General features: G+C 36.8%; 1 protein-coding gene across 3 annotated transcripts; it reads left to right on the top strand.

The window, feature by feature from the left end:
- The first annotated feature begins 22,893 nt into the window (after nucleotides 1-22,893).
- Nucleotides 22,894-67,924, top strand: AGTR1 (angiotensin II receptor type 1). 3 transcript variants are annotated; one of them, XM_008707451.2, is made up of 4 exons: nucleotides 22,894-23,101; nucleotides 32,311-32,395; nucleotides 47,651-47,808; nucleotides 65,917-67,924. In XM_008707451.2, the coding sequence occupies exon 4, from the start codon at nucleotides 65,967-65,969 to the stop codon at nucleotides 67,044-67,046; it is 1,080 nt and encodes a 359-aa protein (XP_008705673.1). In that variant the 5' UTR covers nucleotides 22,894-23,101; nucleotides 32,311-32,395; nucleotides 47,651-47,808; nucleotides 65,917-65,966; the 3' UTR covers nucleotides 67,047-67,924. The 3 variants fall into 3 exon arrangements, with proteins under 3 accessions (XP_008705673.1, XP_008705667.1, XP_008705679.1); XM_008707445.2 differs by lacking the exon at nucleotides 47,651-47,808; XM_008707457.2 differs by lacking the exons at nucleotides 22,894-23,101; nucleotides 32,311-32,395; nucleotides 47,651-47,808 and adding an exon at nucleotides 52,606-52,644.
- Nucleotides 67,925-72,089: the final 4,165 nt, after the last annotated feature.

Raw genomic sequence — 72,089 nt, 5'->3', positions numbered from 1 at the left:
CAATTAAGTTCAACTAGTAAATATTGATCAATGATAACTGCTCTTGGTTACTGCGGAAATCATTAGGACACAGTCCATCTATTTTAAAAGATTGTAATCAGTGTTAAGGACAATATTTTAAAAATATTGGGTCTTTCTTCAAATTTTTGAGGGAAAATGTTCACATTCCTAACTTCTAAACCCGTTCTTATTTCCATTCTTTTAAAATTCTCTCCATATTTTGCCTAGTAAAGAGTTAAAATTATTTTCTGATATAATCTTCCTTTTCAAATCTGCTTTGTAAAAGTTTTACCTTATCTATAATCTCTTCCTTGCCCTGAGATGGCAATGTTTTATTTATCCTTCCCTGTTGAATTGCTAAACTACCCAGAAAAAACCTTGACAGATTCTCAAATGTCCATAACAACACTGTTGTTTCTCTTGATAGCAGAAGCGGCTTGAGACTATAGGGATGTCCCCGGATTTCATCAGAATAGGCAATTTGTATAAGAAGCTCTCTGGGTTTTTTGAACATACAGGTGACTAAATCATTGCTTGAGAATATTGGGAAGGTGTTCTGTGCCTTGCTTGTTTCCAGAGCCCAGAGTCCTGCCAACTCCATTCATTTATAAGCAACTATGCTGTTATGTCACCTAGTATCTTCTTTACAAAGCATAGGCATGAAGTTCAGACCCCTAGACTAGCCTCACAATCTGGCTGTCAACTATTTTACTTGATTTATATTCCCAGTGCAACTTCTGTTTTCTTTCTCAATATTCCCAGGCATCCCATGAAATTTCACTCCTGAGTGGTACTATACATACCCTTCTGATGCAGTCCCTGTGCCCCTTACTCTACCTGGTGAACCAGGACTCACTTGGTGAATTCATGACTGAATGCCCACATCTCTCATCTCCTACGGTCTCAGAGCTACAAAAGTTATTTGTGGGTAAGATACTAGTGTTTCAGAACAGCTTTTATTCCCACTTGGTCTACATCGGATCAACCCGACTGGCTGCACAACCCCTCCCCCAAGTCATCCTCAATTCAGACAACTCAGGAAGAAACTCCAAGGCAAACACTTTTACTTATCCACTTACACTTATTCCTCTCACAGCTAGAAGTGCTCACTCTCTGCTCCTCTAAATATCATCCAGCTCTCCACTCTACCCCTCTCTCTCAGATCGTCTCTCACTTATTCATGTTCCTCCGTCCCTGGGGATAGAAGTGCCCACATAAGGGAATTACTGCCCTCTGAATGTCCATGTGCCATTTTCCATTCAGGGGGGTTTATCTCTAGTCCACGATTAACCTGAAAAGTGAACTCTCCTTTCGAAATACTACACATAGTTGAAATTCAGTCTTACAAGTCAAGGGGCCTGGAATTAGCTAGTTTGTTTGCATGCACTTTGCTTTATCTCCCAGGACACCTTCCAGTAAGAAGTACAAATCCTTAAGGCAAAACTCGAAACATTTTAATTCCTGGATATAAGAGCAGCAAAGGTCCCGGGACCAGCTTGATTATCTGTACCAAGAGTTCCCGGTACAAGTGGTTCACCTCAGGAGCAGCTGACCCCTCCAGAGAGACCCGATCCTTCTCTGCTCTCATCAGACATTACAGACAGCTGGGAACATTTGGTGGGAAATTAGGAGCGGTAAAAACCTTCACATCTCACATCTTTCCCTCATTAATCCCCACAGTGCTCTGGGATCCCACACCCACAGATTCTTCCCCTCAGATCTCCCCGCTGTGTTCTCTGGAACATCCATGGAATCATAAACAGAGTGTCTTACGTCTTCAGTTTCTTGACAACATTTCATCTCCTGCCTCCCCATACTGAAACTGGCTTTTCTCATCAGACACCACATTCCCTGTGGCTTCACAATAAGGGACAGTGTCACCTTACTTCCCAGTGCCACCCCCAGACCTCTATACCTCCTTCCAATGTGTGTAGCAAGTATCTGCCTCTTTGAGGCTTTCCCTCTCTGGCAATACCCTCCACATCGCCATCACTCTTGGAAGACATTAGCACCTATCTTGTTACATTTTTCCACCTAAAGATCTGATGTCATTCTGGGGAATATTAACATCCATATGAACTACCCAACACCTTGACCTCTCTCCTTGGTCTTCTCATTGCGAGGGGCCCGCATATCCAGCTCACTCACAGCCTCCTTGGACTCTAAATAGGCACTTCCAAGGACTAAATTAAAGCATCCTGCTTTGGCACCACAACCTTCACTCCTGCTAGCTACCTGCTGTAGGTACTCCTCCTAACTTTCTGAGCCCTCCAGTCCCACCACCCTTCCACTTCATTCCAAGGAACCAACCCCTCCTCATTTCATCATTTTCCTCTCAAGGTGAGCTTCAATATTTCAGTTCCTCAACAATCACTTGCCAATATTCTCAACTCCCTTGAACATTATCTCCCCATAAGCCCATGTGACAAAAAAAAAAAAAATCAACTTTATTTTTACTGTTTTATTCCAATGTTTAACTTGGGATACAACATGGTATATTTATCTTACATGTTATTTTTTAATCTGCTATGTCTTATTATATTTTAATTTTTAGATGATTTTCCCATTTACCATTTCTTAGAATTTTCTTAACTGTTTGGTGTAAAGTACCATGTACTTGAAAATGCCATGCATAGCAGAACACATGCTGAAAATATAGATAAGTAAGATGGTTTGCAGCCTGACTGCAAGCCTAGCCAAGAATTTTGAACAATGCAGGTCCCTTGCTTGCCTCATGGGGAAAATTAGCTAATTTTTAACTATACATTTATAATATTATACATTTAAGTATACATTTATAATATTATACTTTTTATCTCTGTCTATAAATGAAACAAAGGAGTTGGAGGTGAGAGTACAAGGACTGGGGAGGAGTCAGTTGCAAGGGAAGTCTTCTGCTGTGTCTCCCTATATGCACACCTCTCAACACTCCATGGTAAATGCTTCTAGTCAGGGCCACCACAAATGGTTGCACAGGTTACTCCCTGCAAAAGAACACCTAGTAAGGAAGTAAATAGGGGCTAGAATTAAATGTACATGCTCTACTCTCTGACCTGCATGCTCTGGCTTGGAGGAAGAAGTGCCTTTTTCTAATTAATATAAAGGCATAATGAAAATGACCTTTTCTCCATCCCCTCCAATGATGAACCTCCAATTCAAAAACATTTGAGACAAGTCGATCCAATCAAACTACTACTGGTCTCCTTCTTCATGTGTGGTGTCTGCAGTTAGACATACCTGAACCTGATTGCAGCTCAAGTGCTTACAGCCTAGGATCTGAGACAAATTACTAGACCACTCTAAGCTTCAGTTTCCTCATCTGTAAAATGGATGGGTACTAACTTTTTATAAAGATTAAATGAGATAAAGGTAGTGAAGCCTCTAGTACATGCCTGCATATAACATGTACCTAATAAATATTAGCAGTTAACTAATAACCAAGTAAGATGAATGGATGGATGGATGGATGGATGGATGGATGGATGGATGAAGCAAAATATAGTCTTTGGCTATCTCCAGTCACTCCGCCTTTAAAGAAGTGACATATGATCTACATGACTGGGATGATGATATTGGAAGACAGAATCCTAAGGAAGCAACAAGGGAAAAATTTTTGATAAGTGACTTTATTCCTGGAATTTCTGCCATTTATTTTGTCTGACCAAGACAGGACAAGAAATGATACATATCATGGGGAATTGTCCATCTCTCAAGTCTCTGATACTTTACACATAAACTTAAAGACCTTATGCATTTTATGAACAAACTAAGTGAATTACTAGCATTGTAGGCGCTGAGTTTTACTGATAACTTGTTTACGGTTACATGTTATTTTTAAGAAAATGCTACTTATCTAATTTAGATACATAGCACATGGGCTGAGTAAAATGATATGAATTAGTTTCAAGCAGAACATATAAAAAGTGAATGAATTAAGTAATTTAAAAATGAGAGATATTCTCCATGATTCATACTTGTTTCTGTGAAGAACTTTTACAATCATTTATTCATTGAACTTTAGGTGCTGACCAGGTTGGTATGATTGTTCCTGAATTTAAATATAGCAAAGGCAAAGTAACAGCATGACTTAGCAAAAATGTGTGTTAACTATGAAATAATTATTGCTACATCTGACGTCTCCTTTAACTAGTCTCTCCCTTCCTAACACATACACGCATACACACACGCACACAAATACACACAGAAAGGTATGTATATACACAGATGTACATCCATACATGAGGAACAAAAGAAAAAATGACTGAAAAACAAATTTCACTTTCTAAAGTAACATAATATGTCTGTTACGATTTAAAATACTTTATCAACTAAGAGAGTAAATCTACTTCAAACAATAGTCTACAAAATGACATGCTGGTGTGTGTCTCTATTTAATTAAAAACAGTCCTAAACAAGGCTTAAAAACCCTTCAAAAGTTATTAAATGTGGAAAAAGCAGACTATAAGAAGCCTAAAATATTACCCAAAAAATCAAATTTCTCTTAAAAAAAATTTAACAAGTCAATATCATTAATAAAGTCAAAACACTCTTATGAACAAAGTTATCACTCCACAAATACTTATTGAGTATACCCTCTATGCCAGGTGCAGTTGTATGCGCTGGGCATACATCAATGCAAAAGTAAAATCCCACAGGGCTTGTATTCTAGTTGGAGGAGAATGACCACTCTGCTTAGCTAACTCCCAAGCATTATGAAGAAATCACTGCATACCTGTTAGAAAAGAACATTTGTTCCAACATTTTAAAAAGTTTTAAAAGGGAAACGAATTTCTGCAAGAAACAGGAATAAGCTGAAGTCCCTTAGAGACAGAAAATTGGAGGGGGCAGGATTTATGCACTAATTTTATCTCACAGAAAAGAATAAAGAGACAATCTGGAAAGATATGTCCCAAGGAAGACTTTTTGATTCCTCAGCCAAGCCAGCCTATGCTCCATTTCCCAAGGAATCCCACCCATCTATTTATGCGCCTTCAAACAAAAATTATTTATAGAACTCATACTATATTCAAGAATAGCAGATGCCCAAAAGTCTAGTTTCTGGTATAGGAGACAAAGAAGTAATTAAAAACTAAAGTGCAATATAAAATATTCCACAAGAATAATATAAAGATTTTGGCCAATCGTAAATGATCAAAGAAAATCCACAGGGGATTCCTGAGCTGTGTCTTAAAACTGATAGCAGTTGAGAGTATGTGATAAATTGCTAATAATTTTAGGAACGGCTAGGCTTTAGAATGATTGCATGGGAGTGGAAAGTGTTGCAACTGGAGACGTTTGCATAAGACTTATTATGAAGGTCCTTATAGCATAGCAATGCCATGCTAAGGATATTATAGTTTACTCTGAAGTCTCCAACCAAATGTTGAAGTAGAAGAGTCCCATGAAGAAATTTGTATTTGGGGAAGTTCCATTTTAGGTAACGCAGATTCTCACCCACTCCAAGGGGTAAAACTGGAGGAAAGGAGAGTAGTAGGAGAGCTGTATTAATTTCCTAGGGCTGCCATTGCAAATTAAGACAAGTCAGGTAATTTAAAAGAATAGAAATATATTCTCTCACTCTTCTGAAGACTAGAAGTTTAAAATCAAGGTATCAGAGCAATACTCTCTCTCTCTCTCTCTCTGAAGGCTCTAGGAGAGGGATTTTTTCTGCAAAAATCTTACTGGTTTAAATCCTATTTACCTGTTGCTTATTGATTCTCATTTCCTTCTTTTTCAGATGCTAAGTACAAACTACTTTACTAACCTTCACATGTTTAATTGCTCTCTCTGAACACTGGACTCAGGCCAAAATCTGTCAAATGTTTTTCCTCTATAATTCTGGGACATAGTGAAGAGCTAAGAATAAAATGAGGAATTATCATTAAGACAAATAAGGTTATAACAGTCACTTAAGCCAAGAAATGAGAAGAATTCTATGTAAGGATAGTTATTAGTCTGATTTTTAAATATCCATGTTCATCCTCAAGTCGCTCTGTATGAATTTATTCAAGGAAATTCCTCTTTGCTTAATTTTTACCAATATATTCTAATAGATAAGCCATTTTAGAATATTTAATATTTTCCTTTATTAATAACTACCCTTATGATAGCACATTATTAGTCAATTAAAAATACTGATTTTTATAATGTAAAAACATTTTGAGGTCATTACCAATAGTGTTGAAAATATAGTGGCACTGGATGAGAGGAGGGAGAACTGGAGGAAGGTGCTCCCAGATATAAACTTTCAGTTATAAGATGAAGTACATGATGACTATAGTTAACACTGCTATATGGTAAATAGGAAAATTGTTAAAAGAGTAGATCCAAAGAGTTCTCATCACAAGGAAAATTAATTTTTTGTTTTTATTGTATCTATATGAGATGATAGAAGTTAAATCTATTGTAGTCATTACAATATGTATAAATCAAACTTCATGCTGTACAACTTAAGCTTATACAGTGACATATGTCAATTATTTCTCAATAAACTGGGGAAAGAGAGGTGGTCTTTGCTGTTGTTGTTTTTAGAGAAGGGGGGAGAGAGAGAGAGACGTGGAGGGGAGGAGGAGAGGGAGAGGGAGAGAGAGAATCTAAAGCAGACTCAATGCCCAGCGCCACCCAGGTGCCTCAAAAGATCTCAATATCAATATTGATCATTATCATTTTCAATCGTGTCAATCACCAATCAAATCATCATCAATAGTTTCTTTTCCTGTTTTGCAGAGCAGTATTCTACTGTATGGATATACCACAATTTATTTTATGTATCTATTGAAAAACATTTGGGTTATTTCAAGTTGTTTTGGCTCTTACACATAAAGCTGATATATAAAATTATGTTAAAAAATAAAATATTGTCGTACTATGTTAGCTTCATGTAAATTAACCAATTTGATCTCCACGAAATCTGAGGTAAGTGTTATTATTATATCCATTTTATAGATGAGGAAGCTGGGGCCTAGGGAAGCTACTGGCCAATAAGTGGCAAAACACCACCACAAAACAGATGGTGTAGCTCAAGAGTCATTCTCAACTACTAGGTTCTACCATGTAATAACACCTTGCATTATGTGATGCTTTGCAGGTTACAAAATGCTGTCACATAATCTTCTTGCCAAAACCAAGAGGTAAATATATCCACTTTCAAACTGAAGTTGCTGAGACTCAAAAAAGTTAAGTAATCTTTCCAAAGTCTAACAGCTAAAATGTGATAAATTCAGGACAAGAAATCCAGTTTTCTCCCAATCTGTATTCCTTTTCTTATACTCTGCTTCCTATAAAAGAGGTTAAAATTATCAACCCGTGAAATGCATGGCAAGAGTAAAAACTCTTGTTTTCTTGTCAAATCACACTGTTTCCTTTAAAATATCCAGAACTTATTCGTTACATTTTTTGCATGCGTGAAAGACATTCATACTCTAATAATACATAAAAGGGTCAGTTGGGGAATTAAAGCCTATATTATAAAAACAGTGTTTTTTCTGATCAATTACAATTCTTTATCAATTTAAGTCATCACTTGACATGTGTTAAATAAGAGAACACTGGATACGGAGTAAGAAGATTAGACTTCTGGTCCTGGTTTCATCAGTAACAAGTGAAACTGGATGGTCACTTTACTGCTCTAGTCCTCAACTGCCTCACCTATACAATGAAAGGACCCTCCAAGTTCTTTACAGCTCTCTACAGTTCTAAGAATTATGAAAACTCAGTATGTCTTTACAGGACACTTTCCATGTGCTTTACTAAGTTTGTGGCAAGTAAACAGAAAAATCTGTACAAATTTATTCAACAGGGAAATTCTAAAGAATGCATTGAGCTCTTTCTATTTTTCAGCTGCTGTACTAAATGTTTTCATGTGCACACTCTCTTGTTACACAGTTCAAAATCACTGCAAGAACTTAAATCAATTCACCTGGAAATGTAGATTGGGTACTGCTAAACCTGCTCCTTCTATTGCCGATGTTTATTAGACTCTACTTTTGATTTGGCATCTTACCTTAGTACTTATTTTTCCTATGACAATAACTGGCTTCATCCTGTATTTTTCAGAGTACTGAACACATTCAATTAAAATATAGTCAAGGATAAGAAGCCAGAGTCAGTAATTAATGTAGCATTAAAAAGTTATATACATACATATATATATTATGTGTGTGTGTGTGTGTGTACACACATATACAAACACATATATAAAACAATAGATTCATTCTAAATCCTCAGAAATTTCACTTATTTATGAACTTTAAGCAATTAAAAGTTAATAGAAAAGGAGAAATAATTAATTTTGAAAACTGGAAAGACAGTGCAATGTCAAAGTAATGCTGAGCATCTACTCATATTGCAGTATGCGTTAAAACCCATTACATTTTTTTTTCTTTCCCCTAGGTACAAATGTTACTATAATGTGTTGATGCAAATTATATTTAAACTTGTTCTCTTTATTTAAAAGCCTTATGTTTTATGTTAGGAGAGGACAGTTGTAAAATTATTAACTGTACATTAGTCTCATACTGATTTCAGAGGCTATTAACAATACAAACAACATCTTGGTGGTTGGGAATTAGCCTCAATCACAGCATATTCCATAGGAGTTCATTTTTATAATCTTTTTCATACTGCATGCAAAACACTAAAGCTATAAGCAACAGAACTGTTAGAATAGCAAATAAAGCTTATATGTTAATAAATATTTGGCAGGTATGAAGGATCAGAATGGATCTTTTCAATTAATGGATGACATTTGGCTTTCTCAAAAGCAACATATGGTCTTTATTGAGCATCTAATATGTACCAGTTACTACTCTGAGCAGCAGGAATATCAGGGGCAATATTATACCATCCTTTCCCCGTCAACAACATATCAGATTTCTTCCATTATTTCAGCTTAAGTATTCAAAGGGAGTCAACTAAAATACTTCAACAAATAAAACCTTCACTACCTATATCTACCGAAGAGTAAAACAGTATCTCTGGTCATTTGAATATGTTGACCCTTATTTTTGGTTTTTCTTCCTCTATAGGTCTAAAGCCTTTGGGTGTTTGTGTTTAAATATTTCATGTTTATAAGCTTATACATTCAAAGTAACACAAATAGCGCTAGGAAAAGACAGTTTTTCATATTTTGTTCAAATTAAACTGTAACAGGTTTTTAAAAATCAACTCCCTTAATCATTTGACCTAAAATTTGATAAAATCAAAATACCCAAAATAAAAAGAGATTAGCAAACATATGTGTTTTCTCAATGTAGACTTAGGAATTCATACCAAGCTTAGAGTTATCAAGACCAACAATGCCCATGAAAGCTAAGCTAGGATTATATGATATTCTGAGCTCAACACAGCAGGAATTCTGGAGAGACTGTGCATATTTTCCTCTTCCAAACTTAAATACTGGAAAACAGAGGTAGAATCTATGACCAGTGAAATGTTGAAAATTCTGGTTCTTTCAGCAATTCAGCTTTGTTACCACACTTATGAGTATGACTAATGTACACTCTGCAAACACCAGAACAAAAGGAAGTTAGACAAAATGCAGGGGAATAATTTAGTTGATCTTAAAGAAGAGTCTCTTAAGCACACTTATAAAAGTGAGGCAAAAAATAAGCCCTTGAGTATTAGAGATTTAGAAAACTATGAATAACTTGACTAGTCACCAACTTGCAGACAAGGCATATGGGCTCTGATTTAGGATTCTAGATTAATTCATATATGCTATATTTCAATTCACTTTTATGCATATCGACTAGTACTTAATTACACTAATCAGTCATTGATACCTCTTTTTATATTGGGATGCATGTTTTCATTTTTAGCAACACTTTCTACTTAAACCTAAAATAAAATGTGACAACTATTCAGGAAATTTGAATAGACACTGTGTTTGAAGAAACACAGTGTCTATTTAACAGAAATTTAAACTCCAGCTATCAGGCAGAGACCCAGTAAGAAACAGAATTTACCCTAGAAGGATTATTGATGACTTTCAAAATCCTTATAGAGGGTGGATAGGGATAAGGAAATAAATAAGGTACAATAACGTACTTAGAGACAAGCAATAGTGGGAAACCATTACGACCCCTAGGACTAAAGGGATAAAGAGAGGAAATGGTGGTCCTGGAACCAAATGAAATCTGGAGCCAGAAAGAACGAGCTTCCCAGAATGAACTAGACACTTGGAGGAGTGACACTACTACCAGAGACTCCATACCAAAGCAGGGAGGGAGCTGAGAAGAAATATCCCAACCTCCCAGCCCTCAGATCTCTCGCCTGTGCCTCCTCTTAACCAAATCCAACAAAATGCCAGAACCAGAAGACAAACTCAATCTCCCATTGACCAATTTTAAACACAGGCCAGCCAGCAAGAAGACCAGATGGTGTCTTCGTAGCAGTCAATCTCCCCAGGAATAGAGCAGGATAGAGCATACAGAATGGACTTGTGTGGTATAGGGGTACAAATGGAGATTAATCATCATACCCATATAGCTAAGTGCCCCCTTTTTTTTTTAAGATTTTATTTATTTGAGAGAGAGAGATGGTGCAAGTGGGGTGGGGAATGGGGGGCAAAGGAGAAGGGAAAGGGACAAGCAGTCTCCATGCTGAGTGCAGAGCCCAACTGGGGGCTCCATCTCACAACCCGGAGATTATAACCTGAGCCAAAACCAAGAGTCAGAAGTTCAACCTACTGAGCCACCCAGGAGCCCCAGCTAAGTGTCCTTTAGATTTAAAATAGGAATTGGAAACATTAACAGGATCCTTTCTGGAGTACACCAAGTGACAACAGCATGAAGAGAAAAAGCATTTAAATGTATTCCCTAAGAGAAGGGTTATTACAAAGCTATCTCAAAATGGCGAATCTAAAACCAATGCTCCTACCACCTGGCCTTTTTCTCTGCAAAAAGATATGATCCTGTCTCCTGGAGTGAAGAAAAGAAATATGAAGTCACATTTCTAAAGTAACTTATCCTTGAAAATATTATTTTAACAGACCCCGTGAGCCAGGTACTCCATTCCAGGTATGTACCCTTCAGAAATATATATATATGTATATATATATATATGGAACCATATACAGAAATGTTCATTCCAACAATACTCATATTAGCCAAGATGTCAACCCAAATAGCTATCCACAAAAGAATTCATGTGGTAGGTATATTCATACATTTAAATACTCTATTATAAAAAAAATGAACATACTAACAGTATACATAGGAACATGGAAAATTGGGACCAACCTGATGTAGAGCAAAAGTAGCAAGATGGAGACAAATACATTAACAGTATACTTTTATCTATATGAAGTTTGAAGTTTAAAATCTGTATTGTTTAAAGATACATTCATATGTGGAAAAAGTATAAAGAAAAACAAGGAAATGATTACCATTCAGGTCAGCTTGCTGGTAACCTCTAAGGGGAATGTGATAGAAAAAAGACGCACTGGGGGTTTCCGACATTCTGGCAATGTTCTACTTTTTTACTTGCACAGTGTATTAGTTAGCTAGAGATGCCTTAACAAAATATCACAGACTGGGAGTCTTAAATAACAGACATTTATTTTCTCATAATTCTGGAGGCTGGAAGTCCAAGATCAAGGTGCTGTCAGGATTGATTAAGGCCTCTCTCCCTGGCTTTTACAGGGCTGCCTTCTCACTGTGTCCTCACATGGCCTTTCCTCTGTGTTCTCATGGAGGGGAAGAGAGCTCTCTTATGTCTTTCCTCCTTCTTGTGAGGACAACAGTCCTATTAGATCAAGGCCCCACCCTTATGACCTCACTTAACTTTTATTATCGGCTCTATCCCCAAATATCATATTGGGGTAAGGGTTCAACATATGAATTTTGGGAGGATAAAATTCAATGTCATAACAGATGGTCCTTACATGGATGTTTGCTTTATAATTATTCACTACAGTATACGTTTATTTTATTTATTCTTCTATATGTGGGTAACATTCCACAACAAAAATGTTTTTTTTATTATTATTACCTGAGCTCCTTTTACTTGAATATCTTGAGTTTTATAATGAAGAGGTTTCTTAATAATTAGACAGATAATGCTTTCCAGGAAATTTTATGCTTTGAAATAATTTCCTTTGGTTCCTAATCCTTAATTATAGCACTCACCAGATACAATAAATTAGAAGGAAAAATCCAACACATTTTGTTTCTGTAATGTCTTTGGGAAAAACATCATAGGCGTATCTCTATTGATGAAGACTATTTGTCCCAGAACACATGTGTCAAGCATCTGTTTTTAGAAGGAGATACGGCATATAAATATAACTGCATTGTTTGATCTCAGAAGGGAAGAATTATAGTATGGGAACATCATAAATAATAATTAAAATAATACCAGTGTGCCAAAAAATATATAAAATTTGATTCTGGTGACTTTGAACTGGGATTTATCACAGTAAGGGTCAAGCTTACTGATGAGAGAGTGATGTCCTCAGGGACAGAGAAGTAGAAAGAAAGCAACTCAAGGGCAGGAGGAAAAAGGCCTTCTGAAATTAAATGTAACTTAAAATACAGTCTTAATTAGAGCTCTGAAATAATTTATTCAAAGAATAATCTAGCCTTAATATGACATATTTGATTTCTATTCCTTGAAATTTAGACAAGTTCCATTTCACCTTGTCATAATTTTCCTTCCATATGTAAGCATTTACCAGAGGTAATAAGAAATACTGAAGTAATAATTTAGAAGGCTTGAGTATCAACCTTTTTGGCCAATTTTCTTTAACTTTTTAATATTTTTTATTTTTTATTAAGTTTTTTATTTTAATTCCAGTATAATTAATAGACAGTGTTAGTTTCAGGCGTACAGTATAGTAATTCAACACTTCCATAAAATACTCAGCGCTCATCATAAATGCACTCCTTAATCCCCATCATCTATTTCCCCCATCCCCCCACCCCTTCTCTGGTAACCATCAGGTTGTTCTCTATAGTTAAGAATTTGTTTCTTGTTTTCTCTCTCTCTCCCTCTCTTTTTTCCTTTGCTCGTTTTGTTTCTTAAATTCCACATATGAACAAAACCAAATGACATTTGTTTTCCTCTGACTGATTTATTTTGTTTTGCATTATAGTCTCTAGCTCCATCCATGCTGTTGCAAATGGCAAGAATTCATTCCTTTTTATGGCTGAATAATATTCACTGTATTCAGCCCACGTCTTCTTTATCCATTCATCTATCAATGGACTTTTGGGCTGCTTCCATAATTTGGCTACTGTAAATAACATTGCAATAAACACAGGGGTGCGTGTATCCCTTTGAATTAGTGTTTTTGTATTTTGGGGGTAAATACCCAGTAGTATGATTACTGGATCGCAGGGTCATTCTATTTTTAACTTTTTGAAGAAATTCCAAACTATTTTCCACAGCGGCTGCACCAGTTTGCATTCCTACCAACAGTACAAGAGGATTCCTTTTTCTCCATATTCTCATCAACACTAGTTGTTTCTTGTGTTTTTTATTTTAGTCATTCTGCCAGGTGTGAAGTAATATGTCACTGTAGTTTTTATTTGGATTTCCCTGATGATCAGTGATGTTGAGTATCTTTTCATGTGCCTTTTGGCATTCTGGATGTCTTCTTTGGAGAAATGTCTGTTCGTATCTTCCGACCATTTTTAATTAGATTATTTGCTTTTTGGGTGTTGAGTTTTATCCCTATTTTTTATATTTTGGACACTAATCCTTTATCAGACATGTCATTTGCAAATACCTTCTCCCATTCAGTAGGCTGCCTTTTAGTTTTGTTGATTCTTGCTTTTGTTGTGCAAGAAGCTTTTTATTTTGATGTAGTCCCAACTTTTATTGTATTTTGACTAATACAAAACTCCTTTTCCCAACATATTTTTCTCATGACCTGAAACGTTTCTACATTGTTCTAACACTTGCTCACTTTTTCTTCTCTTTTTTTTTTCTTTTTTTTTTTTTTCTTTTAAATGACTTTCCCTGGAAACCAAATCCTAAAATGAAAAAACACGACAAAAATACTCTCATGTTAGACATCACCTTTCCTTTAAGGTATCACCTTAATTCTGTCTTTTCCTTCCCTGACAAACTTGTTAAGAAAGTCTATGCTTACTCTGTCAACCTAGTTATTCCCCAACCTGTTACAATGGGGTTTTGCCCCTCCAATCTACTGAAACCACTTTTGCTGGGTCATCAACAGATTCAGTGATTTTTTTGGGCCACATGTTTGCATCTGATGCTTAACACCTTCTTATACTTTAAACCAAGGTTTAGCAAACCACAGCCTGCTCCTTGCTTTTATAGAGCCCATGAGCCTAGAATAGTTTTCACATTTTAAAATGATTAAAAAAACCCCAAAAGAATAATATTTTGACATATGAAATTTGAATGTCAGTGTACATAAATAAAGTGTTATTGGAACACAGACACAACTACTTGCTTATCTATGGCAGAGTTGTAAGGTTGTCTCAAAAGCCTAAAATATTTACTATCTGGCCCTTTGCAGAGAAAGTTTGCCAATGCCTACTTAAAATTCACTCCAGCCAAGTTTTCAGGATGCCTGGAAAAGCTCCTACTTCTCATAAGATCTCCCAGAGCTGTTGTGAAGATTAAACTAGACAACATATGCAAAGTAACTAAGACAGCATCTGTCTCACAGTTTGTGTTTGAAACAATGTTAGCTCTCTTGTCTGCTGACTCTTCCCCCTCTATCACTTAGATGTGTGTTTCCCAAGATTTCATCTTCATTTTTTCCTCCCTTTTCTCTTCACTCTCTTTTGTAAATACCACTTTCTCCCATAACCTCAAGCATCATTTCTACACTCATGAGTCCCAAAACTACATAACCCAGTCCAGATCCTGCTTTACTTGAATGTCCTTCAAGAAACCAAGCTGAGCACATCCAAAATTAAATTCATCCTTTCTCTAAAAATATGTTCCCTTTTGGTATTCCTGAACTCAGTTAATAGTACTGCCATCCATCCAGTTTCCCAACTCAGAAATCTCATTTTTAACCTTGTGCCTCTCTCTCACCCTTAATATCCAACCAGTCAATCGATGAATCCTTTCCACTGCATTTCAGAAGATTGTCCCACCATCCATAGAGCCAGCACTTTAGTTTAAGTCCTACTCATTTTTATTCTCATATTTTTAATTCATCTCCCGGAATTTCTCACTCAATGGGCCCATAATCTGGTCCCATTTGGATATATCCTTTACATTTCCACCAGAATTACTTTTTACCTTCTTACATAACAAATGAGATCACAGGACTCCCTGCTCAATGATCCCCATGATTCTCATTACCCATAGGATAAGTCAAATACTTGAACCTAGCCTTTCAAAATCTTACCCTCACCTCATCCATTCATCCCTTCAACAAATATTTATTGAGCATGTACTATGTGCCAACCGCTATGCCAGGCCATGGGTACAGAGTGAATAAGGCCACCATGATCTCTGCTTGCTGGGGGATTCCAATCCAGCACAAGAGATCAAGATTAAAGAAAGAACCATTTCCTTATACCCATATTGGAAAAGACACACTGTCATAGTGTCACCTGCACATGTAGTGACCTCTGTCTAGAATACCCTATGGTAACTTTCTACAGCTTGGCTATCAGAGTTAATTCTGGCCTTCTTTGCATTCTCTGAACATATCTCTAATGTTTAAACATAGTGTTATACAACCCTGCTAATTTCACCTCCCTGAATTGTGAGCATCTTATATTCAAAGGCTGGGTCTTATTGATGCCCTCATGCCTAATCCAGTAGTCATTATAGGTGCTTTGATTAATTAATAGTATCTCTTCTGTGACTAAAGGTCTAAAACTGGTTTATGTCTATGCTCTAAGAATAAGCAATATTTGAAAAATATCAAATAGTAAGAAAATATTTAAAGAGACAACATATGTTGTTCATGGATAAATGATATTAATAAAATAGTACTTTATTTGCATTTTTAAGTAATTAAGTTAAAATTTTTTACTTTTACATTTTGTTCATTCAGGAAAGGCCAAATGATTTGCCAATAGAAGTATATGTTAGCTGTTAATGCTTAATTTTTATCCAGTAATTTTATTTCTTATTTTAGTATGTTCAAAGTATATTTTAGTAAAATATAAATCTCTTTGCTAAGAAATATTTGAGAATATTATTCTCACAGTAAGATATTTGTTTTATATGAATAATATATTTACATCCTGTAGATCTTCAAGTCATAAACAATGCAGAAAATAGAGAATGATGGATGGGCTGCAGAAAGATTCAAGGAAATAATTATAATAATAACTATTCTAATCTTTAAGATGTGCCAAAGGGGAGATCCAGGAAATTACCAAGCAGTTAACATCAATACTAGGAAAGAATAAGAACAAATAATAATAGAATTGATCAAGAAGTACTTAGGCAAGAACAATTTAATGAACAACTAGCAGCATGAGTTCATGTAGAAAGATTGTGGAATATTAACCAGACAGAAAGTGTGAGTACAAGCAGAGTCAGCCAAAGGAACCTGAATGTCTACTTAAAATTAAAATAATCCTATAAGGATAAATATAAAATTAACTTTTGGCTGATATACTAGAAAAGTCAGGACTTCTTTTTAAAAAACTTCCCAGTCAGAAGAAACCTTCAACCCAACCACACTTCCACCACTGGATTCAAAGTGGTACATATGAGTGCTGATGGTATTACTTCAATACTCTTACTCCATCTCCCAACAAACAATTGCTCAAACTTTGCTAATAAGTGGTTTTCAAGCCGTCCCAATGTGGACTGTTTATATAGGCTGTTTTTGTGAACGCCTCCAGCATGAAAACTAGTGTAGATGAAATCTGGACTAGATGACAGCTCTTACAACACAGGGGCAGCAGGTGAGTGCATCAAGTTTTTCTTTTTTAAAGATAATTTGCTTGTGTGTAGGGAGGTATTTTTGGACTGCATGGTCAAGTTAAATGGGCCAGAGGAAGCTTCATTCATTAGGAACTGTCTCTAACCCAGTGAAGCTCAGATTAGCTATACACATCTCCCCTGTCAAAGGCATGCCTTTCATTGATTAGGGAGGAGCCTTCTGCTTGGACCAGGGATCCTGCAGCTCAATCAGCAGGGCCGGAGTGTATCCTGGTCCAGCATGGGTGTTCTCAAGATGGCTGGATGCCAAAGAAGCATCAGCCAAGTAGGCAGCCTGATATCATGACCTCTGTAGTGAGTAAAGGACAGCCAGCATGATGGTGTGAATGAATAATCTGACAGTCAATAAGGGGCCACCCACCAAAATTGAACCAAAACAAGAAATGTGTTGGAAAATATATAGATTGTACTATTCTGAAGACAATGGGAATTTAATTAAAATTGGGATAGCCTAGTCTCCTCATCTTTCCTCAACCAGTTAAATTCAAACACAATTTTACAAACATCACTCATTTTGCTAGAATTTTTAATCCGAAAGTCGGCTGTATTCTTTATATGGGTCAAAATATATACTGCTTGCCACCCTAAATACCTACTACCCTGTTCTTCCTAAATACTTCATTTCTCAGTACCTCCATCTTTTAAGCAATTATATAAAACTTCCTTCTTTTAAATTAAATATTTAATAAATTTATACAACTCTTATGTATGTCAGTTCCTCTAGCCAGAGTATTACATATCTATTCAGTGATTATTAATAAAAATGTTCATAGGGACACCGAAGTGGCTCAATCAGTTAAGCATCCGACTCTTGGTTGCAGCCCAGATCATGCTCTCAGGAGTCTGAGATCCAGCCGTGTGTTGGGCTCTGCCCTCAGTGAGGAATCTGCTTGAGATTCTCTCTCTCCCTGTCCCTCTGCCCCTCCCCCAGCACTCGCGTGCTCTCTCGCACTCTCTCTCACTCGCTCTCTCTCCCTTTCTCAAATAAATAAATCTTTAAAAAAAAATGATGTTCATAGATTTAAAACACTCACATGTAACAACTCTCTTGTTGGGAATTTTATTTGTGTAGCATTTTTTCATTCTTTCTTACCGTCTACCAACATTTTTATTGGTGAGTATACTAACCTTGCTTTTTATTTTAGAAAGTGAAATTAATTCAATACTAAATTGATCCATCTCATATTATATCTGACTTCATCTCTAAAGTTAGGAATAGCTTTACTCCTATTAATTTTTCCCTCATTCCTCATGAACATTTAAATAATTTTTAAATGTTTAATCATAGTTAAAGCCAAATATAACTTAGAATAACATATTTTACTCTTTAAGATTTGTCCAAGCCTCTACAAATTATATTTCACATTTGCTGGCTTACTGGATAACATTTATTGGACTATCCTTACGCTCTGGTGAGTTACAGAACCTTGTAAATGTTCATTCTCTATCTTTATAAATGAAGGTAATAAATAGTAGAAAGGCTGTCTAGTTAATGATACACGAAATTTATAACTCTTTTTTTTAAGAGGTTACATCTATAAAAGGTAGAAAATAGAAGGGGTAAAACAGTTGTTTACTCACTCTACATATTAGTTTCTGAGAGTATACTATATGGACAATTTAAATAAATTTTCCTGAGACATTGATCCTCATTATAATACATAGCACTGTAAAACTCAGTTATACTTAATGAGTCTATCTATCTACATGCCCCAGTCAAGAATATTCAACAATTCTCTTTTGTTGTCATAGTCATCTCTTTCTCTATATTCCTGTAAAACTATTTAAAGCAGGGATATCAATTTTGGTAAAGTACACTGAGTAAGACAGACCCTTATCTTTTCGGAAGGATTTCTTAGAATAGTGACTATATTTGAATAATTAGACAAGATACATGCTTAGAATTAATGGGATTAACTTTTTTTTTTAAGTTAACATTTGTTTAAGTACTAACTATAGAACAGGCACTGTTCTATTTGCTTTACACGTATTACTTCATTTAATGCTCATTCACAATGAATTAGGTACTATTAGTACTCACATTTTACTAATGATTAAACTCAACCATAAAAAGGTTAAATAACTTGCTCGAGTTCACATAATTTGTAAACAGAATATCGGAAAACCTTATTTTAAGGGAAGATATAAATGTCCACTGGTTTGGCCAACCTTCACTGATGCCTCTTAAGAAAATGGAAAATGGATGCCAGGTCTCTAAACATCTCTTTCAATAAAATCATGCTACTTTATATATTCAAAAACAGTTGCATAAAGTTCAAATGAAAAAGTGGTAACTTCCGGCAGATGTGAGTGGGAAAATTAAAAATTGGCATGTGACCTGAGTCTTTGAGGATAACCAAATTTTCAAATGGCAAACGTTGGAAGGTTGTCTAGAAATGGATCAATATGGGCCAAAAAGATGGAAAAAAAAAAACCTGAGGAGATGTAAAAGGCACATCTGAGAATCTAGAAATAGAGGTGAAAATTTTAAAAGCTGGAGACAGAGAAACTGGAATCAAAATGGAGTTCTTTCTGTAAGTTTAAACTTAATGAGGCTTAATGATAGATTCTTTGAGAAAAAATTTAGAATAAGAGAAATAGAAAAAATGTTGTGTGTTTTTTTTCCATTTTGAGTAATGTAAGTGGCCACTTGCATGAGTTCCAATTTACCATTGCCAGTAGCTATACAATGAATTCATCTGGAAGTACTATACATAAGAGTATATGACATGATGTCTTACCCAATATTCTCTCTGAGACGATAAACCAAAGTCAGATTAGGTTAATGTCTGCCATAGTATCCATCTGAAAAGCCTGTTTCTATTCTCTTAGCACTTCTACAGTCACTAGGATGGACCTCCATTTGGAAACAAACCTGAACATTATGAATATTTATGTGTGTTTGTAACACTTTTTCCTCATATAAATGCCAAATACTGAATTGTGATAAATATGAGAACGACTTGCATATTCTAAATCGTAGGAATGCCCTAGAGTACAGGTATAGGCACACTCATGTGGTTGCAACCATTAGGCCTTCAAGTTTAGTGGCAGCAAAATGTGTCCACACAGATGTTTCTTGTCCTCCAAACAGTCCCTGCACTAAGCTCCCTACCTTCTAGTTCACCCTGTTATACTGATGTAATTGTTATAATAAAATTTGGGCAACATACACAAGCATAAAAAGCAAATATCATCTAAAAGTACCCATAAGTACGACCTTCAAACAACCACTGTATGCATTTTAGTGAAAGTACATCCATTTTTTTTCTATGCATATGCATGTGTATATATATTTGAAACTCGGTTTCAAATCCATGTCTCTAGTCATAACTCTAAGGCTCACTTTCATGCATAGGATCAATGTGTTATTATATCCAGAAAAGTCAAGTGTTTAAACTATGGTTTAAACTATGGTTAGGGGCGCCTGGGTGGCACAGCGGTTAAGCGTCTGCCTTCAGCTCAGGGCGTGATCCCGGCATTCTGGATCGAGCCCCACATCAGGCTCCTCCGCTATGAGCCTGCTTCTTCCTCTCCCACTCCCCCTGCTTGTGTTCCCTCTCTCACTGGCTGTCTCTATCCCTGTCAAATAAATAAATAAAATCTTTAAAAAAAATTAAAAAAATAAAAAAATAAACTATGGTTAAACTATTACTCAGCTGATTAATCACAATAATACTGATGCCATTAATTTCTTAGGAACTTATCCTTCTTGTCTGCTTGTTTCTGGTGATATAATATCCCTAAGAGCAAAGCCCACCCTTTCAAGAAGTTTCACCCCAAACAACTGACTCTCTAAGAAACTTCTGGTCCTCAACACTATCACCATTTCTAAAACCAAGATGGAATTTAGTACAGGCAGGAGTATGGTTAATGATTTATAGCACTAAATCGATTTAAAAATATAAGGCTTTCCTGAACCTCATATAATAATTACAGGAACACTTCCAAATTTCACTCAGACTCTGGAAATCTTCCAAATTTCACAAATTATTTCGTTGCCACATTAGTGGAAAAGACAGTTCATTTCCCATTGAATTGTCTTGGTACCTTCGTCAAAAATCATTTGACCATAATATGCTAGAATTTCTGGACTCATTTCTATTCCATTGATCTGCATCTCAATCTTTATGCTAGTAAAACCCTGTTTAAGTTATTACCGCTTCATAGTAAATTTTGAAATCAGGAATGTGAGTCCTCCAACTTTGCTCTTCTTCAAGATCATTCTGGATATTCTGGGTCTCTTGCACTGCCATATGAAGTCCAGGATCATCTTGTTAATTTCTTCAAAAACAGCTTGTTGGGATTTTAATTGAGATTGTGTTTAATCTGTATGTTATGTGGAGATTATTGCCATTTTAACAATATTAAGTCTTCCGATCCATGAATATAGAATGTCATTCCATTTGTTTATTTTTTTTAAGATTTTATTTATTTATTTGACAAAGAGAGAGACACAGCAAGAGAGGGAACACAAGCAGGGGGAGTGGAAGAGGGAGAAGCAGGCTCCCCGCTGAGCAGGGAGCCCCATGCGGGGCTCAATGCGAGGCTTGATCCCAGGACATTGGGATCATGACCTGAGCTGAAGCCAGAAGCTTAACGACTGAGCCACCCAGGCGCCCCATTTGTTTAGGTCTAATTTAATTTCTTTCAATGTTTTATGGTTTTCAGAATACAAGTTTTACACCTTTTTAGTCGAATTTGTTCCTAAGTATTTTAATTTTTTGATCTATGGTAAATGCAACTTTTTTCTCATTTCATTTTTGGACTGGTCCTTGCTGAATTTGCTTATTAGATCTAATAGTTTTTTAATTGATTCCTTAGGATTTTCTAAATACAAGATCATGTCATTTGCGCATAAAAATACTTTTACTTCCTTTCTAACCTAGATGACTTTTATCTCTTTTTCTTGCCCAATTGTGCTGGCTAGAACCTATAGCACAATGTTGAATAGAAGTGAGGAGAGCCAACATTTTTGTTTTAGTCTTGATTTTAGATGCAAAAACATTCAGTCTTTCACCAGTAAGTATGATGTTAGTTTTTCACAGATGGACTTTACAGACTAAGTTCCTTTCTAGTCCTGGTTTGTTGAGTATTTTTATCATGAAAAGGTGTTGTGTTTTGTGAAAGCTTTTTCTGACTTAAGATGATCCTGTAGTTTTTGTCCTTTATTCTACTGATATAATGTATTACATCAATTGATTTTCAGTAAACTAATCTTGCATTCCTGGGATAAATCTCCCTTGATATGGTGTATAATCATTTTTATATGTTACTGGATCCAAGTTGTTAATATTTTGTCAAGGATTTTTATCTACATTCATAAGAGATATTTATCTGAGTTGTCTTTTGTTGTGATGTCTTATCTGGTTTTAGTATCAGGGCAATACTGGCCTCACTGCATGAGTTGGGAAGTGAACCTCTTGTTTTTTTGGAATAGCTTGTGAAGAAATTATATTAATTCTTCCTTAAATATTTGGTCATATTTTGTTCTTTAATTTTTATACTTTTAAACATGCACTCTGATAGCATGTCCAATAGGAGGACATAAATGCCCACCCTTTCACTCTGTAAACCTGATATTAATATATGGTATCTATGATCCACAACAGTATTGTCAAAGTTTGAGTTACAGGAAAGAGAAGTTCGCTAATTCCTCCTTTAAAAGTTTTCCAAGTTTAAAAAAAAAAGGGAGGGGGGGTTGGGAAACATTTATCTAGGGCGTGAACTGTTTCTCCTGTACCCCCAGCTCTCTCCCATTTCGCGACCCTCCCCAACGCAGGTTTCCAAGCCATGTGAGCACAGATCTGATAGGTGACACTGGGGTGTGATTGTGGCATCCTCCCGCTTCCGTCAGCATCTGGAGGGGGAGGAGATTGGGCTAAGAGGGTCTCCAGAGGCGGGGCGGAGGAGGAGAGAATGCAAAACAGTGCCTCGTCCCTTGGAACCTACCGAGCAGCAACGCCCCTCGCTATAAATCAAAGCTGCCTCGTCGCGGATGATTCCAGCGCTTGTCAGCCAAGGCCCCAGGCAGTGGCGACAGGCGCGGCTAGCAGCTCTGCCGTGCTAGGGCGGTGATTGATGGGGAGCAGCCCAAACGAACCCCAGGAGTGAGGGCGCACAGCCGGGACGAGGAAGCGGCGGTCGGAAACCCCGCACCAGCGCTGCCAGCTTGCGGTCCGACGTGGGCTCAGCGCCCTGGGCGCGGGTGAGTCGACACGGACTCCCAGGCCGGGTTTGGGGGCTGCAGGGCAAGGCTGGTCAGTTTCATGTCAAGGTGTCCTAACTGAGGGTGCTGTGCTGGTAGGCTCCCGGGGCGAAGGAGAGAGCGAGCTTAGTTCAGGCCGGCGCCCACCAGGAACGGGCCGCCCTTCCCCAAATCAGGTGAGGGGCGCCTGGGAACAATTTGAGACTGTTCGCTTCGTGCCCCCAAAATTTCATTCCGATTTGACCAGACTCTTTTGAGTACAAGCAAGAAATCTGCAGAATTGGGATGCAACCAAGTAAACTTTCTTCCCGAGGCTTTTAGCCAACTCTTGTCCTTTCACCATATCTTGAGTGAGAAGCCGGTATGACTCCGCGGGGCATCCATTTAAAAGCTGTGCTATTTCTAAGGTGAAGTTTAGAGTGCCCCCAACCACCCCCTCTGCTTCCCAGGCAACACCGCAGCACAGCTCATTTCCCCTTCACCCCTCCCTGCAAACCATACCAGTGGGTCCTTGGTACTGGACACCGCCCCCACCTGGAGCAAACTCTCCCACCTTCAGGTCTTCCCAGGTGCCCTTAGATTCATCAGATTGGCAAGGCGGAGAAGCCCGGCGTCTCCACACCCCAATCCCCACAGCCCTGGCCAGTACAACTTTGTAACTGAGGCGGGATTTTAAGAGAAGCTCTTGTTGGCTCCTTTCCTCCACACCACCTACCTAGCACCCCATTCTTCAGTTCCCTTAACTGTCCAGCCCAGTCTTTCTACACTGCCAGCCTGCTGCTTTCTCCCCAAGACCTCAGCAAGTCTTTCCCAAAACATCTGCCCCACGTCTTTGGGCAGCCAGTAGCGACCCCGCTATTGAACCCAACTGGGGCTTCTTTACCTTTTCTTTGTTTTCTGGTGGTGTATCAGAATTCCACTACTGGCCCTCAAAGCCCTCTCTTCTCAGTAAAAGTTTGCGTGCTCTTTTTTTCCTGGGATCAAATTTGGGACTTAGCTACATTTGTTTCTAGTGTCATTCAGAGAAGAGAAAGTAACAGTGAGGGATGCAAGAAATCTGGGACGATACTGTTCTGTTTTATAACTTTGTTGAGCAACTTGTTTCTCCTGAAGGTACCTCGTTCCCAACATGATTTTCTTGGTAGATACCATCTGAGTGTCCTGGGTCCCCAGGCATTTATTTCCTTTAGCATAAGCTGTAACCTTTTTGTAAGTTTTCTCTAACAAACTGTCTGCTTCCCTGTCTCCTGTAGTGCTTCCCTAGCTCTAAAGGCCCCACAAAGGTAATCTCTAGGCTGTGGTGGATTCTGCCACACTCACAGGCACACAGTGCAGGGGTACGGAAACGCCAGGAGCAGGGCAATGGGGAGACCCACTTAAATGGGTGTGTACTATCAGGAGAGTTATTTTACAACTCTGAACCTCAGGTCCCTGCCCTTAAGGTTCTCTCCAGTAATAACATTCCTTGATTCCTTTTCTTTCCTAGTTATTTGCTTAAAAAATAATAGTCTAGAATAATTACCCATTTAGCCCATGTTTGGGACCCTCAAAACTCGCTAAATAACTGTCCCGGTAAATTATCTATTCTGGAAAATCATTAAGTTTCCAGTGCTGGCTCCAAAGTCCGTACCCCCTCCCCCCAGATTATGGCTGGCAGTTCCCATAACCCAGTTTATGACTCAGGAAGTGTACCCCCAGTTGCCAGGTCTCAGTATTTGTTAAAGTTTTACAGTTTTTAGTGTCAAGTCTGTCATCTCCTCTGTCTCTCACTTTATTTTTTTTTTCCCTGACTTCATTGTTCTTTGTGCCCATCATGAAGCCTCCATTTCTGGTAAGGTTCTTCTTTGACCTTAAACTGAATCAAATGCTCCATCATCCAACTCAGAAGAAAGCTGGTTTTCTTCCACTGGTTCCACCGATGCCAAATAAAGGCTTATCTTCCTTGAAACCTAGAAAATGTCTTTCAGTCCCTTTTGCTTCACCAGTGCTCCCCATCCCAAGAGTTCTAAGCCTAAATCTTTCCTGTCACTCTCTAACCCTGGTTCAGTGTTCAAAAAAGAAACAATCTGTAGATTGTTCAGGTTTCTTACATTGTGTTTCTTTTTTTTTTTTTCTAGTTTGAGATAAGAATTCTGTGTGTGTGTGCATGTGTATACACATTTTTTTTGGTTTGTTGCTGCTGCTTATTACTGTTGTTACTATCACTAATTATTTGCCCTATGCGGGAGAGAAAAGAGTGAAAGAAAATTTAATCTGTTACTTAACCAAAGCCCCAGTAAAATACTTAGCTGAGAGAAGTCTAAAACTAGTACTTTAAATGTATAATGCATATTTTCTATAATTTTATCTGTGCCACCACATCCTTTTCAAGCAAGTAACAGATTTGCTGTATTTTGTTTTCAAATTTGTTACAGGGACCTAGACCAAGTCCCATAACACTTGCATGTTTTGGCTGCCTGATGCAGGCTCCCGGCCTTTAGCCCCACACTCATTAGTTTACCTAGTGCTTTGCCTGCTCAGTCATGACTGGGCTATGCCAGAGAGCCTCCCAAGTAAGTTAGCAAATTAAGAATTTTATTTAGATGTTTGAAGTAAATCCAACTGTTGCAAAGATTAGAAAGCTGTCTTAAAGACACAATGTGGCAAATAACAAATATAGAGCCAGACCAGCAAACTATTACAAAGCAGTAAAGGCCAGGTTAGGAATGCTCTTCTGCCCTGTTATCTAGTAAACTGGACAGATCACCTTTTAAACTCATCGCCACTGAAAAGTGCTATTATTTTTTCTTCTAAATGGTTCTAAGCCTTCCCTTTCAAAACTTCCTAAAGTCACTAGATTACAGGGTTTGTGTTCTTTGTCATGTAGTTACTTATTAAAATAGTATATCGAAGTTTCTATAAGCAAAAGTAAGTTTTGTTCCATTTCCAGCCTAAATTTAGCTGTCGTTTTACATTTTTAAATTTTATTCATTATATGAATTTTAGCTACCAAAATTCAACTTTTCGATGACTTAATATATAAAGCTATCTTAAATCAAGGAGTGTCAATAGGGATTTAAGGTAATATTCAACTGATTTGACAAATTACTACCATTACCCTATTAAAGCTCTATAATACATCCAAAATAAATCACAGCCAAAAAAAAAAAACAAAACAACTAAAGAGCTATACATGAACTATACATTTGCCAAATGTTTTATTAGTCAGTGGTTATTTTAATGACAAACATGACAACTGGAATAGAAAACAAAGTATATACCTAGAACAGTCATAGAAATGACAAGTGAATCTTAATATTAGTCATTGTATTAACATTGGAAGTTTTGCTATCTGATTTTTGATTCTCTGTAGCAGATGGTCACAAGGGAAAACAATTCCCTTGAGTGTAAAATCATCTTTCAAATATTTTACTAACATAGAATTCACTATATGCTGTAAATATTGTATGACTGCTATATTTTACATTATTCTTATAGCTCAATCTAGAAGTTTTTGTTTTATTTGTCTGGTTCCTAAATAGGTGCATTATCCAATGTCTTAAGTAGAAATAAATGTCTAGAATTTGTCAGTGATTACCAGAGTCTCCTTCCTATATCTAAGAATATTTTAAATGGTGTTGCTAGTCTCACATTTAATTACTTTTCTAATATTTAATAGTTTAGAAAATGGGTAAAGAAATGGGTATGCTTTATTTTTCCTAATCGCACTGTGCCTTCATTTCCAAGTCCTAAGTCTAAATGTCCTTAAAATTTAAAAATCAATCATAGAATTAATAATCATTCAGTTTGGGTCAAGTTTTATATGATTTCTTATTCACTGTATACACATATAAGCTGCTTTATTCTTCACCAAATGATGTTAAAATTTATTTATATCAATGGATTTAAAGTACTTTGAATGGTTAACTTCAGAGTGAGAATACTGGAGAACACATATATGATTGTATACTATTAAAAAGAGTTTATGATTGCTAATTTGCTCTCTACTATGTCTTTAGATATTTACCAATCAATATTAATCAAAGCTCCTCTATCCACCTTGGAAAATAAAGAATTATATGTATGAAATGTATCAACAATAGTAGAAGATACTTACAGAGGGAATACTATGGATCTGAGTGATATTAGCTCCTTAAGAACCCTCAAGTATAAAAATGGTCTTTGCCCTAGAGAGATGTTGGTCAAGCTAAGTACATATTTGGATATGAGTCTCTCCAGGCATCTCAGTGACACTGGGGTGGGAAGCCATTTTAAAACAAGCCTCCTTCTGTCCTACTTTTCAGACCAGGTGGAATGTCTAATGTGGTCACACTGTTTGAGCCCAGCCACTTCCACAACTTTCCCTTCTTTATGGGAGTATACCTCCTTTGATAATATATGCACCACGTCCAATGCATCCTTGTATTCTATTACTAAGTCACTTGCTTGCTTGCTTGTTATTTGTTTTCAGCTAATGCCATGGAAAATGTTAAACACATTTTTCAGATCCCTATATTTTAGAAAAGATACGCTAGAGAGAAACCATTTTTCTAACCTCATTTGAGTATAATATCCTATTACACACAAAAAATGACTTGAAATTGATGTTTCACTCTTACTAATTGGGGAACTAACTATTAATACTATTTTTTAGTCTAAAGCTGTAAAGGCAAGGGGAAAGTAGAGGAAAGCATAAGAAAAGGAGAAACAAAATAAAAGTTGAAATGGCAAATCAGTGGTTCTTCAGGCATTAGGGACAAAGTAAGGCAAGCATATTACAATCACCTGGGAGGCATTTTAAATCTGTAAATATTGTCTAAACATTCCTTATTCCCACTGCCCCTACTGAGAACCACTGTACTATAAATTAGGAGCAACCATCCACAATTACCTCAAGTGTCAAGGCAAAGATCAGCATCATGGGCATCACGTGGGATCTTGTTAGAAATGCAGACTTTCCGACTCCACCCAGACCCACTGAATAAGAATCTGCATTTTAACAAAATCCCTAGGTGATTCAAATGCACAATAAAGTTAAAGGAGTCCAAGTGTACAGAAACTAGGCCTTGTTTAGAATGATTACCTAGGGCACCTGGGTGGTTCAGTTGGTTAAGCATCTGCCTTAGGCTCAGGTCATTTCCCAGGGTCCTAGGATTGAGCCCATCAGGCTCCCTGCTCAAGGGGGAGTCTGCCTCTCCCTCTGCTCCTCCCCTGCTCATGCTTGTGCGTGCTCTTACTCTCTCTCTCTCTCTCTCTCTCTCTCATAAATAAAATCTTTTTTAAAAATAGAATGATTACCTAGAATTTATTTTATTGGCTTTTTAATAAACTAATATTTTTTGCGTAAAGCTAACATTTATTGAGCACAGATAATATGCCAAACACATTCAGCCTTTAAGACTGTTTTTATTTAATCCTCACAACATCCCTATGATATAGGCACTGCTTTATCCTCATTTTATAGATTGGGATACTGAGTAATAATGAGATAAGTAACTCACCCAAATGTGGTAACTGGTAAAGATTTAAACACAGGAATTTTGATTCCTGTGCTTTTAGCTGCCACCCCACACTATCTACATTTGGCTGCCTGCTTTTTAAAGCTAACTAATTATTTGAGAATTTATTTATCATTATAATTTGAAATCAAAGAAAAAACAAGATCTATTTCATTTTAGTTGTAACATTTGCCTGTCATCTTACCTTTAAGTGCAATAATGAAGAATTCTAGAAATTCCTTCTTTAGTTGGAAAATACATACTAAAACTATGACAGCTCATTATTTAAAACTTAAGGTTTGATATCTCTATGTTTTCTCATAACTTACCTAAAATTTACTTTTTACCTTTTGGTGTTCTGATGCTGTTTAAAAAAAAAAAAAAAGTTTTCTCTTGAACAAGTGATTCCCTACCTACACAAACTATTCAGGCTACCAACTCAAATTATATATCACTCTTTCAGCTTTACTATAAACAATTATCTATAAGCATGGTTCACAAAACTAGTTGAATATAGTTACTAACCAGTCAGTCTGCAAGCAAATGGTGACTTCTTTTAAGCCAGTGACTTCCCAAATGATTGAGTCTCTGAACAATTTCTCCTAGTGCATGTAGATTCTCCGAGAGCTGTCAGTTGGATCTGGCCAAAAGCCTGTTGTTCTGACAGGGGCTCATTGATGTTGGTCAAAAGACAGAGGTGAGTCTGGGTTCCCTGTGATCATGTTTGAGAGGAGAGGTGTGTCAACAGGACTGAGCAGCTACAATTTTCCCAGTGATAAAGGGACATCCTTGGGAGAGGGAACTTCACCAGCTGCTTAGATCTGGAAGTTTAGGCAGCACTAACAGTACAGTGTCTAATTTGTAACTTACGGCTGAGGACACAATCAACCCAGGGCTGCCATAATGCCAAGTTGTAGGGCGGGAGCGCCCAGGAGACATACTGCACATAGCAGCAGAATTTCTTAGAGCTAATAAATGATAAAGTAACAGTGATTCTCTTCCTTTACAGTCCTGCTGGTCTCACTGAGTATTTATGACTGTGGCTGCACAGAATCTGCACCTGATTTTTTCTAAATAAATTGAAAAACACACCATTTCTTCTAGTAAACTTCATACATTTATACTTTTATCATCACATACACTTTTCTTCACTTTTGACCCAAACTCTACTCGTTCTCCAATTCAAATGCACTTTACATGCTTCTAAATCTGTGTAGTATGCCACGAGAACAAGAATGTTCCATTAACCCAGCTTTAGTAATCTTTCTGTTCAAATGATGTCACTTCATATAAAACACATTGTACCATGATGGATCCCAGCCCTTACCCTTCCCACAGTTAATTGCTGCCACTTTATCAGGAATGGAAAAGAATCTGATGTGATTCCTATGTAATGATTTCTTGAATGTGTTCTGGCATTTGATCTACTAGGTTAATAGAATAAATTTTTAAGAGAAACACAAATCTATTCTTTAAAGTTCCTATTAGGTTAAGCTATATGATGGGACATTACATAGTCATTTTTACATATTTAATAATATTTAATGACAAGGAAAGATAATCGTAAGTGAATAGAGCAATATATAAAACATAAATCATGAGTGTGATCCAGCGTGTGTGTGTGTTTGGTAGATTCTTGTCAAGGTGCCATTATGGCCTTGCTTGGGTCATTGGTGTTCTAATGAAAATAGTTATATTAGCACTCGTGGTTAAAATCACTGATGTATTTTTAAAATGTCTGCATCTTTGTAGACCAGATAAGACTAGAAAAAATATATAACAAATCTTAAAAGCTTTGGAAAGTTATTAAGATCAAGGCTAAGATCAAAAGTGACTTTTTTTTTCTTTCTTTTTTTTTTTTTTTGGTATGTGCTTTCAAAATCTCTATTACTTTTATTTATACTTCTTACTTTCTATTTGTCTCAGAATTTCTATTACTTTCCTTCCAACTAACTGTAGATTTCAGATCTTTAGACAACTGCTACTAACTCTGCAGAGAATGATACTGGCAAATCCAACCCTTTCTCTGATTTTTTTTTTCCCCTAAGATACACTAGTGCCTTACAGGAGATCACAAGGTTCATACCATGGTGGTATTTTTTATAAAAGAAATAATTTTATGGGAAATGTCTTATTGCTATAACAATAAAACCACTGAAATGCAGGGATAAAAAGAGATTCTTCTAATGCCAAAATCATTCCAAATAAGAATGTTATAGTAAAGTTGGTATACATTGTGGTTTAAAAAGTAACTATACTACACCTATTGTCTTCTTGAATAACTCTCCAGCTTTAAAAAGTTTCTTACTTAAAAATGTCCCCCAAATCCATAAAGAAAAATACTGGCTAATTTGGCTACATAAAAAAATTAAAATGATCATGTAGTAAAAAGGACCATAAACAAAGTAAAAAGATAAACAGGAACTTGGGAAAGCTATTTGCCACACATTACATGTAAAATGCTAGTTTCCTTAACATAGCATAAGCTCTTTAAAATGAGAAACAGCGAACGACACAAATGAAAAATGAGCAAAGGCCATTGCTGGGCAAAGTAGAAGAAGAATAACTACAAAAAATAAGAAAACAAAACAAAACAAAGCTCAACCTCCTTCATAACTAAAGAAATGCAAATCAAGACAAATATATACTTTTCATTTATCAGACTGAGAAAAAATTTGAGATTTGATAAAAGTCAGATTTTTAGCATCGTATATTGGTATAATCTTTATAGAGGACATTTTTTAAGTATCTCTCAAAAACATAGACTATACCGTTTGCTTCAACAATCATTTTTAAACTTTTCTACTGATATATAGCTTAAAAAATACATATGTATAAATAGGATCATTGTTCTTATGCAGCCAAAAAGGGACGCTGAGAAAGAGAAAACCATAAGGCCCATTAACAGGGGGCCGGTTGAATAAATCATCATGTATCAGTGCAATGAATGAAATACTGTATAGTCATCAAAATAAATGAGGCAGATGTATGTATACAGTATAGATAGTTCTAGCCATATTAACAAAATAGCAAAGAGTAGAATAGTATGATGTGTAAAATGAAAAATGTGGATATACACATTTGTATACATGTGTATGCTTTTTTAAAAATCCTAAAAGGATACATATGAAACTGCTGGTAGTAGTGATTCCTAGAGACCATTACGGAAAGCTAGGAGACATGAACTTTTATTTTCATTCTGTTTTATAACTTGACATTTATACCACAACCATGTATCACTACAATGAAAAATAAAAACAGACATACAGAAAAAAAGATCTCTTAAAAATATTTTTTTTTCAATTCTGGTACAATAACACTTATATAGGTTTATATTAAAAATAATCACTTATCAACATTTAATTGTAGATTCACAAGTAAGTATCTAATCTATTATATTTCTTATATTAGTAGTTACATCTACAGAAGTGTTTTAGAATAAGATTGCACTATTATACCCAAAAACATTGTTTTTCTCCTCTAGTGTGTATCTACAAGGGTATGGGGGAAGATGTTGACTATATAACCAGGAAGAGGATGAAATCACATGACAGGCTGCCACTTGGTACATCCTAACTCTACATAAGGACAAACATACCTTTGATATGCACCAGACGGTTTCATTCCCTTCAAAAACACATTTAAGATGTAGTGTTAATACTTACACTGTTGATTAAAAAATGAAAATCTGACCATATTCAGTGAATCCCATTAGTCTTTTTTTCTTTTCAGATTAAATACATGATAAATTGGTCTAAAATGGCCGAGTTTTCATCTCAGTAAGACGCGGAAGCCATCCCAGAAGTTCTGCATCCAGGTAAAATGTCTTACACCTATAGCACTGTATCTGTCAGTGGTTTTTCTCTAATATGTCAACAGTGGAGGTAGCACAAGAAGTCACATACACCATTGTCTAGTGACAGAAACAGAGGAAGCAGAAAAGAATGAAATTCCAGTCTTATCTCATCCCTTATATGCAGCTTAAGAACATAAATATTTACATAATTTTAAATGTAAACAAGGTGGAATTACCATGATATTCATGTATTAATGTAAACCATGTAAGAGATATGCAACCCCTTGGCAAGGATCTCCTTGTGGCCATTGGTGGATTGTTCTTCATACTATGTAGGACTTTCAGAGAACCAGGAAGAAAATGATTGTTTTCTCTCCTCAGCCACCCAATGGGGGATTTGGGCTCTATGAAGCACTCACTTCCAGAAGCACATGTCCAAAGACCGTATGTCCAAGAACCATAAACCGTAAAGCTTGACTTGCTCACCTTCAGAAAATCCAGATGTCTCTGAGTGTCATTCTTACAAAAGCTTCCCTTACTCCAGTAGGATATAGGCAGAGGGCAATGTGAAATTGGAGACAAGGTACCCTTTAATACCCATAGTCTAGCCCTCTAATAGGCATGAATCCCATGGAGTCATGCAGCTTGGCATTACACTCAGAACCTGAGAGGGCAGCGTGGGTAATCAGAGACTGCTCTGTCCATCTATTTCCTGTCACGTGGCCCTGCCTAATAATTTTCATAAAAAGACTCCTGGATTTTCCAAATCAAAAGATTTTTTTCTCCTCACAAAAACTCAGCTCAAGGAACAAGCCCTCAACCTCCTAAATTAACAGGGGAGAGACTCCCTAGTCCCTCCAGGGAGAATAAAGAGAGTAGCTTGTCCCCTTCACAATATATTGTGATTACATTTTATCAAAGCAGAAGATAAATAGGATAGGTGGTGGGTGGGTAGACAAATGTTAGAGGTGATTTCATTCTTCTTTGCTTCATTGGCAAATGGGAAACAGTTGCTGGAAGGCACTCCACGGTGGTATTAGGAAACTATTTAGGACAGCTTTAATCTTGGAGGCAAAAATAGTAACATTCTACAGAGTTCTGTCACTGGAAATCTTTAGGTTTGGGGGGGGGGTTGTTTGCTTTTTTGAGGTGTAGTTAAGCTTACAAAGCTGGGCTGTACATGTTTTCAGCAAAAATCCAGCTCTAGAAAAAGTACATTGAAATATATATCCTAAATAGGAAGCTTTATTTTATATCCAAACAATCCTGAACAGAAAGAACACTTTGTCCATAATACTCCATCAGCCTTGTAACAAAGAAGCAAGACAGTGATCCAGGGGAGTTCCTGATGGAAATGATTCTATGAAGAGCCTCCCTTCTCCTATTCTGGAAGCTCTCAGTTTCTAACAGTCACACATTTGTAGCAAAACTTTCAAAATAATATGATGTTTTGCTTACAAATAACAAAACAGTGGGAAAAAAACCACTCTATGAAATCTTAAACTTTTTCAAATCATTAAGTTACAGATGAACAGACAAAACGTGCTTAATTCAAAGAAGTTATTTTTTGTTTGTTAAAGAACTGATGCTATACCAATTCTGCTACTAACTAGCAACTTTGCTTTTGGTTTCTTGTAAAATAATTTCCAAGGCCCCATCCCAATCCATGGGCACTCTATTGAAATACAAAAGGTGTGTTCAGAGTTCTGAACAGTGCAGCGTCGGTTTTACAAACTTAAAGCTAAAGAACTCTGACCTCTTATCGATTTAAACCAGTAATGTGTAAACAGCATTTCAGAGCTTGTTTTATAGGACCCAAAGAATTTAAGTTGAAATCTACTTAGGACAAATGAGGAAAACCAGGACATTTAAAAGAATAAATAAAGACCATATTCAGTGGCTTAAAATCTGTAGACCTGCACTGTCCAGTATGGTAGTCATGTGCCATGTATGGCTATTCAAATGTAAATATACATTAATTATCATTAAATGAAATTAAAAATTCAGTTCCTCAGTTGTGCTAGCCATATTTCAAGTATTCCAATAGACACGTGTAATTAGTGGCTACACTGTTAGCCAGCACAGATTTACAACATTTCATAGAAAGTTCTATGATACTATTGCTATAAACAACTTACTAATAATTGCAGTGGACTTCCATTGTTACTTGATAAGAAATTTTAATGCTCTTTTAAACTTATTTGGAAATTTTAAAGTATTTTTTAAGTTCTGATTCTCTCAGCTGTAGGTTATCTAGTACATAGTCCTCACAGTACTTTTCCCTTTTTCCTATTTATTTGCATATTAAAATACATGAAATTAGTATATTATGTACTCTTCTAAGGTTAGAGGTTCTTGTTTTCTTAAAAATCATGAGAACAGGTACATACAATTATATTGAACTAATATATAGCTGCTGGTTTTTTTACCTGCATCATTGACATCTCCAAGAAACAAACTGGAAAAGATACAGGATCATTTCTAAAGACCCATCTATTTTTTTCTTCTTTTTATTCTGTGAGACTTTTTTTCCTGCAATGATAGATATGTCTCAACTGTACTCACATAACTACAGATGACATAACGTTTTCTCAGAAATTGGAGAGCCAAGCAAAATAAGTATTAGATGACTTATTTCTTTTTTTCTCTTTTTATAGAAATGCACAAGATATTAGAAGTCTCTATTTTTGTTTCCAAATTATATGTATCACAGAGAGCAATAGTCTGTTTTCAATTTTTAATTAATGTAATCACCACCTGTTATAGTATATTCTTAAAGTTCTTAGTCACCATTTTTCCACTAATATGATCCCGTTATTAAAATGTCAGTCTCAATTATTTTCTAGTCACTTATACCTTGTAGTTCAATTACATTTGGTTCCTGGACTAATGGTTGTGTGTTACACAAGGCAAAAAATTAAAAACAAATTTGTCTTTGAGTCATCGAAGCATCAAGGATTTGAAATAGCTATATAGCTAACTATAAAGAAAGCATATAAATATCCAGCCTATATTCCCTTTATGCATTTAATAGTGTTATTTTTCAATAAAAGCATATATAATAGAAGTTTGCACCCAGTTTGGAATTATCAAGTATGAATCCTTGAGTCTTACCAATGAAAAAAAGGCAAAGTAAAGGGTAGTCATTTGAGGGTGGTTCTTACAATAAACAGAAATATGGCTTTCTTTATAGAGTAACAGGTTTACTCTAAAGAACCTATTACCCACAGTATATCTATAGAAACACTGTTCTGAGGCTTGAAAAATAGAGCTAGATATGCTTAGCACATAACTGACCATATAGGAGACTCAAATTTAGGTTACTGTTAATATTTTAAATAATTAAAAGAGTTCAGAGAACTGGCATCAAAATGTGGAGGCTCTGTTTTGCTGGCAGAGAGAACTTTTTGACTAGTACCAAAAATATTGTCATCCTTTCCCTTCAACTAGTCATTCCTTTTAAGACTTTTAAAAAGATTTAGACATATAGGAAGCATTTTTTAAATTCCAGAAAGGTGTAAGATATCTTAGAAATATAATAACACAACACAGATCTGGTGAAAGGTAGTTATCTGGAACTAGGTCTTATGCACCTTTCCAGAACTTAAACAAATGCTAGGGGGCCCTAGGACAACAGGCACAATGTCATACTGCAAGTCCAAAATCCAGTCAGAAACAGCCTTCCTCCTCCTCTCATCCAGGCAAGGCCAAAATACTTCTACACACAGCATGGGTCACCATAGAAAGCAAACAGAGCTACTGTAGATAAAACTAGGCAGTGGATAAAGGCTAGACCCTGAACCTTGGCTCCTCAGTGATACTCCCAAGTCAAAGAGGAAGAACAAAATGGGCATTTCACTGCTTCTGGTCCCTCTAGTATGGTCAGCGTACACAGCAGGAGGATAAAATAATTGTCTTAACAGTGTAAAGCAGGAAGTCCAAACTGCTTTGGCAATGTGAAAGCAATGCAAATTCGAGTCACTGATGACAACAGCTTCTCATGTGATATATAAGATACTAATAGGTCAGCCATATTTTATTCAACTTCAAACCCTTAATGAATGCTTATCTTCATTTTACATAGAACATATTTATCTGTACACAGTTGAACAAATAGGGAGCTTTGGAAATGGCCCTATTTGTGAGAACTATTGCCCACAAAACATAAGCTTGGTGGGACAACTGAAGTAGTAGTAGTAAGCTCCTCTTGAATTTCTGCTAGAATTTAGACTTAATTAGATGGATGAGTTAGACAGAACTTACCACCTGAATTAAAGAGTGAGGAATAGAATATGCACCAATTAAGTGAAAGAAAATTCATACTATGAATTAAACAATAAATGTCAATTAATTAAAATTCTTATTTTAGCTTCCTTAAGATATATGACAAATTAAACAGACTTAATTTAACATCTTAAAATGAAGAGATATAAGTAATCTATTTTATGATTTTTATCTTCTTAGGAAGATGTTGGCATCTTTAATTTTCATATTTAATCAAATTTTTTCTGTTTTTAGTTTCTATGGTGTCACTATCCACCAACTCATATTGGTTAAGTGTGTGTATATGTATATGTGTGTGTGTGTGTGTGTGTGTGTGTGTGTATATATATATATATATATATATATATATATATATCCCAAGAGAAACTAATTCTGCAATCCTCCTCAGCAATTCATTCTAACAATTAAGAACCCTTAAGCTAAATAGAATAATTCATTTCACAGGAAACCTTTATTCAATATGTATAATTAGTTTTAGTTAACTTTATTAATGAAATGTCGCAAATCAATTAGGTTTGCAATAATCAGATGCTGAGGACCCAAGAGGGGCCATATCTCTCACAAGAGGGGAAGGTGATATACAATTTAGTTGGGAAGCAAATGTAATTAGATTTGATCAGTTGAGTATTCCTGTCCTGATGTGGAGTCAGGCACATACCCAGACCTGAGTATCTAGTTAAAAAAAAGTAGAAAAAACAATGTGACTTAGAAAAATGTCTTCATGGTCCTGTCAGCCACATACTGACAGCTGAAGTGGGCCTTTGAAACCACAGGTAGATACATTTTCTTCAGACAGTGCTCTTTTGAATTTATTTTTCAAATCCAAATGCCCATAAGTAGGGCAGTATATAAACTCTCCTGTTTATCACAGACCCCATCATTACCTAACGCCTTACACAGGGTGCTTCACACATTTATTTAACTGCTCAAATCCTGATGACATTTCAGTTTAAAACTAGTGTGATCTAGAAGTTGGTTATTTAATGAGTATTGGTTAATCCTAAAGTTTCTTCCTCAGACTCTAAAATAAAAATATCAAATAAAATGCCATGACAGTAAGAATCCTTCTGAATGAGAATATTAAATACAAGCTATTCCTATTTAGGGTTGTAGTTTGCAACAGATTCTGCTGTAATTCACTGAGTATTTCTGTCAGATACCTACATGCCAGGCACTATTCTCAGTCCTGAGGACAAAGTGTGAGCAGCAGACAAAAACCCCTGGCCTCAGAGAACTTTTATTCTAGTACATGTAGACAGAAAAACAATCAAGTAAAATATGCAATATGTTGCATGACATGGAGAATGGAAATGAGAGGGGAATGTACAGTTTAAAAGGGTATTTAGAGAAAGTCTCCTTAGTAAGAAAGAAGGGACTGTGGACATCTGGGGAAGGATTCCTCTCGGCAAAAGCAAAGCATAAAGCAAAAGCAAGGGCCCTAGGCCATACTATGCCAGCAAATTCAAGACACAGCAAATAGGCCAATATCCTTAGAAACCACAAAAGAAGAAGGTATAACAAAAGAGAGATCAAGTTATTGAAGGGTAGCAGGATTAATAGGTAGAAACTAGAGACATTAAGAATGGATGCTAGAAGAAACAAATGGAATTTTAAACCTAAATGATTTAAAGACTTAAAATGCTTTGAAATGTAGTGAAATGTTTCCAAAATGGAAGATTTTAAAAAGAAGTCAGGTCTGTGATTCAATCCCCAACAGTTGGTTCTGTGGCTATAACTTGAACTCTAAATTATCAAAAACGTGCATTTGATGTCAGTTCCTCCTGGACACCCAACTGATGTGTTTGGGGCCTTTGGTATACTCCAAAAACACTTTGCCTATCACTGACCTGTAATCCCTTGTCTCTGGGCCTGAAAGTAAAACTCCTCAAGTAATAAGAGTTGGGGGTACACAATATTGCCATTATTTTTAGTGAAAGCTTTGCCTTCTTAGACAAATATACCAGTGAACTTAACACCAGTGAACTTAACAAATCCCAGGGATACCACCAAATACAAAATGATTTCATTTATTAGTTATCCCATTTCAATTATTTTATATCCAAGTCCAACAAAAAGAAAATTCTAAATAAGAAGATACATGTGGGATTATAAATATGGCATTCATCCACATATAACAAGGAATAAAATTACTTAATGAAAAATTTCAAATTCAACCAACTCTACAAATGTAAGATAGTCTGAATGAGAAGGAACAATCCTGATTTTACATTATATTTTAGTGGTGTTGTTTTCTCATAATCCCCATGCTTTTTTCCTGTCCTGCTATTCTTCAAGATTTCCTAATGAGGATTAGGGAACAAGTGTATTTAACAATCTGTATTTGCAGGTTGGAAACAAGAAAATGAAGACTAATAGTTTCTCTCCTGCTAATTCGATTTTCTACAGCTCCTCTCCTACCAGCATAGGCAAAGAACTTAGTTACTATTTCTAGCAGATGGGGCCAAGGAAAAGACAAGCATCTGTGATGTCATGCTTCCCCCAAATGGGCCAGCTGCCCTATGGGCCTCCATTAGAGACTTCCCCAAGAGTAATAAATGAGAAGGGATCACAAACAGAATGAGGAAAAAAAATGCAACTTCCTTTATTCTAGAAAAGCAAAACTCAATGGCTAGTTAACAATGCTACAGTAAATGTTTTTGTACATTTCTTCTGCACATGTGGAGAGTTTTAGGGTTTGTACTCAGAAGTGGAAATGATGATTTGCGTTCCAAAGTGGTGGTGATATAAGGAGATTCCTGGAAATGGGGTTGTGCTGAGTTGACAGAAAGACATAGGGGTTCCAGTCCTTAACTGCCAATGTGTGACTGGCTCTCTAAACTGAAATATGACCCCAAAAGAACTTCTTCTGGTATACTTCCAGGCCCTAGTTAATAGTACAAATGGTTACTTATTGATAACTATACAGGAATTTATTTCCCAGTATCCCGCATATCAATGACATCCCATAAAATCAGCCAGGCAAGGAACTAGAACATTTTAAAAGTATACAACACATAACTTTAAATGAGAGGTTTTCCTTTTCTCACACAAAAACATGAAAGTTGGTTTGAACTGATGTGGACTTCTGTCCAGGTGAGTGCCTCTGATTTCAAAAAGCATGTACCTCTTTTGTAACTCCAGCGTGTCCTTGGAAATTGCTGCATAAAGGCCAAACTGCCAAGTCTAGTCCTTCTCTGAGAAAAACCTTTTTAGTTGTATGTCAGTAGCTGGTCTTTGTTCTCTTCAGTGCTCATTGCAAAATACAGCAATTCTAATTCTAAATCCCAATAGTATTGGAAAGACAAGTTGAGTTAAAATAATGCCTGTAATTTAATCAGTATTCGGTCCCTAATAAAAAGCTAGTCACAGCTTTCTTCCAATCCCTCTCCCACAGATTTCTCTCCTGAAAGGAGATACTTACTATACAGCATTTTAGGGAAAACAAACTTTCCTCAATTGCTAGGGCTGGAGTAATGAAAGGTTTGAAAATAGTATTTTAAGCACGATCACATTTTTTCTTTCCATTCCCTGAGGTTGAACAGATGCTTAATTTCACTTTTTTAACTTCCCTGAAAATAATTTCTCTCTCTACTTACCTATTATTTCAATGCAATATTTTATCTTCATAATCTGGTAGACTCACATTAGTCATCATCCAGATCAGGAAAAAAATAAGTGAGATGTAAAGCATCTAAATGGCAAATCTTCTCACTCAAAAAGCTAAAAATATAAAATCACAAATCTAGGAGTGAATCATCCTTGAAATTCTCCCAACTTGGAGTTTAGTTTTATGGGTGAAAACTTTGGGAGACAGTTTGGGAAGCAACAATGCCAAGTACTATTTCATACACAATCTTAACTTCCCACAACAACACTTAAGAGGTAGCTATGATTGTTGCGATTTTATTATATTGCTATTTTATAAATGTAGACACAAAGCAGCAGAGAAAATAACATCCATTAACTGGACACTTACTGGATCAAGCACGGAGTCAGTCACCTCATCTGCATTTTCTTACTTAATCCACCAAAAGGCAAGCAAACAAACAAACCCTATAGGCAAGGTTCTCGTACTGGCTTCATTTTTTCACAGACACCAAGCCTAAGGGGTCCACTTTGCTAACCGATGTCAGGACCAGAACTGGAATTTGGGACTGACTCCAACACCCTGGTTCTGACCATTTCTTTTCCAGATGTAACCCATCACATTCTCCAGAGCCTGATATCTTCCTGCTGTTGCTTTTAATTAACTGCTACACCATCAGCACTTTTTTTTACATATACATATATACATGAACACCTTGTTAATACTTGCTTATACTGATACAGGGTGCAAGTTTAAGCTATTTTGAATAGTAGGAGAGTCCAGAGCTCTGAAAGGAATGTTGAAGATAGGGTAAAGTATATATTTTTCTGTCACAGTTCAGTGAGAAAATTGTTAATTCATATGCCACCAGCCAGACACAAAAATGCAACAGGAAATGAAGAAAACACGTAACAACGTTAAATAATGCAGTCTGTAGTACAAATTAGTGCACTGTGAATTAGTTTCCTCTGCTGTAGAATTGATCATTTGGATTATGTAGGCAAGCAGGGTAAGACATTACTAAAATTATCCTTGAATCCTAGCTTTGAGATCTATGGAAGACACTAGGCAATTTGCCTGAGAATACATAGAAAATACTTTTTAAAAGGATAGGGATGGGTTATTTCCCTCTCCGTTAAATATTAGCCTTTGAAATGAACCCAGCTGATCTGCTAAATAACACTTGCAAATTGTTATGTTTTAATAAAGTGACAGGCTGAGAGAGAAGCCACACTAGACCTGCTTATGCTTCTGGAAGCACTACAGGCCAGGAACATTATGCAATAATGCTTTTTAAAAGAAGGGAGCCTCTTAGCATTACACCTTGCCTGGCAACGAATGTAGCCACTTACTCCAAATGCAGGCATAATTAGAATCTATGAAAATCTAGCATCAGAATCCCAAACCCCTGGTGCAATACACAGTAAATTACAGCTTTTATGTCTGTAATATTTTCAACCATTCCATTTAAATATGTGAATATATGAGTGTGCTGTGTTTCAGGGAGCCTTGCTCTTTAAGGCTATGGAAAGGTTTTACCATTATTAATCAGATATCCTGTAACAAGGACACCTCATTTTTAAACTTCTGGAAGGCTCAGAGCCTGCAATGCTACTGGCAGAGGGCAGGCCCAAATGCACTACTCTAATAAAAAATCCCTGAGCAAACATGGAACACAGTGAAAACTTGAAGGACCCAATCCACAGTAGGCACTACTAACAATCATCACCTCAATTACAGCTTCAACTATGCAAACCTAGGCTTATTTGTTAGTTTATAAAATTACAGCAGAGCCTTACAAAGTTAACCTGAAAGAACATTAATTTTTAAGCTAATCTTGGATGATCAATAAAAGAAAATCTTATTTTAAAACCCTCATAAAAGTTGTAAAATCAGGGTCTTAAAACTGAGAATAACTTTTGTTGAAAAAGAAAAAGAAATGCTTTAAAATCTAAAGTTAAAAAACACAGACATCTTAAAATAAATCAGGAAAAACGACTATTTCGCAGAAAATAAATTTTGCTCCTCTGATTCGTGACTGGCCATTGAGTTTTGAGTTTGAGTATGAAGCTGTGTTCAGCTGTCTAGTGGAAATAGCAGGGGAAACAGGTTTTTCTCCTTCATTTCCTAAAGTGTGGTGATTTTTTATTCCCAAGTGTTATGTCTTAAAAAGATTTTAAATCTTAAAAAATAGATATTGAAATTGAGAACTGAAAGTCTCAGCTACTTGGGCATAATTTTTTTAAATAGGTAATACAGACCTCTAGTGGTTGAACAGTTTGAAAACCTCTGCAAGGAAAGGAAATTGTGAGGCAACTGCAGGCATTTTGAGGAGGAGGGGAAAAAATTTTACTACTTAAAATTACTCGCAAAATTCACATATTTCACACACAAAAAAAGGTAAGCATGTGCTTCAAGGGAATGTGAAGCACTTGCCATCCCTTACGGAGCTCCTTGGTTCTCCTAAAATAAGCAAGGACCTTCCCACCAAAGTTCAGGGAAGAAGTCTGGATCTGTATTGATTTTCATCCAAAAGATGAACATCCAGTTCATCTATTATATGAACGGACCTGACAGATATTTGTGTTCCATGAAATAGATTTCTTTTCCTTAGTACACGGTTTTGCCTCACTGGGGCTCTTCTTCTAAATTCCCCATGAAAGGGCTCCCCAGGAAAATGCAAGAACCCTCACACAGCCAATGCTTACCTGTCCTGTTCCCCCATCTCCAATGGCAGCCCCATGCCACCGCCACCAGAGTAGGCTTAGTGACTGGGCCCCTCTCCAGTCTACAGGAAGGGCAAACTGTTGGATCCATGCACAAGCTTAAATGATTACCAAAGTGTCCCTCTGGACTAGGCTTCTAAACTTGAATGTATGCACAAAATAACCTGAAGAATCTTGTTGAAATGCAGATTCTGGCTCAGTAGGTGTGAATGGGGCCTGAGATTGCTTTACCAGTAAGCTCCCAGGTGGTGCTTATGTGGCTCATCCAGGACAGGCTGGGAGTAGCAAGGAAACTTTATAACATCTCTATTTTTTTAAATTACACTTTTTATTTTTAGTGATTTCTTCATCTTTTTTTAATGGCATCTCTTAAAATTTAATTTTTGAATTTATAAAACTTCTTAAGTCCTCTTTCACTTGACTACATACAAGTATCACTGGGAACCTGTTACTCAAGTTTTGTAAAGATGCTCTTACATTTTAAAAATGGACCCGGTGTCATCTGTTTAGCTTGGTGAGTTCACGGTGGTTGTGAGCACCTCTCTAAGCACTTGCGACCATTGGGCACTTGTAGCCACAGTTAAATATCTGACCAGCCATACTGGGACAGTGGGTGAGATCAGGTTTTGTGCATGTTGAAAAACTACCTAAGGTCCCAAAGTAACATCCACATCATAAAATCAGGCAGAGTGAAAAGCACAAGTAAGAAGCAACAGATCAGAGTAAAAATGGGAAAATATATTTTTCAGACAAAATGTATTATAAGTCCATCATCTAAATAATTTCCTATTATAGCATGTTGTCAACCTTAATTTTGAAATCCATAATTTTAGAACTTATGTCACGGAGTAGTCTTTAAAAGCCTCTTGCAAACTTTTAACATCTAGTTTCAAATCAAAAATAATATATTAACAAGCTGTAGCATGGAGGGAGTACATAAATTATCATCATTGCCCTGCATGAACAGTAATTCACAGGTTTGGCTCAGACACAACTTAGATGAAATAATTAACTATGTACAGTACTTAACAGTAAAAAAGTAATTAATCTAGCTGCCTCATACTGGTTTGGCCTAAATAAACATGCAATAAAAAAGCCATACAATTTTATTATTTTCTCACATTACTAAGTTGGAATTTTAATATGTCAGAAAAAAAGATATCTTTTCTTTAAAAAACATCACTTTTCAAATGTCAATGTACTGATTATAAGCCGAATGAGTTCCAATATTTATAATTGTGGGCAGATGTTCTTAATTTATAATTGTGCATTTTACTTCACAGGAGTTTGGTAAAAGTGATTAAATTAAGGTGAAAAAAGGAAAAAATCAAATTTTTTAACCACAAATTACACAGGCTCTCTTAATGGTACTATAATCGTTGGTGGTATAGCTTTGGCAGAATGTTTCAGATAAACCTGTTTTTTGCCCCATGGGTTCTTGGAGGAGACAAGTTGTCTTCTGGCCTATAGACCCTTTACCAGTAGGTCCACAGGTAAAGGGCAGGGTATTATTTGGAGTGAGGGCAACAAATACGGCAAGTGTCCCTGTTTGGGTAAGAGAAAAAGGTTCAGGTGATTTCTGCTAGGGAGAAAGTTCATCCCACTCAGGTGTTATGTTGTGTTTTGTTTTTTTAAAGTTCACTTTCAGTGTATGGATACTCCTTTGCTTAATCTCATAGACTATGACATGTTCTCCCTATGTGATTCCATCGATTAATCACTGTATTATTATCACATATAAATAAATAAAATATATATGCATATATGAAACAATGATTTTTATATATGTGAAACAATATATGAGGAACAATGGCTTTCAAGACAGTATACATCAGGCAGCAAAGGGCAGTAATCTCTAAAGGATGGGAAACAAATGAATTGAACCTACAGTTGTCCCAGCTCACTGCCTGGAGATTGTTTCCAGACATGGCACAAAGAAGAAGAATCCAGAAGGAGCTCCCAGGTCTCCCTGAGCTGAGGAGATGGAGCTAGGAGTCCAGAGAGGCAAGGAGCTAGAGTTCACAGGGCAGAGTACCAGAGAGTTTTACACAGGAAGGGTCCAGTAATCTGCAAAGTATCCCCCTTGTGTTTCAGTGCATGTGTATGAGTAATCATCCAAAAGCATTAGAGGGGACAACCCCAGAGAACATCCAAAACCAAAAAACAGTTCCTGTTCCCACCAGAGTAAAGAACCTGTAATTCATGGGGCACCAGGTGGTATACTCAGAAGGATTTTTTCGCCTCCATAATAAGAAAAAAAAAAAAATCAACCCTAGACTAAATGCTGCTCTGGTCCCACCTAACAAAGCTTAAAAGCCAGATCTGAAGGGATCAAATCGTTTGCAAGTAACTTAGCTGCTTCTCAGAACAAAGCTGGAGAATATTCGTAAGAATACAAAAACATCCAATAATCAACAAGGCAAAATTCGCAGCTTTTAGCATCCATTCAAAAATTATCAGGCATGCAGAGATACGAAAGTACAATCTATAGGGGCGCCTGGGTGGCTCAGTCGTTAAGCATCTGCCTTCAGCTCAGGGCACTTCAGCCCGCATCAGGCTCCCTGCTCAGCGGGAAGCCTGCTTCTCCCTCTCCCACTCCCCCTGCTTGTGTTCCCTCTCTCACTGGCTGTCTCTTTCTCTGTCAAATAAATAAATAAAATCTTTAAGAAAAAAAAGTACAATCTATAAAGAAAAAAATCAGTCAATGGAAACAGACTCAGTAATGATACAGATGATAGAATTAATGCATAAGGATATTAAGTGGTTATTGTGTGTTCATATGTTCAAGAAGCTAGAGGAAAGTGTGAACATTAGGCAGAGACATGTTACATATAAAAAAGATTGAAACTGAATTTCTGGAGATGAAAACTACAGTATCTCAGATGAAAACATACATTGAGTCTTCAGATACTAAGATGTTCCTTCTACTGTACCCATAATATTCTTTCCTGGATCCTGAGTTTGATTCCAGCAGCCTAATACTTAATAACCTGCTTATTACTACAACTCCAACAACAGGCAAATGTTGCCTTTAGTAAGTTGTTACCAGCTAAAGACAACAGCATTTCTGAAGCCATGGAGCCGTCATGGGCCATGTGGCCCTTTACCATCTCACTTTGATCCCTTCCCCCCTGACTCCCACCTGTCTCTGCCCAATGAGCAGATTCCACTACCTTCCATAGACTGCTACTTCTTCATTCTAGCATAAAGACTTCTCAGTAAAGTAGCTGCTATAGGTCCTCAACATGGCACCTCCTGAGTTACAAGGAAATTTACATTATCAGACCAACATTTTCTTTGTTTTCTATCTTACCTTGAAAACTCTAGAGCTTGAAAAAGCATGAAATTTTATCTTTTCACACAAAATAAAATTGAAATAGAAGTTAGAACTTTCACAGCTCCCCACTCTTCCCATCTAAGGTACTATGTGTAAAACCATGAACTGTGTTCTTCCAGCTAACCAGGCAATTAACCAAAACGTACATGTTGTCCTTTTGCAGAATGCAAAATATGCTCACGAGAACTAAACTATTTTTCCAACAAAACAGAAAAATCAACTTGTCCAGGAAGTTTCGTTAGGGCTAGAGGCCAAAGAAATGTATCTGCTAGCCAAGTGTTATCATTCATCAGAAATACTCCATATTCATTATTAATCCCGTATAATTCCCTCAATGTATCCACCTAATCAATACCAGATATATTCTCCTCATGTACTTCCGTGTTTGTTCTTAAGCCTGCAGTGAATTAATTTAGAAAATATGTTGTTATCAAAAACATAAATGAGTAAATAATTTCTTTCCTGGAGCACCACAGTTCACTTTAGAAACACTTTACTTGACAATGAATAAATAATATAATAATAAATATTTATTTCAAAAATAAATATTTTTCAGCACTAATTATTAAAAGTATTTTAAAATTTAGCCTCATTACCAGTTATATAACCAGGGCCATTAGGGCAGTGTGGCTCTATGGAATAGCATCAGTCCGTTTCATTATTGATCTTCCTTTTGGCACAGGTGATATTTGTTGAATAAATGTTAAAACAATATGAAAGAATACCCAAATGTCAGAGATTCTATACTGTATTCACCCATTCGGAGATTTGGTGAAATGCAGCAAGAGCTCTAAAAGACTAATAGTATCTTTAACAATATGGAACAATGAAAAGAGAAAAATAAGTTGCTATTGACAACAGTGAAGGAGGGAGTGACATCTAGGCTGCCATTCTAGGACAGTTCTCATACTCTGAGCTAGGCTCTCTTCCTGCACAGCCAGATGCGGCTGGATGAGAGCATGGATGAACAATAACCTCGGCCCATCGCATCTCTGTTTTCCCACTACCTCCAACTCCTCCATCATAGACTGTTGCTGAATGTGGAAATGGAAGGGGAATTTCTGAAAGAGGTGTACTTCAAGTATGTAGCGTAATATAAAAACACTGAAATATGGGGGTCGGCAGCATCTTGCTGGGGCTTAGGGTCTGTTTTCAGTTGTAAAATTAGGCAGTTGGCCTGGATCCTAGATTATAAATTGGCTGCCCTTGGACCAAACTTGATCTACAGAAGAGTTCTGTTCCATACATTGTTGCTATTATTATTATTATTACTATTATTATTATTTGCATTAACTGAATACATTTCAAAATAGGGTATTTCAAATAAAATTTTAAATTTCCAGCTTAACTTAACAAAAAAATCAGCCTGTGCCTCCCTACATCAAAACTGGAACAATTACTATAGCTGAGAAGTGAGACTCCCCACCACCCCACCTCCTCTGAGAAAGAGGAAGGAAGGGTCCACCATGACTGCTTCCATCAACTGTTATTCCCAGCCCCTGTAAGTATTTGAATATGTGAACCTTGGAGCATGTAATTTCTAGAGACTATTCCAGCAATAAAATGTTATGAATCTCTGACTTAAGTTGTTTCAATAAAAGCAAAAGACTGTAGATAATAATTGTTCAAGTACATTATAGGTGAAAATAGACTTTGCTTGGATAACCGGACAACAAAAACACCATTTAGTGGCTGTCTCTATCTCTGTTGAATAAATAAATAAAATCTTAAAAAAAAAAAAAACACCATTTAGAATATAGTAATTGTGTATTTTTACAGGGACAAAGGATATATATATATATATATATATATATATACATATCTGTATTTCTCTGAAGAAGAAAAGGAATAAATATGACCTATAAATTTCCTTCTATAGCAGAAATTTCTGTGACTTCCTGATCCACATTGAGATAAAACTGCTCTCCAAACCTAAACTGAAAGAGCATTCAAAAGTCATTTGACTTTTTATGTAAAGAGAACATCTTAATTTGTTGGCATAACATAAACCACATAATTTATCTAGAGAATGGCTTTACACTGATCATTGACATGTATACAACTATGCCTACTCAAATACTGATTTCTAAATACTTTCTTTGAATTAGAACCTCTTCATATCAAGATATCCAAAATTATTAGTACATTATGTTATTCTCACAAAATTCTAATGAACTTCACAAATCTACCTACTCTATTCTGAGTACAAAAATACTTAGCCTATTTTGTTTTCCATATAGTAATAAAGTAATACCAAAAATGTTATTACCAGAAACAATACAGTGTTGTATAATTATTAGAAAGTGAATCTCGTGAAATCATATTAAAGAACAACAATTACCACATGTTAAGTCAGATAATTCAAGGAAGAGACTTATATGAATACTAGGGGAGTTGTTGGCAAAGAAATTCTTTTCTCTGAATTCTGCATTTTGGAGGAAATTTTTGCCATTTAATTAGTTGAGGTATGATTCACCAACCAAAGGTCTATAGTGTGATACATTTTCCCCCTCCAACTTAAAGTAATCTTAAAACCATCTGCCCTTTATATGTTCATACTTCCACTTCTTTTATAAAATGGATCCTTCCTGGATCCTTTACATTGCTTCATGGGATTAATAATAAATTATATCACTATATTGTATTGCACGGAAAGGCTCCTAACATTGTTCCAGTCTGTTCTTGGCTATGTGTAATAACATGACAAGCTATATATAGATGTAAAGTAAAATTTTTATGGGGCAATTTACTTAGTATTGTGTGGGAACATATGAATATATATTGAGAATATAAATAATGATAATAACAACAGATAACATTTATTGTTTAATATATGGGAATCTTTCCCCCCATGTCTTATTTAACCCTTACATTAACAGTATATAGTAAGTTTTTATCCCATTTTAAAGATGCGGAGACTAAGTCTCAAAGAAGGTGAATAATTTAACCAGTTACATGATTAAGTCGAAGGTGGAGCCTGTATCTTAACTGACTTCTATGACTGCAGAGCTTATGGGTTATTTCCTATGATGCCTCACAGCAAACAGACTCTACTAAAGTTAATGTTTCCTTTTAAAATTCTAAGTGCTGAATATATACCTCTTAATATATACATTAGCTTTCCACTTCAGTCATGTGTTAAACTTGTTTTTATTGTATCTAGTCTATTCACACTTAACGGGTATAATATACCGTCTTTTAAGGAAATTACGTTAAACATATAATCTTGTAACATTCTTCCAATGGCAAGGTAGAGGCTTTATAGTCTCATTCCCATTTGTCAGGTCAAAGTCCAATGAAGGTTTAATGATTTGCCTAAGGTTTCAATTTCTAGAGAGACAAAGAAAAAGCCCCCAAAACCCCCAACCCCAGTTCTAGACTAGTGTTTGTACTAATTTTTTTTTTTACCCCTGCTAAATCCTGCAATCAACTGATTTCTACTCTTCAACTTCTTAAATTATGTTGCTTTCTTACTCACCGCTTTTGGTTTTATATAGTATTAAAATTTGACATCAACATTCACTATATCTTTTCACCCTTAATTCTGAGTGTTTCCATCTGATTGCTTATTTTTGTACTTTATGGGTTTTTTTTTTCTTATTTCTGTTTTACCCCAATTATCCAGGAAAGGTTGCCTGCATCTTTTGAAAGCTCTGATGTTCTCAATGAAAAGACCTTCTAAATGACCTTGTTTGTCTCCCATGGAGTTGCATATCACAACTTCAAATGCCTCACTAAAATGTTACCCATTTGGCATCAGTATACAGAAAAGGCTGCACTCTGTGATAAGAAGTACAGTGGTGTTTTCCTAGCGAGAAAATAGAGTTCTTAATGGAAAAGGGGGCAATATAATTTCCTCAGATTTAGCTGGTATTTCAAACACAATGGTGCTAGAACTAGTCCATAAGGAATTTGTAGGAACAGTACCACATGAACCAATAATTAATATTCTGGTCATGGGACTCTATTAGCATTGCTCCTTTACAAATCCTTTTTCTAGAAATCTACAAAAACAATTATTCAGTGCCTTTATGAGAGACTCAAACTAAGTAACTGAAACTCTTGGGTTGCCAAACTTGCAGAGTAGGGTTTGTAACTAATGGTATGTTCATCCTCTCTCACTTTTGTGTACTTGGTTTTATTATAATGAGAGCCTCGATGACAGACTACCTTTAATGTGTTATTCCACAGGGGGGAAAAATGCCCTCATGTGAATATAAAGTTGAATTTACGTTTAAATATTGCAAAGTCAGTTCAGACCCTAACACTGCAGATTGACTCTGGCCCTGTCAGATTCCCAGCAGTGTCTATGGCAGTGATGCCACCAGAGGGCAGGGTTTGACTTCCAGACATGGTGGCCTCCTCCTTCCAGAGGTAACTTTGGGGCCGCTATAACAGCCATCAAATCCCTTAAAGACCTTATAGTGATTCTAAGCTCAAATCTCTTTTCTGATGTACTTATGCAGAATCCTGGAGTTCTAGAAAACGCTTAGAGAGGGTAATTTCTAGAATGATCTGCCACAACAAATATTTAGTCAACTCATCATTTCAGAGCTCCTATCAAGTACTCAACAAGGCCTTGGACATTTGAAGGTTACTCAGCAGGATTTTACCTTTTGATCTATAGTTTCCCTGGGATGATATGAATATAATACTTGAAACAGAAGCTACTAATAAACTATAGTATACAGTTAACTTACTCCATAAAAAACAGAAATTACAGATATAAAGAATTTTAAAAAAAGGCGGGGAGGATACTAGAATAAGGTTTCTCAAGAGCTGCACAATTGACATCTTAGGCTAGATAATTCTTTGTTGTGGGGTCCTGCCCTGTGCCTTGTAAGATGATTAGCAGTATCCCTGGTCTCTATCTAGATGCAAGTAACATTGCCTCACTCCCCACTCCCCCAGTTGTAAGAACCAACCAGACGTTGCCAAATATCCCTGGAGGGCAAAATTACCCCCCATTGAGAAGCACTGAACTAGTAGAGTATGAAATGATGACTTTACTCCCAAACAAATAACTGAGCCTTGAAATTTTAGAATCTCAAAAATGTAAGGACCCACCCTCTCAGCCTCAGTTTCCTCATCTGAAGAATGGGACTAATGGTGTTTACCCTCATAGGCCTTGTTATAGTTTCTTAGGACTACCTTAACAAAATACCACAGCCTGGGTGGCTTCAACTACAGAAATTTACTTTCTCACGGGTCTGCAGGCTAGAAGTTCAGGATCATGGTGCCAGCGGGGTTGGTTTCTGATGAGACCTCTATCCCTCACTTGCAGATGGCCACCTTCTCATAGACCTCTCGCATAGCTCTTCCTCCATGTAAGCACATTCCTGATGTGGTCTTCCTCTTATGAGAACACCTACCACATTGGTTTAGGGCCCTAACCTCATGACCTCATTTACCAATAATTACCTCTTAAGAGGCTCTACCTCCAATAGAGTCACATTGGGTACTAAGGTTTCAACCTATGGATTTCAAAAGGACACAATTCAGTGCAAAACAGGGCTCTTATAGATAGGAAAGCAATTATCATGATGCTTGGCACATAATAAACATTCAATTAATCATAATTCATAAATATTACTAATGTTAGTACTAAGCCGCTTTTATAAGTCCTCTCAGTGAATCAGGTACCAGCAAAATCATAAAGGAGTATAAAACAACTGTGCATTGAATAAGTTCAATTGAACACTTGTGTGTCACTTTGTGCTGAAGTTATTAATTGAAAAGTTTAAATTGACATTTTCCCCACTGATATAGCTAATCACTTCAACGATGCTCTGTCTTCCTTTATGTGAAGTTCAAAGGGCAGTAGGTCTTGCATCCCCAGGATCTGATGCATTGTTAATGTTCCAGAAATAAACTTGTAAGTACTTTGGGGGGCTTCTCTGTATAAAGTAATTCTACATACAGTAGTCCCCCCACCTTTATGTGTGGTTTCGCATTCCACAGTTTCAGTTACATGCGATTTGGAAGCAGATGATCCTCCTCCTGACATACTGTCAGAAGGTCAATGGTAACCTAATGCTAGGTCACAACCTACATCATTCACCTCACTTCGTCTGGTCATGTAGATATTTGATCATCTCACATCATTATAAGAAGAATCAGTACAATACAAGGTATTTTTTTTTTTAGATTTTTTATTTATTTATTTGACAGAGACAGCCAGCGAGAGAGGGAACACAAGCAGGGGGAGTGGGAGAGGAAGAAGCAGGCTCCCAGTGGAGGAGCCCGATGTGGGGCTCGATCCCAGAACACCGGGATCACGCCCTGAGCTGAAGGCAGACGCTTAACGACTGCGCCACCCAGGCGCCCCCAATACAAGGTATTTTGAGACAGACCACATTCACATAACTTTTGTTACAGTGTATTATTATAATTATTCTCTTATTGTCTTAATCTCTCACTATGCCTAATTTATAAATTAAACTTTATCATAGGTATTTATGCAGAGTAAAAAAAAAAAACACTACATATAGGGTTCAGTACTATCCATGGTTTCAGGCATCTACTGGGGGTCTTGGAATGTATCCCAACAAATAAGGTAGGAATACTGTAAATATTTCTCCAAGAGGAGCCTTAAGAGTGATAATTCACTTTCACCCTCTAATTTGCTTTATCAGCTTTACCTATCTACAGAAGAGAGCCCCCCTCAAAATAAATTGGAGAGAAAAAAAACAGTTTCAAACATCCATGGTCTTCAGCTGGAACCAAGTAACTACAGAGATTTTGAAATTGCAAAGGAACATGGACCTTCCTTAGCCAAAAATATTTGTTTATAAAAACTTGAAGATGTTAGATATTTCTATCACACTGGTTTAGCATTTGAAATTTCTGCTGGCTCGAGTACAATTGTGCTGTCCTATTTCCGACTGTGGGGTTCCCTCCCTAACCACAGTTGATTTCGGACTGGAGGCTTGTAACTTTGAAGACAAGAACAGAGTCAACTTAGCCAGCTGGAAGAACAAGAGTTTTACTATTGTGAAGAGAGGGAAGTGCTGTTGTTACAGCGGGTTCAGGAAGAGTGGAGTCGACGTTGACAGTTGCTGACTTGAACAGTTTTGTTGTCAGTAATAAAAGCAGAAATTGCTTGCTGAAAGTGAAGGCAAGAAAAGGAGAAACTGCTATGGCAAAGTTAAAAACAAGAGGAGATGGTGGTCTTGGTGTGGCAGAGAATGTTCAAAAATATTCTCCTTGTCCTTAAAGAGTAGCTGCGGCATGAGTAATGTGCCACTTCACTACATAGCCCTTCTATGCAGATATGCTGTATTTCCACTTTACAAACCAAGGGATACATTTTATTTTACATTCAGAGGAGAAACAGACAATCAAAGGCAAAGTGGTACAGTATCTTATGTAGCTCTCTTGGAAAGAGTTCATTTTTTCCTCTGCCGCTCGGACTGCACACAAATACTGGGAATATATTTTAATTTCAGATCTGACGTGTGACATCTGGCAACCCATTTATTGCTAATGAAGTTTTCACAGGACGCAGCAGTCACCAGTAACTCATCATATTTTTCAGTTGGCAAAGTATTGTTACCTTTTATTGGCCCAGCATTTGTGCCACTTATCACAGGCTGTTTAGTTAGAAAATACAAGTAGTCCCACACAGAAATGAATGGAATGGTAAATAACAGCGGATAGAATGTCTAAACTTTTTATTACAATCAGTGGTATAGTATCACTGTAATTTATATTTAAAAATTATACAGGTATTGAAGAGAGTGATTAGAGCTGGAAGAACCGTCCAGGCCAAGTAGCTTGTCAGCAGTTCCATCAGCCTCCCTCTCTGAGTCTCTCTACCTCTTTCTGGTACATTAGCTTCTTCCACTTGCAGTGCCCGGTGTAGTTTCCTAGTTCTCCTTATCCAGCTTTACTTGTAGGGGGGAAATCAGTCATTTACACCATAGTGTAAATTTAGTAACACTAACAAAAGTCTCAAATCTGTAGGATCTTATGACAACTCCACATACATAATCTCCTGAGGTTCCCAGCAATGTTGTGAGCCTGACAGGACAGGTTATTTTTTTTACTTCTTCATTATCATTATCATTTTTCAGAGGAAGAAAATGAGTCATAAGTTAAGAGAAAAGCTAAAGACACCATAGCTCATAAGAGGTAAATTCATGTACTAATTCAGATCTTTTGGTTCCCATCACCATGCTCTTCTACTGTGTTTGTCTGGCTTTCACCTGGGTCAGTGTATATCCTCCCTCGGGTAGATCTTGGAGGTATGGAAGCGGGTACTGTCAACCCAATCCCACCTGAAGAAATTCCAGACATTTATGAATGAGTGCAAGGAGTATTTTATTAGATAACATCCTGTTGGGCACCCCTTAACTATTTCTGAAAGAAATACACAGTCTAATGAATAATTCCCAAGCTATATTTTAGGATCTGTCATACTTATTTCAGGTTTTGATGCCTCAGAAGAGCCAAATGAAAGCATTTCAGCTGAAGGCACTTTTCTCATTTGTTGGATTTGGTTTTGCCTATTAATCATGATTAGCAGCACACAAGCCAGAGTTGCAAATTAAGATGACAGTAGGGCAATGATTTTAAAACATTAGTGTGCATCAGAACTACCTGGAGGGCTCATTAAAACATAGCCTGCTGGACCCCACCCACAGAGTTTCTGATTCAGTAGGTCTGGACTGGGGCCTGAGATTTGCACTCCTAAGGAATTCCCAGGTGAGGCTGATGCTGCTGTTCCTAGGACCACATTTTCAGAACCATTGCTAGAAGGGCTCTGTAGGTGAGGTAAGCATCTAACGCTGTATTGTCTAATTTGGTAGTCAGCCCCAAGTGATGACTGAACTCTTGAAGCGTTCAGCTACTTTCAACTGAGATGTGCTGGAAACATAAAACTATACTCCTAATTTTTAAGACTTGGTACCAAAAAAATATAAAATATTTTCATTTTTATGAAATTACATGTTGAAATGATAATATTTTGGATATATTGGATCAAATAATATATTATCGAAATTAATTTCACCTGGTTTTTTTTTTTACTTGTTTAGTGCAGCTACTAGGAAATTTTTAATTACATATGTGGTTCATATAAAATTTCTTTTGAACAGCACTGACCTAAAGAATGCGAAAATAGCAGCGTAAACCATAGAAATTAGTAAACCATAGAAAATTCAAATTCCAAAAGCTGTAAGTGCTTCAGGGGCCAGAGAAAATAAATCTGTTGGTCAGATTTAGTCTGAGGGCCCCACTTTATACCCAAGATATTTGCTGCCACAAGTATTAAATGTAGAAGCCATACAGTATCTACCATTTGACCTTTCTTTCAGCATTAATCAAATGCCTCATTATAATTCTTGAAATAAATGCGTTAGATTAAAATAATAAAAAGTATTTCTGCTGAGTTTCTGAATGAAAAAAATTCCATTAGTTTTTGAAGTTCTGAGCTTTCCTTCATTAAATTTCACTTATCCTTCCGTTACAGAAATTATATTAGAAAACTTATATTTTCAAAGTGCTTTCATGTCTTCCTAAGACCTCACTGTTTACCTTTAACAATCTATAAAACAGAGGTGAAAACAAGGGTGACTATTTCCATTCTAAATATTTTGTAATTTTTAAGGGATAACAAAGAGGTTATATTACCTGTGTCAGTGGTTAGTGACAGAGCAGACTCTGAAAGAACTCTCATCCAGTGCTTTCACTGAGAGACTATTCTGCTGTCTCTCAGTTTTTACAGCATTTTAATGTTTAAAAAAAAAGTAGCATACAAAACTATGTTTCAAAAAAAAATATGTAACTCTATGATAAAATCAAATATTACCTTACAGAATTCATCTTCTTAGGACAAAGTCCAGTTAGCCCTTCAAAACACTGGCTAATATAATACTTCAAAATATTATTCTAAATAATACATTACTGCGAGGTTCTTTTATAATACTCTGCCCTTACCTGTTTTTATCTGGGCAACTGAATCCCATTAACTATTTGCTAAACTTTAAAAAGTTGTATTTTCCCCACAAAGAAATCTGAAAGTAGGTTTGTTTTGTATGAGTTTTTTTTAACAATAACACATGGTGCCACCTTTTTAATAGGATGATGTGGTCCTGACTCCCTAACTGCAGGGCATGCTTGTAATTTTGATCTGCAGCCATGAAAAATCTGTCTTGACCCTTTCACCTGAAATTGCCAATGAATAACACAGGGGATGCCTGAGAGGCCCACAGTCTAGAAACTAATCTAGCTAGTCTAGATTAGGGCTCAAACCTATACCCTTGACCTCAATAACCTAGGGTCACAACCAGCTATCCAAACGCTGTTTTGGGAAAACATTTCTTTGAGTAGATAATCTAAAAACTGGGCAGAAAAACCAATGTCACTGTAATATATTACTCTTACATAGAGTTTCTTTATCTTCAGTAAAAGGCAAAATTCATTTTGTTTTTAAGAAAAAAACTTCTTGTATTTAACTACAGAACGTTATTAAATCATTATGTGGGGGCGCCTGGGTGGCACAGCGGTTGGGCGTCTGCCTTCGGCTCAGGGCGTGATCCCGGCGTTATGGGATCGAGCCCCACATTGGGCTCCTCCACTATGAGCCTGCTTCTTCCTCTCCCACTCCCCCTGCTGTGTTCCCTCTCTCACTGGCTGTCTCTATCTCTGTTAAATAAATAAATAAAATCTTTTTTTAATAAATAAATAAATCATTATGGCATTAATAACATACATATCAACAGATAGATATTGGCTGATTTAATGACTTATCGGGTCATTTCTACTTGTTAAGCCATTATTGCCTTTGTCTTCGAAAGATATATACCTGTTCCAAAGAAAGTTTATAAAATTTCAGTGTTTCAGGAGATTTCTTTAACCATGTACTAGTTCACTGAGAATGAAGAGGTCTGCAGAAGCTAAGTGACTGGTTCAAGGTCACCTAGTTAGTGAATGAGAAAGCCAAAATTAGAATCCTAGTCTCCTTATAGATTGCGTAGGCCCAGTTTGTAGACTATCATTCAAAGAGCATTCTTACTACAATCAGAACATTATGCAATTTGGGGAAACATGCACAATACAGGTAATATTTGATCCTTCTAGCTTCATTTAAAATATATGATTCTGAGCACTGGGTGTTATATGCAACTAATGAATTGTTGAACACTACATCAAAAACTAATGATGTCCTATATGTTGGTTAATTGAACATGATAAAAAAAAGACAAAAAAAACCTTAAAAAAGATTTTAAAAATTAAATTAAACGTATGATTATGTGATTTCTATGTTAAAAACTTAAATCTGAAATGAACTGCCACGTGGCCAGTAATTTCTAACATAAAACTCATAATACATATAAATTCTATAATACTATCATAATTTCATAAGAGCACAAATTAATTAGCGCTCCCTTTCTTTCCCAGTAACTCCTCATATTCTTTAAAGTGGAATGTGAAATGAGATAGGCAGTTTCTGCTGCTGATTTAAAATCTCAGAGAAGCAAATATACAGTGGCTTAACATACAATATATGGGTTTTGCTCACAAGTTGGATAAAACAGCTGTTGACAGAGATGCCCACATAGGAGCTGCCTTTTTCATCTGTTGAAAAAGAAAACCTTGTGAACAATCTCCAACAGCCATATTATTAAAAATGATATTTCCTTCCTTTCAATGAATGGCCGAGATGCTGACCCTTTGAAATGTGGTTATGATTCCCTTGGGGAAATTCTGAGTCTCTAAGTTTGAGGAATTTGGGAGTAGAAGAGGACAGGAGTTCATTTTTATACAAGCTTTCTTCCAAGGTGGATTTATTTTCCTTTTCTCCTAGTCTGTGCAGCACAACTCTCTCAAGGCTCACCAAAGCCTTCCATGACCCTCTATTTTTAACGTAAGAGTATTTTCTACTAACACCAACAAGTCAAAGACGATTTCAAGCACATGATTAGACTTAATGACATGTATCTCATCCCTACCTGTTTCTCTTTCCTTTTTGAAATTAAAAAAAAATTAAAAATACAGCGAAAAAAGACAGCCAAGAGTTTAGGATAGAAAAGAGTAGGAAGAAATATCATAGGAATAAAGGGAGTTGTTTGGGGGCTTGGGATATTCGTCACAAGTGAGTTGTTTGAACTATAATTTATGATAAACAGAAGCATCTGAAGTAGAGACAAACTGAATTGTAATTTGGTTTAACATTATTAGATATTAAAGTATTGAATAATTTCTAACAAGCAAAAATTTAGGATTCACGTTTTATTTTCCTTGAAGTGTAAACCCTAATTTGGAAGGAACTTCTGAATTTCCTTTCATAAAGCTGAGTTCCTTCTATTCTTGGGCTATTTTGGAAAGCAGAGGGGAGGGCTAGTTGAGGATCGCAGGACATTTAACCACCATCACCACAGCTGGTTAGAATTGGTATGTGCAGAAATAAGATGGCAGTTCTGTTTTCATTTCTTGTGAGGGCAGGCCACAGTGGATGATGTTGACTTGGGAAGAAGGCCAGAAACCACTGTTTACCACATAGACATATCATACAGCCATTCATTAAGTTTAAGAACACTGAATCTTGAGTACTTATTTAGTATGGCATTAATAATTGTAACAAAATACATTGTGTGTTCTAAGAGAAATATTCACCCAGGAAATGAAGAGGTAAACAAAATCATCTCCCAGAAAAGTATTTAACATAGAGAGGTTAGTCTAGGATTGCCAGCCTTTCTCTTGTGCATCTGATTTAAAAGGAATTCTGGTCACTTGCCCCATGGTGCCAAGTTCTCTGCCATGCTGCCTTCTTCATGGCTGCCACGATTACCATGATGGAGGGGAATACCACAAGAAAGGCTTGGATGCTTCATTAAAAGGCATGATGGGGGTAGGGGTAAGCATGAATAGGGGCAAGACTATAATCCAAAGCTATTGAGTCCAAGCAACTTAACTATTATCTCCAAATAATGTGTTGGGCAACTTCCAGTCAAGATGAAGACAATGAATTAAGCAATTATGGACATTACCCTTCTTTCTCTAAACACATAAAATATCAGATCACATCTCTGAATAAGAACTAAGACCACATTGGGCGCCTGGGTGGCTCAGTCAGTTAAGCATCTGCCTTCGGCTCAGGTCATGAGCCAGGGATCCTGGGATCAAGCCCTGAGTAATCCGGCTCCCTGCTCAGCAGGGAGCCTGCTTCTCCCTCTCTCTGCTTCTCCCTCTCTCTGCTCCCTCTCTCTGCTTCTCTCTCTCTCCCTCTCTCTCTCTCCCTCTCTCCCTCTCTCTCTCCTCCCCTGGTGTCCCCTCTCTCTCTCTTTCTCTCTCTCTTGCTCTCACTCTTGCTTTCAAATAAATAAATAAAATCTTAAAAAAAAAAAAAAAAGGAAAAAAGAATTGAGGCCACATGGGACAGAGAAGAACCGATACCAGTTACACAACCAAGATAAAGTTTTAGTGAGTTTACCAGATGGAAGTCAAGACCATTAGACATGTGCACTAAAGGCGAGTGAAACTGGCTTTCCTGGTTAAAGCCAGAAACTGGAAAACTACTGCCTACTGTGACCAAAGACTAGATAACTTCTGCAGACAAAAATTTGAGAACGGGCGGGACGCCAAATCTGCATTATCTGAAGAAAAAGTATGGCATTGGAAACTAGGCTGAGAACTGGCATTAAATGTGAATATTGTATGCCCAAGCAGGAATTTCACAGGCCCCCACCATCCAGACACCAGGCCTCCTAAAGAAGTTAATCCCCACTGCAGATTAACTCACAAAGATTACAAAATTTAAGATGAAGGCAAAAGCCAAAAAAGAGTGTTCACAGATGAAACAAATAGAATTTATATGAGAAGAAGTACGAACTACAAATAGTAAAGCAACTGGATAGGGGCTCTTAACATACAGATGTTCAAAATGTTTAAAGAGATACGGGTACAAATAGACCCCATAAAATAAGAACAGAAAGTTAAGAAATAAGAACAAGTGGATTTGAAAAAGAAACAAGGAGAAACCCTGAAAATTTTACTGCCAACTTCTATGATTCAATGAATTCACAAATGGATACTGACTAACAGTTGTTCCTGGTAGAATGCCTCATTCATTACTGAGGGGAAGAAACACACTGGAGCATAAACAGTTGCTTTCTAAAGTCTGAATTATAAAATAAGAGCAATAAAGAGAATGACTTTTGAACAAGATAGTTTATTGAGCTGCCCAGCACTCCAAGCAAATGACTTACAAACACTAGTCTACTCTTTTAGATATTTGAGAAAGATACTTTGATAGAAGATTATTCTAAAATATAATTACTTTGTCTTTTAGTTCTCTCTTTATTATCATAGGAAACTATGTGGTATTTTTTTCCCTTAGATTGCAAACTCATTAAAAAAGGAGCTTGTAATGAACAATTTAATTAGATTGGCTTTGGCTTGCCTAAAAGCTTAAGAAGGTATTAATATTCTAATCAAAAGTCTTGAGGAAATATTCTTAGAATTAGAGAGAGAGAAGAGGAAGGAAGGAAGGAAGGAAGGAAGGAAGGAAGGAAGGAAGAAAGAAAGAAAGAAAGAAAGAAAGAAAGAAAGAAAGAAAGAAAGAAAGAAAAGGAAGAAAAGAAAGAAAGAAATGCTTCTTAGGCTTGTTTTTAAGAATAAAGGAAGCTGTCAAGGAACACAAGGTGTCTACTATGAAAGCAAGCAGTGGATAAATGTCGCGTGGTCACCACGAGCCAACCTTGTGTTTACAGCAGATTGAAAGTTCCCACCTGACTCATGCCCAATGTATTCAGCTGTTTAAGATGATTTTTTTACTCATACTTTGAAAGAACAACATCCTGGTACTTTTAGCCTTTTATGGCAAGAGAAAGAGCTTACCAGTGATAAACCTTTAAAAAAAATATCTTTCATGTTTTTTTGAGCCATGGCTAAGTCAATGTTTGCCTTGCATTCAAAAAATAATAGTAAAGATTCAAAAAAACACACTTATTAAACACATACTGCTTGAAATACATGCCCAATGCTTTTGTGTTATCTCATTTGATGCCCATAATGTCATGTGCAATAAGAATCACTGTTCCCATTCCTTACACATAAGGGAACCGAGGCTTATGTTCAGAGAAATGGGGTGACTTACCCAGAGCCACACAGATTTGTAAGTGGCAAAGGAAGATTCCATTGTAAGTATTTTGACTCCAAATCCCACCCCTTTTCCCCCAGAAATAAATGGTGCTATGGAATTCATATAAGGCACAGAGCCTGTGTAAAAGCTATGGTAAGACCCAGAAATAGGGAGAGGTGGATCCTCTTGTGTTTTTTTATCAGTATATCCTACCTGCCTAAAACCCTACTGGGAGAAGAAGTAGGATGAAATATAGCTGCTTTCTGGGACTCATAAGTTTGCTGTTCCTAATAGATCACAACTCTTTCCTTTGGCTCATCAAAACAGCATCCTTTCAGCTTCAAAGAGAAAAGAATCCTACTCTTTCCCACTCATTTATCATCAATCATAGGTGCCTACTAATCACAAGAGTTCCATTTTCCCTCTTTCCTGAGAATCCAGTTTCTCTAGGAAAGCCTATCAGTGGCAAGAGTGCCGACCAAGAACAATATTTCTTGCACACCACTACAGCCCGTGTCACCCTCACATCCAGCGCACATTCAGACCCCACACCACTGCCCAGGGGGTTATGCGATATCTGTAAATTTACAAGAGCAGTTTCCCAGGGATGATGCTGCAGACATTTGTAAGGAGGGAAAAGTTCAAGTGATGACAATCTCTACTCTACCTCAACTGGCCCGGTGCTGCCTTTAAGTTCTAACCACTTTTCTTCCCATACATCCTCCAAAGTCCAAATGCCATCTTCTCTGGGGGGATGCCCCTGATCACTCCCCCAGTCTCCCGCCACCAAGCTGGATCAATGATAAATACAGAACATTCCACATGACCCTGTTATGGTATAATATTCAACACTGGAGATAATTCAGTCTTTAAAGCTCTTGGTCATCCCCCACCCAGTAGACTCAAATGCCTAAAAGGAGGAGAAGGAATATGAACTTTTTCATTTTGCATCCCTAACCCCAGCACATAGTAAGTAGGTGTTCAGTGAATATATGAAATGCATGATTGCCCATTGAAAGGACTATTTGCATTTATGCTTCCCTGTGCTTGCTCCCACTGTTTCTATCATCTAAAATTCCTCTCTCCTTTCTGCTCCCCTCAAATATGAGAAAATTTATTTCCTTACCTGGCAGGAAGTCTTGGTCATTACAAAAATATTTATATATTTATATAAAATGTTCTTCTAATTAGTATATTCAATGTGAGTCCAGAGTTTCTCAAGTGATATACTCATTTAAATAGTAAATACCTGGGACACCTGGGAGGCTCAGTCGGTTAAGCGTCTGCCTTTGACTCAGGTCATGATCCCAGGGTTTTTGCTCAGCGCAGAGCCTGCTTCTCCCTCTGCCTGCCGCAGCTCCCCCTGCTTGTGCACTCTCTGTCTCTCTCTGACAAACAAATAAAATCTTTAAAAATAAATAAATAAATAATAAATACCTTACTAAAATTTCCAGGGATGTTCCTCTAGTTCTTCAGAGCAGCCTTTTATGTATTAAACATTAGTCAATAAGGATCAATGGGAACTGAAGAAGAAACTGACCTCAGATTGTGAAGGAATTGGAGTCCAAAGCAATGTTTATAAATTGGTCCTTTCAAATGCAAACTTTTTCCCATAGAAATTCTTTAATAAATGATGGTTACAGTTTCAGACTATTCAATCAAATTCTACTCACTCCAGACACAATATTAATGGAACCATGCTGAGACGTGTACCCTTAGAGTTAGGGTCAGGAGAGAAAAGAAGAAAAAGAGGAGAATTTCCTCCCTACTTTCAAGCACCCACCCTCATGGCATCCAAGGGATTCTAAAGCATTAAGTTTACTCCTTCCTATCTGTTAGTTCCCTTGTGCCCAAGCTGAAGCAAATATTTACCTCTGCCCTAGTTTTCAGTTATGGAGTTCACCCAGGCTGCTTTTTAATCTTTGAGATTCTTTAACCTTGACATTTCCACTTTTTTCCTAGGCAAAATCCAACTGATCTCAACCAGATGTTAGAAGAAGAAATAAGTAAATTAATACACATTAAGGCGTAAATGACTGCTAGCCCATAAACCCTTTACGAAGCATTTAATTTTTAATAGAGAATAGTTGTTTACCTAAAGGAATTTATACTTCTAAACTGGCATAATTCCAGTAACTATAATAAAATAAAGTGAAAAATCAGCAAAATGTAGGGAAATCCTTCTGGGTGAGGAAGAAATAGGTCATATCTCCCTAAGAGCCTAGCCCTAGTTTCCATTGTATTTATTCCTTCTTTTCATCTTCTTCTGTTTTAGAAACCACATATTTCTAAAAGTACCAAGGACTTTTTTTTTTTTTGTCTGTTTGTTTGGTTTGGTTTTGCTTTTGGTTTTGATTTTTTATCCAAGGTGAGACCCAGGTTAACATTGAGTATTTTCTATAAGATCCTTTCAGGAACAAAATGTAAATTATTTCATTAGCCCCACAGAAACTAGTCTCAATATGCTATACTCATAGCTTTTAAGTTATATGCTATTTACCCATTCTTGTGTCTTCTGGCTGCATTATTCATCCAACACTTATCATCTGTCCCCTGGAATAGGCTGGAGCCTCCATTAGTAAACAAGATCATTCTTTGAAACAGGCTCCACCCTCAAGAAGCTGACATACCAGTGGAGAAGACAAGTCAACAGACCATTATAATATATTGTCAATCCCTGCATCCAACGTGCCAAAGTGGCTTAGCAAATGGAAGAGCCAATTGCCCAGACAAGTCAGAAAGGCTCCACAGAGGATGTGACATTTGCTTGTTTGTGGATGCTAATGCTCCCATGAATGAAAAGAGAAGAAAAAAGTTTCAATTCTCTAAGGCTGAGTACGCAAGGAGGAGCTAATGGGGACAGGAAGCCAAAACCTTGGATAAGGAGAATAACTACCTCTTGGGAAAGGCAAAGAGGCCACTTAAGAAGCTCTTTCGTTCTAATGTTCTCTCTTAAAATCTGACTACCTGAGTCTCATCCATCCCTCTCACAGCACCTTTACACCAAGATGAACACTACCTTAGGCGTATGTGTTCGTCCAGCTCCCCTGGGTGCCAAGCACAGTTATCCTGGGCAGACTAGTACTGTCTTATTCTTGTTCCTCTTCTTGTCCAGGATACTTTGCTACAAGAGGAATGCACAGCCATGTTCTTCTAGGGACCTGCTCCCGGTGTAGCAGGAGGATCTTTACCCAGCACCCTTTCCCCGCCCAGCCAGCCTCACCTGTGCTGGATGCTGAGCTTTTACTTCAGAGTGTGCCTGTACCACATGCTCTGATGTTACTACCCTCATGGCATCCTCAGCCTCCCTCCCAAGGGTTTTTCGATGAACTCTGCTAGGGCAGAATATGTTGACTTTCTAAATCACATAAATGAATAGCTTGATTATTTATTATGTAAAATATTGAAGCAAATATTTGCAGAAGTCTTTATGGTGCTCATTCCTGAGCATCTGATTCTTCGGAAAACCCTAAAGAACTGCTGCTATCTTAACCCCCAATGAAAGACGTGTTTTATTGATAATCCTGACCTATTCTGCTCATTTGACATTCTTGTTATACAAATGGTTAACCTCAGAGTTCACTCCAGAAATTGCCGGCAAGCACACGAGTTAGGAGATTCAGTCTCTTGTGCTAGACTGAGTTTGAAGTTAAAGAATAAAGTGGGTACTGCCTGTAGTGGCCGGAAAACCATGGCAAGAATGCTGTTCCACAAAGTTTTGAGTCATCCCCCTTATCCCTTCCCAAATCAGTTCCCATAATGACCAATTTCCTCAGTAACCTACAGGCAGCTATTCTGACCACTTCAGGGAGGATGCTAATACTGTTTATATTTAAGTAAATATTGTGAAATGAAAAGAAATGGTTTGACGAATAAGATACAGATGTGTCACACTTCCGAGGTTAAAGACAAATTTTTTTAAAAGAGTTTTTATTTATTTGACAGAGAGAGAGGCAGCCAGCGAGAGAGTGAACACAAGCAGGGGGAGTGGGACAGGAAGAAGCAGGCTCCCAGCGGAGAAGCCTGATGTGGGGCTCGATCCCAGAACGCTGGGATCACACCCTGAGCCGAAGGCAGACGCTTAACGACTAAGCCACCCAGGCGCCCGGAGGTTAAAGACAAATTAATTAGCCTTGCCTACCTCTGGAAAAACTCAAGTCTTCCTGAATAACTAATTTAATTCAGTGTTATTTTTCTGAGATTTAGATTGAAGTTTTTTTTAAATCAATTCGGAGGCTAGGATTTACTTCTGGAAAAAATGCAAAGGACCTAGATAAGTTTATTCACATAGGATCCCCACTTTCATTTGTCTGGAGGATATTTATCACTTCCTAGAAAAGCAATATGTTCTAAAAATGAATTCAAATGTATAAACTTAGACTTAGTTGTTTTTCTCCAGAAAATATGATCTATTTTTTCCTAAGACTAAAGTTTAGTTACTGTATCTATGATTGAAAAATAAAACTATATGTTTATTACCAAAAGTTAATTTTTTTTTTACCTTTTCATTTTTATTTTCTCCAGGTGCATCTGGTATAGTGTCTGAGACTAATTAATTCACCCAAGAGATCAAAATGATCCTCAACTCTTCCACTGAAGATGGTATTAAAAGAATCCAAGATGACTGTCCCAAAGCTGGAAGGCACAATTACATATTTGTCATGATCCCTACTTTATACAGTATCATCTTTGTGGTGGGAATATTTGGAAACAGCTTGGTAGTGATTGTCATTTACTTTTACATGAAACTGAAGACTGTGGCCAGTGTTTTTCTTTTGAATTTAGCACTGGCTGACTTATGCTTTTTACTGACCTTGCCACTGTGGGCTGTCTACACTGCTATGGAATACCGCTGGCCCTTTGGCAATTACCTCTGTAAGATTGCTTCAGCCAGTGTCAGTTTCAACCTCTATGCCAGTGTGTTTCTACTTACATGTCTAAGTATTGATCGTTACCTGGCTATTGTTCATCCAATGAAGTCCCGCCTTCGGCGCACAATGCTTATGGCCAAAGTCACCTGCATCATTATTTGGCTGCTGGCTGGCTTGGCCAGTTTGCCAACAATAATCCACCGAAATGTATTTTTCATCGAGAACACCAATATCACGGTTTGTGCTTTCCATTATGAATCCCAAAATTCAACCCTCCCCATTGGACTGGGCCTAACCAAGAATATACTGGGTTTCTTGTTTCCTTTTCTGATCATTCTTACAAGTTATACTCTTATCTGGAAGACCCTAAAGAGGGCTTATGAGATTCAGAAGAACAAGCCAAGAAACGATGATATTTTCAAGATAATTATGGCAATTGTGCTTTTCTTTTTCTTTTCCTGGGTTCCCCACCAAATATTCACTTTTCTGGATGTATTGATCCAGCTGGGCATCATACATGACTGTAAAATTGCAGATATTGTTGACACTGCCATGCCCATCACTATTTGCATAGCTTATTTTAACAATTGCCTGAATCCTCTCTTTTATGGCTTTCTGGGGAAGAAATTTAAAAAATATTTTCTCCAGCTTCTGAAATACATCCCCCCAAAGGCCAAATCCCACTCAAGCCTATCAACAAAAATGAGCACACTTTCCTATCGTCCCTCAGATCATGGAAACGCATCCACCAAGAAGTCTGCTTCATGTGTTGAAGTTGAGTGACACACCTGAAACCTGCCAGTGAAATAATCTTGTGAAAGAAGGAGCAAGAAAAACATTCCTCTACAGCACTTCGCTACCAAATGAGCACTAGCTACTTTTCAGAATTTAAGAAGAAAAAGGTTATGTGGTCTCAACGAACCTTTCCAAAGCTCTGAACAAAAGCTTTTCTTTCCCCGTGCAACAAAACAAAGCAAAGCCACATTTTGCCACATTTTGCATTAGATAGATGATGTCCACTCAATGAATGCTGTCAGAAACTGGATGAATGTGTTGATTGGGAAAATTTTACTGGCAGAAATGCCATCTCCCCAGTTTGCTCTTGTTCTGCTATTTTTGATTTCCACATAAAGGTATTTGGAATATGTTAAACCCTGAGAGGAGCAACAGGGGATCAAAGCTCAAGACTGCTCTGCCCAATTTCCAAAGGGCAGTAAAGCTTTTGTTCCTATTTAGCTATCAGCAACTCTGGCCCACTTGTACCTGCTACTGCACATTTTGTACATAGACTTGCTAAGCAGTAATCGTCAAGTTTCAGAAACCTTTGTGAAATTCAACTAATGTCTTATAGATTCACACTGCCAAAATATGCCAGCTAATTGGCGTATACAGATACCACCAAAGTCATTTTTAAAGCTAAACTACTTGTAAAGGTGTTACTCTGGTCCCAGGTAGTAGTGTCTTCCCAGTCATATCAGTTTTGTTTCATATCTGAGAAGTATATATATTTTGTGGTAAAAAGATTATATATCATAAAGTATGCCTTACAGTTATAAAAAATATATGTTCTATCTGTATATGTATATCTCTAAACTGGTGTTACTTGATTAAAATCTGGCAAACATATTTACATTAAAATAAAATAGTTTTATCGTAATGTATTTAATCTTCATTATTTAAAACGGATGCTGATTTATTTTTAAAACAAATGTAACTATGAACACATTTCCATTTAAATTTTAACAACTTATAGTTTAATACTATTGCTTATAGATTTTATATCCTGCCACTGAAAAGATAAATAATACATTTTATTCCACCGCACAGCATGTAATAAATACATCCTTTTGAGTTTTTCAAAGTTTTTCATGAAAAAAAAAAAAAAACTCATTTCTATAAAGCTAAAATAAGACATTATTTTACACATAATTTTTTAAGAACAGGACTTTTCTAATTACATACATGATCATTATAGGAAATGAAGATATAGGAAAGCATAAAAATGTTATATTTAGTTCTGCTTAAAAATTACCATTTTTAACATTTGGGTGCATTTTCTTCTACTTTTTTTGTATTCATTATACACATATACATATATAAATCATGATATTTGAGTCAGAATGTGTATAGTACTTTGTATAGATTTTTCACTTAATGTAATAGCATGGTAGCTTACCACACCATTAAATATTTTTCTAAAAAATTTTAATAATTGAATAACATTACAAAATACAGGCACATTCTGATACAGTTAGCTTTTGGAACATTTAGCTTTTTCTGATTTTTCGGTATCATAAACTGCACTGTGATAATGTTCAAGTACTGAATCTGATAAATTACTCAATACAGCTCTAGAAGTGGTACAACTGAGTATACAGATAGGAACATTTTTAATACTCCTAGTACATATTGCCAAACATTTTCCAAAAAACATAAAACAATTTATAATACTACCAACTATGTATGAACATATTTCACCACAGTCCCAGCAGCATGGAATACTTACTAGACTTAAACAAAAAGGAAAATTTACTGTAATCCAGGTACTACATTAAGAACAGGAATGCACCTGCCCTAAAGAAAGTACTATAGCATTTCTGCTCCCCTTAGGCAGTTGCCTCATTTTTCTCCCTAAAGGCCTCACTGGCTTGTGAGTCCATATGGAGCAGGCTGATGAGACCACCTCACTCAATAAACAGTGGTCAAAAGATGGGGGTGATGTATGAAATAGTTGATGGAAGCTATAGGCAAGGGGGTGGGCATTCAGAGAGGCCTTGGTGGGCTGGCCGGAATCTCCTCAAAGCAGCCTATTACATTCACATTCCCAAGGATAGAGAATTTATTTGAGAACAAATGTGATTAATATGTCTCATATTATTTTCCTTTTATTTTATTTTTAATTTCACTAATATAATGCCACCCACTTACTCCAAAGTCCTGTTACTATTTTCACAAAGTAGCACCTCTAAAAAATAAATTCTATCGTATCCAAATTATAGTGCAAACTTATCCTATTTAAATTCCCAAGTCAAATGTGTAACCTGTTCATTTTTTTTTATTCAATAGTCATCTTAATCTAAGTGATTACAAGTACTTCAAACTTGTCAAACCACTTAGTAAGTTACAGTTGATAAGATTTCTGGCAGATAACTGCATTTAGATACCATCTATCCCATGTATGTATTAGCTGGCATGAATAACATGTTCAAGCCTAGTTTTCATTTAAATTTAATCAAATTATATTGTGATTTTTTTTCCCAATCTCATTTTGTGAAATGGACACTGGTAGCTTCAATGATAAATATTGTTTTTTCAGTAAGACCAACTTAATATTGAAGTGGAGACTCTACTTACCAAAATGTTAGGATGAGATATCATAACTTACTCTTCATGGAAATATTCAGAGGTTAGGTGAACTCCATATTTTTTGGAATATTTTTAAAATTTAAAATTTAATTTTAAAATTTTAGAATTGATGCAGAAAAGAATATTTAACATAAGGATATAGGTGCCAAATCATCCTAATGTGCACTCCAACAGTAAACATTTCAATCAGCTGCTATGGGCAGTATGAAAGAGAGCCAAGTAAGAAGTAGCTTGATTGGCAAGCCATGGGAAGGCTCACAGAGATCTGATAACACAGATTCTCAGTTTTATAACTCTGTATTCTGGGCCATTTTTTTTCCCCCACAGAACATGCCAATCTGGGGAACCAGAGAAGAGAAAACAGATTTAGATATATCACAAAAGTGAAGTAACTGAAGAAAATGAGTCCCAGGGAATTTTGGATACTGGTATGAAAGATGATGTCCCCAAGGATAGAGAAGAAAGCAAATCAGGAACAGATGAGACAGGAGTGAACAGAAGCCTAGAGGCAGCCATGCACTGCCTCAATGCTCAGGGTGCAACCCTCATAAAAGAGCTGCATATGGATGTTTAGGTCCCCAGGGCCATGTTGTATCCACTGGACCCAGACCAACCAGAGGATGATGGAACAAAAATATTAAGGAGGGAAGCAAGTTATAAACAGTAGACAATGGTATGGGGCAAGATTCAACTTTATGATATACATATATTGCATGTTGGGAGAGAAAGGTCTCTAGAACCACATTGGAAGCTTTGATGAGACTGAAAAATTAATGTAACAGGAATAAGAATATGGAAGAAGAGGTGGAATATTGGAGCTAATGGTCTGAGAGTCAGATTTTTCAAGTTTAAAAATCTGATTGAATCAGTTAAAATAGACATCTGTAACTACATCCACTATTGTCTGATATATTTGTGTAGTGAGCACTGGTAGAATAATCTATGCATTGCCCCTTCATCCCTTATCATAGGAATTTCCCCTCCTCACTCAAGGACAGGACCACCTCAGAATGAGCCATTTTCCTACCTAATCCTCCATCCAGGCCACAGTTAATTGGTCCAGGCTTGAACCAATCACAGATTTTTCCCCCTAAGGATAAACAGATACTGATGAACAGTTGGGCCTTCTCCAATGCTGGAAGTTGTGAAATGTAAGCTTGGAATCTATTAGCAACCATGTCCCCAGTGACAGTGAAGTTAACAGAAAAGGCAAAAAGCCCTGAGATGCTTGAGTCCTTGATTCTACCTGTGCCTGATGCCCATGCCTTACTTCAGAACCAACATCCATGTTCTCTAATCAAGGAACAGAATATAATGATCTGTGTCTTGATAGCTACATGTGTTCCTTCCTGCTTGACCAATAGAATTTCCTCTCTGATGACCAATAGACACATGAAAAGATACTCAACATCAGTAATCACTAGGGAAATGCAAATCAAAACCACAATGACATATCACCTTATGCCATCAGAACAGCTAATCCTCCCAATGAGTTGGGATATATTTCCAAGCCTGATGACTTTCTGCTATGCCATGATAAGCACACACAATTGCTAAATGATAATTTTCACAAAATAAGCTTCAATTCTGCTAAATGGCAGATAGAGCACAGGCTGAGGCTAGCCAACAGAAAGAAGCCCTCGTGGAGTTCACTACAGAAAGGAGAACATCATATATGCAGACCTCTGAGCAGAGGTGCTATGAATTAGCCAGCACTGTGTGACAGAAAAGCCCCCAGATCTGGATATGCTTTGATATGGCATTCTCCTGGCGGCTATTTTTACAGTCAAGTTTCTAAGTAGTACTGAATGGACACAAAGCAAAGTATATTAACCAGAGAATATAAAGCTGTACTTCAATTTCAATCATTGGAGACATGCACCAACAACAAAAGAGAGAGAGAAGAGAGTCTCCAAACATATAATCTGATGCCTTCGCAAATAAGTAAATGTGATTTTCATTCATTCTCATAACAAGTGGAAAGAGAAAGAAAGAAAGAAAGAAAGAAAGAAAGAAAGAAAGAAAGAAAGAAAGAAAGAAAGAAAAGGAAAGGAAGGAAGGAAGGAAGGAAGGAAGGAAGGAAGGAAGGAAGGAAGGAAGGAAGGAAGGAGAAAGAAGGAAAGAATGATAGAAAGAAACTTTTTCAGTGATGCTATCACCTTTATGGCTGTTCCCTGAGTCCCCCTATCTGTTCCACCTTCTTCCAGAAACAGCCACCTATTTCCATTTGGTGCCCATTAACTTCCCACATTTAGTCCAGAGTCTGGTAGAGCTCCACTCCCACCGCCAACACATCCAATGCAGAATGTGAGAAGACCTAACCAAATCTGCCCATCATATTCCCCTGACTGCAACTGGATGGGCACGCAAACTAAATGGAACCAATCAAGGTGAATTTCCTGATTTTGAAAGGTGCTATCAGACAAAATGCTTTTTCCTTCTCAGATAGACCATAAGTGG

Source organism: Ursus maritimus, unplaced genomic scaffold, assembly GCF_017311325.1.
Source record: "Ursus maritimus isolate PB19 unplaced genomic scaffold, ASM1731132v1 scaffold_20, whole genome shotgun sequence".
Classification (NCBI taxonomy): domain Eukaryota; kingdom Metazoa; phylum Chordata; class Mammalia; order Carnivora; family Ursidae; genus Ursus; species Ursus maritimus.
The sequence above is the reverse complement of the archived record's forward strand: the minus strand, read 5'-3'. Positions and strand labels throughout refer to the sequence as shown.

Coding starts and splice junctions, on each gene's coding strand:
- AGTR1 (XM_008707445.2), top strand. CDS start 65,967: ATGATCCTCAACTCTTCCACTGAAGATGGTATTAAAAGAATCCAAGAT.